General features: G+C 42.8%; 18 non-coding genes and 25 pseudogenes across 18 annotated transcripts; 1 reads left to right on the top strand and 42 right to left on the bottom strand.

Annotated features, from left to right (window-relative positions):
* The first annotated feature begins 12,694 nt into the window (after positions 1-12,694).
* On the top strand, positions 12,695-12,809 carry LOC136723183 (U5 spliceosomal RNA). Its single transcript, XR_010806612.1, has one exon. It is a non-coding gene; the product is annotated as a U5 spliceosomal RNA (small nuclear RNA).
* Positions 12,810-32,684: 19,875 nt separating this feature from the next.
* Positions 32,685-32,803, bottom strand: LOC136723227 (uncharacterized; annotated as a pseudogene).
* A 221-nt stretch (positions 32,804-33,024) lies between these two features.
* LOC136723159 (uncharacterized) lies at positions 33,025-33,143 on the bottom strand (annotated as a pseudogene).
* Positions 33,144-33,352: 209 nt separating this feature from the next.
* LOC136723194 (5S ribosomal RNA) lies at positions 33,353-33,471 on the bottom strand. Its single transcript, XR_010806622.1, has one exon. It is a non-coding gene; the product is annotated as a 5S ribosomal RNA (ribosomal RNA).
* Positions 33,472-33,687: 216 nt separating this feature from the next.
* Positions 33,688-33,806, bottom strand: LOC136723181 (uncharacterized; annotated as a pseudogene).
* Positions 33,807-34,021: 215 nt separating this feature from the next.
* On the bottom strand, positions 34,022-34,140 carry LOC136723168 (uncharacterized; annotated as a pseudogene).
* Positions 34,141-34,352: 212 nt separating this feature from the next.
* LOC136723160 (uncharacterized) lies at positions 34,353-34,471 on the bottom strand (annotated as a pseudogene).
* Positions 34,472-34,685: 214 nt separating this feature from the next.
* On the bottom strand, positions 34,686-34,804 carry LOC136723171 (uncharacterized; annotated as a pseudogene).
* A 216-nt stretch (positions 34,805-35,020) lies between these two features.
* LOC136723149 (uncharacterized) lies at positions 35,021-35,139 on the bottom strand (annotated as a pseudogene).
* Positions 35,140-35,690: 551 nt separating this feature from the next.
* Positions 35,691-35,809, bottom strand: LOC136723147 (uncharacterized; annotated as a pseudogene).
* Positions 35,810-36,029: 220 nt separating this feature from the next.
* On the bottom strand, positions 36,030-36,148 carry LOC136723157 (uncharacterized; annotated as a pseudogene).
* A 210-nt stretch (positions 36,149-36,358) lies between these two features.
* LOC136723138 (uncharacterized) lies at positions 36,359-36,477 on the bottom strand (annotated as a pseudogene).
* A 210-nt stretch (positions 36,478-36,687) lies between these two features.
* Positions 36,688-36,806, bottom strand: LOC136723195 (5S ribosomal RNA). Its single transcript, XR_010806623.1, has one exon. It is a non-coding gene; the product is annotated as a 5S ribosomal RNA (ribosomal RNA).
* A 224-nt stretch (positions 36,807-37,030) lies between these two features.
* On the bottom strand, positions 37,031-37,149 carry LOC136723161 (uncharacterized; annotated as a pseudogene).
* Positions 37,150-37,693: 544 nt separating this feature from the next.
* On the bottom strand, positions 37,694-37,812 carry LOC136723124 (5S ribosomal RNA). Its single transcript, XR_010806606.1, has one exon. It is a non-coding gene; the product is annotated as a 5S ribosomal RNA (ribosomal RNA).
* A 221-nt stretch (positions 37,813-38,033) lies between these two features.
* On the bottom strand, positions 38,034-38,152 carry LOC136723206 (5S ribosomal RNA). Its single transcript, XR_010806633.1, has one exon. It is a non-coding gene; the product is annotated as a 5S ribosomal RNA (ribosomal RNA).
* Positions 38,153-38,361: 209 nt separating this feature from the next.
* LOC136723234 (uncharacterized) lies at positions 38,362-38,480 on the bottom strand (annotated as a pseudogene).
* Positions 38,481-38,688: 208 nt separating this feature from the next.
* LOC136723209 (5S ribosomal RNA) lies at positions 38,689-38,807 on the bottom strand. The gene has a single exon (XR_010806635.1). It is a non-coding gene; the product is annotated as a 5S ribosomal RNA (ribosomal RNA).
* Positions 38,808-39,024: 217 nt separating this feature from the next.
* LOC136723215 (uncharacterized) lies at positions 39,025-39,143 on the bottom strand (annotated as a pseudogene).
* A 208-nt stretch (positions 39,144-39,351) lies between these two features.
* Positions 39,352-39,470, bottom strand: LOC136723167 (5S ribosomal RNA). The gene has a single exon (XR_010806610.1). It is a non-coding gene; the product is annotated as a 5S ribosomal RNA (ribosomal RNA).
* A 224-nt stretch (positions 39,471-39,694) lies between these two features.
* On the bottom strand, positions 39,695-39,813 carry LOC136723158 (uncharacterized; annotated as a pseudogene).
* A 209-nt stretch (positions 39,814-40,022) lies between these two features.
* LOC136723203 (5S ribosomal RNA) lies at positions 40,023-40,141 on the bottom strand. Its single transcript, XR_010806630.1, has one exon. It is a non-coding gene; the product is annotated as a 5S ribosomal RNA (ribosomal RNA).
* A 224-nt stretch (positions 40,142-40,365) lies between these two features.
* LOC136723165 (uncharacterized) lies at positions 40,366-40,484 on the bottom strand (annotated as a pseudogene).
* Positions 40,485-40,691: 207 nt separating this feature from the next.
* Positions 40,692-40,810, bottom strand: LOC136723190 (5S ribosomal RNA). Its single transcript, XR_010806618.1, has one exon. It is a non-coding gene; the product is annotated as a 5S ribosomal RNA (ribosomal RNA).
* Positions 40,811-41,036: 226 nt separating this feature from the next.
* LOC136723199 (5S ribosomal RNA) lies at positions 41,037-41,155 on the bottom strand. The gene has a single exon (XR_010806626.1). It is a non-coding gene; the product is annotated as a 5S ribosomal RNA (ribosomal RNA).
* A 208-nt stretch (positions 41,156-41,363) lies between these two features.
* On the bottom strand, positions 41,364-41,482 carry LOC136723155 (5S ribosomal RNA). The gene has a single exon (XR_010806609.1). It is a non-coding gene; the product is annotated as a 5S ribosomal RNA (ribosomal RNA).
* A 218-nt stretch (positions 41,483-41,700) lies between these two features.
* LOC136723223 (uncharacterized) lies at positions 41,701-41,819 on the bottom strand (annotated as a pseudogene).
* A 215-nt stretch (positions 41,820-42,034) lies between these two features.
* On the bottom strand, positions 42,035-42,153 carry LOC136723125 (uncharacterized; annotated as a pseudogene).
* A 209-nt stretch (positions 42,154-42,362) lies between these two features.
* Positions 42,363-42,481, bottom strand: LOC136723189 (5S ribosomal RNA). The gene has a single exon (XR_010806617.1). It is a non-coding gene; the product is annotated as a 5S ribosomal RNA (ribosomal RNA).
* A 224-nt stretch (positions 42,482-42,705) lies between these two features.
* Positions 42,706-42,824, bottom strand: LOC136723163 (uncharacterized; annotated as a pseudogene).
* A 208-nt stretch (positions 42,825-43,032) lies between these two features.
* LOC136723204 (5S ribosomal RNA) lies at positions 43,033-43,151 on the bottom strand. Its single transcript, XR_010806631.1, has one exon. It is a non-coding gene; the product is annotated as a 5S ribosomal RNA (ribosomal RNA).
* A 226-nt stretch (positions 43,152-43,377) lies between these two features.
* On the bottom strand, positions 43,378-43,496 carry LOC136723192 (5S ribosomal RNA). Its single transcript, XR_010806620.1, has one exon. It is a non-coding gene; the product is annotated as a 5S ribosomal RNA (ribosomal RNA).
* Positions 43,497-43,721: 225 nt separating this feature from the next.
* On the bottom strand, positions 43,722-43,840 carry LOC136723170 (uncharacterized; annotated as a pseudogene).
* A 550-nt stretch (positions 43,841-44,390) lies between these two features.
* On the bottom strand, positions 44,391-44,508 carry LOC136723202 (5S ribosomal RNA). Its single transcript, XR_010806629.1, has one exon. It is a non-coding gene; the product is annotated as a 5S ribosomal RNA (ribosomal RNA).
* A 221-nt stretch (positions 44,509-44,729) lies between these two features.
* LOC136723140 (uncharacterized) lies at positions 44,730-44,848 on the bottom strand (annotated as a pseudogene).
* Positions 44,849-45,069: 221 nt separating this feature from the next.
* LOC136723143 (5S ribosomal RNA) lies at positions 45,070-45,188 on the bottom strand. The gene has a single exon (XR_010806608.1). It is a non-coding gene; the product is annotated as a 5S ribosomal RNA (ribosomal RNA).
* Positions 45,189-45,412: 224 nt separating this feature from the next.
* On the bottom strand, positions 45,413-45,531 carry LOC136723169 (uncharacterized; annotated as a pseudogene).
* Positions 45,532-46,081: 550 nt separating this feature from the next.
* On the bottom strand, positions 46,082-46,199 carry LOC136723201 (5S ribosomal RNA). The gene has a single exon (XR_010806628.1). It is a non-coding gene; the product is annotated as a 5S ribosomal RNA (ribosomal RNA).
* A 221-nt stretch (positions 46,200-46,420) lies between these two features.
* On the bottom strand, positions 46,421-46,539 carry LOC136723139 (uncharacterized; annotated as a pseudogene).
* Positions 46,540-46,760: 221 nt separating this feature from the next.
* Positions 46,761-46,879, bottom strand: LOC136723130 (5S ribosomal RNA). The gene has a single exon (XR_010806607.1). It is a non-coding gene; the product is annotated as a 5S ribosomal RNA (ribosomal RNA).
* A 224-nt stretch (positions 46,880-47,103) lies between these two features.
* Positions 47,104-47,222, bottom strand: LOC136723151 (uncharacterized; annotated as a pseudogene).
* A 216-nt stretch (positions 47,223-47,438) lies between these two features.
* LOC136723235 (uncharacterized) lies at positions 47,439-47,557 on the bottom strand (annotated as a pseudogene).
* A 217-nt stretch (positions 47,558-47,774) lies between these two features.
* Positions 47,775-47,893, bottom strand: LOC136723162 (uncharacterized; annotated as a pseudogene).
* Between the last annotated feature and the right edge of the window lie 18,689 nt (positions 47,894-66,582).

Here is a 66,582-nt window from a genome sequence, read left to right as displayed (position 1 = left end):
AGATAAAAATCAAAAGTGCTGTTCGTAATTAGTTTACACTTTTACATCAGATGTCTTGTTTTTGCGTTCCAAATTGAGGAGTTGTGGCATATAATGTAAATGAAGTTACTTCACTAGTAGTGCGATTTTTACGTTGTGTATGTGTGTTTGTATATATGAACTCATACATTTTTTAAAGATTGTATTTGGAAAACAAATTCAGGTATAGCACGTGTCCCCCTTTTGAATGGGTTCTATATATAACATTTTAAAACGAATGGTTCTGTGTAGAACGCTATGTTTGGGGGTTCTTCATGTAACCCCTTTGAAGGGGTTCTACATAGAACCATAAAGGGATCCACCAGAGCGATTACTCGAGGAACCCTTTATGGTTCTGTGCAGAACAATTTCTTCTAAGAGTGTGGAGTGTCGCCACACAATTTCTCTCAGAGGGCTTTTGACCAATGGCAATCCAATCCTGAATGACGTCACCACTATCCTGTTGTACTTTATGGGAGAGATGTATTAAGTAGTTTATAATGAGAAGAATAACAATAATCACCTGTTTTTCATAGGTTTTGTATCCATGGTCTCCTTCATATTAGGAAAGGAAGTTGATCCATAGCCTACTCAGAGACAACTGAGAGTTGGTCTCTGAGCAGCAGCACAAAGGGGTCGAGTCTCTCAATGTCCGTGTGTTGGAGATATTCCACCATATTGGTCCCAGCCTTTAAAACAATGTTAAAGAAGATGTTAAAGATATTGTAGAAATATATTGCAGAAGAGCAGAACTACAATCACACTTTTTCAATGCTATTGCTGTTTTCTACCTCCCTGGTGAGGTACCAATGCGGGAAGTTTGAGAGAGTATTTCTAAAATGTGTATGATCCAATACACACAGTTATTTAAAAAGCTGACGTCTTGAACATGCTCACCAGAACCAAGCCTAATTAAATAACACATTTAATATTAAATAAGTACATGTGCAGTAGCCACTTGGACAATTACAGATCCCCAGGTCAAAACACAACAGAAAGACATGGAAGATCGTATTTTCAAATCACATCTGTGGCCCCCATAACTGTAATTTGGTATTAGTGGGTCAAAGGATTTATTTGGTTCAAGTGATAATAAGATCATATTTTGAAATGAAACACTACAGGATGTCATATTTAAAATGACTGTGAGTACCTTTCTTTAGTGACGGTTCTGAGGGGGGCAGGGATTAGTTGAGTGTGCTAATTGGAGCTGTGAAGTGTGCAGAGAAAATACAAATGTTTTCTTTTAATATGAAAACAAAGAACTTTTTTTTAACACCGACCTGGGATTGTGTTTCTTTCCAAGTTTCCTTATTGTTTCTGAGAAGAGACTGTTCACTTGCAAAGTGAATTGGACCCGTGTGACTCGCAGGTAAGGAGAGCCCGTGTTGAACTAAGATGGCTACAGTGAGTTTTCCTGGACAAAGCTCGGGCAAAGGATAGCGCAGAGTGCACCTGCACCTGAGATTGTGTTGAGAAGCTTTGTGATAAGAGCAGGTAAAGAGGGAAAAGAAACACAAGTATTTTCTTTGTTTGAAGAACACATTTTGTTTTAACTGAAACGGGACTACAACTTTTGAAAGGGAAATAGTTGCTAGTGCACTGTATTTTTATTGAGTTTATTAGAAGAAAAAAGCTTATATTTTGGACAGAACGAACTCGTTTGGCATGCAACTAGCAGCAAACGATGTGAAGCAAACAAAACAGTTAGCAAGTTAGCAAGTTACAGGCTGTCCTAGGTCCGGGGGTGCTTATGGTTGTTTATGGGTTCCCTTACCTTAGCCAGTGTCATGTACGGGTGTCCGTACCTTACTGGAGTGTTTGTTTTTATTATAATATATATACATAAAATAATATATAATAATGTAATATTTCAGATAAATCGTCACAGTGAGTGACACCAGCATTATTGGTTTTTTGAGAAATAAAAAAACAGAATGTAGAGAAGAAAATGTTGGAAGGAAGTTGGGAGAAAGACTGGTCTCCGAAGGAGCACCGGGACTGGTGGAAGCAACAACAACCAGATAAGACAGAGAAAGGAATTGTGATATTGTGTCAGGTTTAACAGAAATGGAAGATCATCATAAACAGTAATGTGAATTGAGAGAAGAAGTTGTGAAAAATACGATAGAATTAATAGAACTACAAGGCAAATTAGAAGGGCAAGAAAAGTGGTCAGAAAAGGTGAAGGTGTAGGTGCGCGATGTGCTGCCGTGTTAGGAGCGCGTCGCGACACAGATCACTCCGAGGACGACAGGCCCGATTGGGATGATTTAGATGGCAAAGCATGGGAATATGAAAAAGGAGGTTTTGCTAGCGCTCCTCCCCCATATAATCCGGAATATAAATCAATCACTGATTTTGGTTATAATAATACATTGTATCCAGATCTGACCGCTCTGAAAACGGTCCCAGCTGCACCCATGCAAGTCAAAACTAGACAGAGTAAAGAGGAAGGTCAATCAATAGTCTATACGACTAAAACCCATGTCCCCTTCTCCCCAGGAGAAAAAGAAATGATATGGGCGTCCCTCCCAAAATTAAAACCAAACCAGGGTAACACAACTTTTTGGGATATTCTAGATGAAAAGATGGTTATTCACCTCCTTCACCCGCACGATGTACACATCATCGTGAAGGCTAAATGTCCGCCCAACATTTGGATACAGTTACTACGAGAATATCAGACCGGGGAGTGGGCTAATGTAGCCTCTACAGATGAGGAGGAAATAACAGAACTTTTTCACAATGGATCAAGAAAACTGAGATCGTGAAATAATGAAATAATCGAGTGGGATTATTTGACATTTTATTCTAAATAATCATAAGCTTAAATAATAAGTTATAAGGGCTGTTTGAGACACTGCAGGGTCAATAAAACATGCCACAGATCGGATATCTGAATTATCTTTAGATATCAATGTGTATGTGCGTTGTGTGTTTATGAATATGTATAGTTTGAAGGTGATATAAGGTAAATGTCTATGTTTTGGCAATCATTTTAGAATTATATTTAAAAATGTAACAACAGATTTATCATATTCATGAGGATCTTTGGCTCTATACAGAGTGCCTCAAGCATCAGAAATCAGAAAGAAAGACTATTATAAGAAAAGTAATCCAAAATATACATTGAATAAACAGATGGATAATAATAGTAATACATAAATAGTCATGGTGTCTCCACAAGAAGAACCAGAATTTGTTTGTTAAACATCATGTTATGGACAAGCTCTGTCAAAAGTCAAATTCAAGGAAACGAAAGGCTAGAAGAGAGCCTGGTGCAGCCCTGACAGCCTGTGAAAGCAGGAGAATGTAAACAGTCTGGTGACATGTTACAGTCTTTCAGAAAATGTTTGGTTATTGGTGCCTAGCATATAATACCTGAAATGAAAGTCAAAGTAGACCATGGTTTTAAGATGAGTGATGTAGGAAAAGGGTAAGATACCGCAGAAGTATAAGATTACAACTATAGAATAAGTAAGCTCAAGTAATATAAAATGCTTTACAGGAGAAAAGTAAGAATGGAAAGGAAGAGTAAAAGAGAAGGTGTCCTAGGATTATGGGAATCATTATTGAGATCAATGGCCTATTGGCTAATATTTTGTTAGGTACATATATGACTTCAATAAACGAATAATGGAGTGACATCTGTATAAATATAAATAAAACATATTGATAAAAAAACCTGAATACATTTCTTGTAAGAAATTAAGAATAGGAGAAAGAATAGCTGTTAGAATGCAGAGCAATGTTAACCAAAGTTGAAGAGGGTTTGAGTAAGTTGACGAGGGTCTGAGTAAGTTGATAAGGCTTGGGAAGCAGGAAAAGGTGAGTTTGATGTGTGTGAGACAAATGTGCTGCCACTTTTAGCACAGAGAGCTTCTGATGGTGATTGAATGAAACGTGGGAAAATAAATAAACTTGATGTAGGATAAATGAATAAATAATTGAATGAGATATGAGCCGCAGAGACCTCCCACATTGGAAAGTGGACTACAGCAGATAATCCTCTCCTCTCCCAGGGCAGGGTGATTAAGTGGGGACGCGTGTGAAGAGTGCAGGTGGACCCAGGTGAGTTGTGAAAGAAAGAAGAAACAAAAATAATAAGGCACGCGTGCAAACAATCAAAATAATACTAAGTGAATAACAAATTAAACAATAAAGTGAAAGATAATCAACACACAAAATAATGGCAATATAGAACCAAACAAAATACACAAGCCATATTGCATAAAGTGAAGTGAAATATAAATATAATAAGTAATGGTGATTAAGGAGCTAATTAACACCGTCCGTGACATTTACATTGGTTGGGTGTGTGGATACCAGTAATAATTTTTGTTTTATTGAAATACAACATAATTCTATTTTTCCGAAGTGCTGAACTTTAATACAGTCTAGAAAGATTAATATTTTTTGTCTTGGGCTATATTATTATTACCATAGTTTTTCTATTGTATAAGTATCTTGGAGTAGAGGCATAGGTGGGCATGTGGGCAGAGGAGTAGGAAGGCCGGTCAAGCAAATAAGCTTGCTAAGGTACGCAGCAGCAGCAAGCAGCCCCCACATCCAGCCAGCCAGCCAGTCTGGCTGGCAGTGACTGAGTGGTTGACAGACGGCAAGCAACGGAATGTACGTGCTCTGTGATGTCATAGCAGTCAGCTGAGAGAGACTCGTGATGTCATCGCTGAGCTGGCTGGCTGGCTGGCTGGCTGGCGGGCTGGCTGGCTCTGTGTGTGTGTGTGTTTGTGTGTGTGTCTGTTTTTCTGTTTGTCAGTCTGTCTGTCTGTCTGTCTGTCTCTCTCTCTCTCCCTCTCAATTCATTTGTATTGTCAAAAGCAATTGGACATACATACATTCATACATATATATATATATATACATACATACATACATGCTAGAAAGTCATTACTATGTTATCTTAAAGGCTAACTAAGCAGAACATATATCATTATCGAACAGAGTTCATAGGTCTATACATGGTATTAGGGAACAGGCACGTAGGTCATTCTGTTTGACATTGTCTCCAAGGTTCTCATTGTAAATAACAAAGAGAAATCAAACTACCTTATGGCCTCCTGACCTTCTAGCTTGACCTTATCTTTCTTAAGTATACAAGAGAGAAAAACAGTTGTGAGAAAAGAATTTCTAACTTTCCTTCCACACATACATACATACATACATACATACATACATACAAACCAGAGGCATGCAAAAAAATATAAAGAGGAAGAAAATGTTGTATAGCACATACAAAAGGGATGGTGATGAAACAAAATACATAGAATATGTTGAGCTGCAAAGAGATCTTAAGAAAGGGATCAGGAAAGCAAAGAGGGAAATAGAAAGAAACATAGCTCTTGGAGCTACAACCAATGCAATGAGCTTTTTTCAAAATTACAACAGCAAGCGGTCAATTAAGGAGGAGGTGAAACAGATAAAGGGCAAAAATGGAGGTATCTTGGAAAATGAACAAGATGTGGCAAATATTCTAAATGAGTATTTCACAGAGGTTTTTACAAAAGAAAAAACAGATGACATGCCACAGGTTGACAATCAATCCAGTCAAACCCTAAGAGAGATCAGGATAAATGAGGAGGAGGTACTAAAGGGACTAGCAGAATTAAAATCAAACAAATCACCTGGGCCAGATGGGATATTTCCAACAGTACTTAAAGAAATGAGGGAAATTATGTATAGGCCGTTAACTCGATTATTTCAAATGACACTTAGAACAGGGGATGTTCCCACTGACTGGAAGACAGCAAATTTCATACCAATCCACAAGAAAGGGGACAAAACTGAGCCAGGAAATTACAGACCAATCAGTCTCACCTGCATCACCTGTAAAATGTTGGAAAAAATGATTAGACAGAAAATAGAGGAGCATCTCAATGAAAACCATATTCTTGGAGATAGTCAACATGGGTTTAGACGAGGCAGATCATGTCTTACTAACTTAATACATTTTTTTGAACATGCAACTGCAGCTGTAGATCACGTGAAAGCATATGACATGATATACTTAGATTTCCAAAAAGCTTTTGATAAGGTTCCACACCAAAGACTGATCCTCAAATTGGAAGCTGTAGGCATTCAGGGTCATGTAAGTAGATGGATTATGAACTGGTTGATGTATAGGAAACAGATTAGAGGAGTCACTTCTAACTGGAGTGAGGTTGTTAGTGGAGTTCCACAGGGATCAGTACTAGGGCCTTTGCTTTTTCTAATCTATATTAATGATCTGGACTCTGGGATACTTAGCAACCTTGTCAAATTTGCAGATGATACTAAAATAGGTGGCTTAGCAGATACAATCTTGGCAGCACATGCTATTCAGAGGAACTTAGATAAATTCAGTTGTGGGCTGACACCTGGCAAATGAAATTCAATGTGGACAAGTGCAAGGTAATACATGCAGTAAAACAAAAATGTCCACTATAATTACACTATGGGAGGTACAGATCTAGATGAAGTAATGCATGAGAAAGACCTAGGAATCTATGTGGATTCACTTTCTCCATCCAAACAATGTGGGGAAGCAATACAAAAGGCATACAGAATGCTAGGGTATATCGTCAAAAGTGTAGAATGTAAAACAAGGGAAGTAATGTTAAGACTGTACAATGCGCTAGACCTCATCTGGAATACTGTGTACAGTTCTGGGCACCACACTTCAAGAAGGATATTGCTGCTTTAGAGACAGTTCAGAGGAGAGCAACCAGACTTATTCCAGGTCTGAAGGGAAAGTCCTACTCGGAGAGACTGAGGGAACTGAACCTTTTCACCCTGGAACAGAGGAGATTACGTGGGGACTTGATCCAAGTCTTCAAAATCATGAATGGTTCCTCAAACCAGAGGAGCTTTTCCAGATCAGCAGGGACACACGCACCAGGGGACAACAAATGGAAATTGGGCTTCAAGGCATTCAAGATGGAAAGTGGTAGAAGCTGAAAGTTTGGGAACATTTAAAAATAGACTGGATAGGATCCATGGATCACTTAGATATTAATGGACACCAAACGAGCATGATGGGTCGAATGGCCTCCTCTCGTTTGTAAACTTTCTTATGTTCTTATGTTCTTATGAATGTTCCCTAAGCATGTTTCAAATGTTCCCTAATTTATGTTACAAATGTGCCTTAGCACCTCTCTCTCTCTCTCTCTCTCTCTCTCTCTCTCTCTGTCTCAATTCAGTGCATTTGTATTGTCAAAGCAATTGGACATGCATACATACATACATACATATATATGGAAAATAAACAATATGTGTACATTTCTGCATTAATGGTGCCCTAACAGATGTGCAAGTTACATGACAGACAGACAGACAGACACTCACACACACTTTCACACACACACACACACACACTTTCACAGACAGACAGACAGACAGACACACACACACACACACACACACACTTGTATACCTGACACGTATAGAAGACTGGATAGGGAGATATAAATAGCAATGTGGAGACTCTTGTACTTGGTGTGGCTCTATCCATATAGTGGGGCCAGCAGCCACTTAGCAGGTGTAGCAATAGAAGCTCAGCCTGGGGAGACTGGATTTAGCATTTCCTCTCCATTTTGATAACTATCCTTAATCATTTCTGCAAAATACTTCTATGATACCTATGTATGTTTTTTACTTGTACTATATTATACTATCAAGTATCAGTGTACACATACAATGTGACCTGTTACATTAATACAGAGGCCACGGAAGGCCAGATCAGTAATAGCCACTGTCCCCTGATATTACACTTTTTTACAATCACTTTGGCACTCATTTCAGAACCTTGATGTCATTTTTCAAAACTCTAGACACAAAACTCACACCCGATGATCAAAATGCACATTTTTCAATTGCTTGGATACAATACACATCAACCTCAGATCATTTGTTCATTGAACTAAAATGATACAACTTAACGTCAAAGTATTACCATTTCAAAATGCAATTCACACATTACATCTGAGATCACTGTCTATTCATTTCATTACAAAGATCTAACTATCAATTGATACAGCTGCTCAAAATGATAAGTGACTGTTGCATTACTCTTAATTCATAGTTTTATGGAAACTGACGAACAGTATTCCATGTTTCGATCATGAAAGTTTCAGGATAATGAGATCCATTGACACCAATAACCGAGGAGCATGAACCAGTTGGACTGCATTATCTATGGATGTAATATTTCATCATCATTCATCATCATGTAGCACTTTTCCACACCATGTTTTCAGTGTGGAAGGAAAGTTAGAAATTCTTTCTCTAATACCTGTTTTTCTCTCTTGTATACTTAAGAAAGATAAGGTCAAGCTAGAAGGTCAGGCCAGAAGGTAGTTTGATTTCTGCTTGTTATTTACGATGAGAATCTTGGAGACAATGTCAAACAGTATGATTGAAGTGCCTGCTCCCTAATCCATGTGTTGATCTATGAACTCTGTCCTATAATGATATAAATTCTGCTTAGCTAACTTTTAAGATAACATAGTAATGACTTTCTGATTATATTTTTCTGATTATTTTTGTGTATAAAAGCTCTGACTGTTAAAATGAAGGCAGAGCGACTTTGGGATCTTCTTGAGTCACTGTTCCTCTCCACGCTGCGTGTATTAAAGGCATTGCAACTAACGCTCCAACCTGGTTGAAGATGATTGTTCTTCCACATCAGATTTGACATTACTGTATGTATGCAGGCCCTTGTAATTGCTTTTCCAATACTGCCAACTGGTTATTGATGATTGATTTCACATTGTGGTACGAGTATCGAGTGAAATGAGTGCTATCCACCCGAGCAACACAGTGATAACATGGAGCCGGCAGGTCATCCAGGTCACAATAGAGGTCAAGCAGTGGGAGGAGGAAGACGTGGTGGTCAAAGGAATGGAAGGGGACATGCACCCCTTCTGAGAGGTGGTCGTGGGCCTCGTCATAGAGGAGGGCTTAGGCCTCACCAGAGAGGCAGCCATGGGCCTCATTTGAGAGGTGTTGGGGGAACGTGGTAGAGGACAAGGCCACGGACCAGACAGCGGCAGCAACAGCAAATAGTGTCCAGTGAAATCCGAGAAATAGTTGTAGAACATGTTGTAAATCATGGCATGACCATGACTGAGGCAGCTACAATGAATCAATCAAACCTCAGAATCAACTCAGGATCAACTGTGGCCTCAATCATCAGAAATGTCCGTACTGAGAAGCGGCAAGTCTTCAGCATGCACTAAACATTAGGCTACTCTCAATTGTCAAATGACTGTATACTGCATACCAATGTGTAGCACAGAGTATAGTGTGCCTTTTGAAAGAAATGCAGACAGAGTGAAGCAGCTGATGACTGAGTATGTTCAGGTATGTTCAGTTTCAAAATGCCTCTTGTGAAAAATGGTTGTGAGAACCTGAACCTGAACACAGGGCTGATGGAAATTTAGAAGTACAGTAATCAATCCTTTGTTTTGCTTTTTACACTAAGCCAGGTGAGGAACACTGCAGTTGACATTTTACTGTAGTTTTGTTCGTTTTTGTAGCTAATTATTGTTGCATGGATTCAAAGAAGCCTATGGTGTGATTTGATTGTATTGCATCAATACATTTCAGATTTTGTTCAATGATTCCACTGTGTTTGTAGTATTCTCTCTACTAGTCCTTTTACAGTGATGTATTTATGTGTAGTACCATAATGAAACATGTATCACATATTTTGTACTACAATATTTAATGATTGTACGAACAACTACACAGTGAAACTATCGGTATCTTCTGTGTTACTATGTTACTATGGTATTTCATGATAAATGAGTTATTTGAACCAACAAGTCTGCAAGTGCTAGGTTTCTTTAAAGATATGAATGCACAATGCAATGTTTTGAACATTGGACAGCCTGTGTTACAAGTGATGACCGTTTTGAGTTTTGTGTCTAGAGTTTTGAAAAATGACATCAAGGTTCTGAAATTAGTGACAAAGTGATTGTAAAAAACTGTATATTCATCCTATTTAATGTGCTCTTTTAAAATGTACTTTTCTTTTTTATGTTGCCATTTCTGTTCTACCAATGTTTCAGTTGTTAGCCAAAGATTGACAGAGTACATCTCATACACACAGGCCAGACAGCAAAGATTTCTTTTTGAAATTCAATTACAAATGCTTCATGAACTCATCAATACGATTAGAGCTCCTGAAAGCAATATAACTAACTCACTCTACAGCATCTCATTAGCAGTGAAAAGAAACCAAGAAAGTTGGGACAGTCGACTGTTTACCACTATGTAACATCACCTTTTCTTTTAATAACACTTATTAAGCACTTGGGCACTGAAGACACCACTTGGTTAAGTTTAGCAAGCGGGATTTTCCCCCATTCATCCATTATGCATTTCCTCAGCTGCGCAACTGCACAGGGCCTTCGTTGTCTTAATTTGCACTTCATAGTGCGCCACACATTCTCAATTCGGAGACAGGTCAGGACTGCAGGCAGGCCATGCTAGCACCCGCACTCTCTGCCTACGCAACCATGCGCTTGTAATCTTGGCAGAATGTGGTTTGGCGTTATCCTGCTGAAAAATGCAGGTACGTCCCTGGAAAAGACGATGTCTGGATGGCAGCATATGTTGCTCCAAAATGTGTACATCTCTTTCTGCAAAAATGGTGCCCTCACAGATGTGCGAGTTACATGACAGACACTCATACACACTGTCACACCCATACACACACAAACACACACTTTCACAGACAGACACACGCACACACACACACACTTTCACAGACAGACAGACAGACAGACACACTTTCACACACAATCACTTTCACAGACAGACACACACACACACTTTCACACAGAGACAGACACACACACACTTACATACATACATACATACATACATACAGTGAGGGAAAAAAGTATTTGATCCCCTGCTGATTTTGTACATTTGCCCACTGACAAAGAAATGATCAGTCTATAATTTTAATGGTAGGTGTATTTTAGCAGTGAGAGACAGAATAACAACAAGAAAATCCAGAAAAACGCATTTCAAAAAAGTTATAAATTGATTTGCATGTTAATGAGGGAAATAAGTATTTGATCCCCTATCAATCAGCAAGATTTCTGGCTCCCAGGTGTCTTTCATACAGGTAACGAGCTGAGATTAGGAGCACTCTCTTAAAGGGAGTGCTCCTAATCTCAGCTCGTTACCTGTATAAAAGACACCTGTCCACAGAAGCAATCAATCAATCAGATTCCAAACTCTCCACCATGGCCAAAGAGCTGTCCAAGGATGTCAGGGACAAGATTGTAGACCTACACAAGGCTGGAATGGGCTACAAGACCATCACCAAGCAGCTTGGTGAGAGGGTGACAACAGTTGGTGCGATTATTCGCAAATGGAAGAAACACAAAATAACTGTCAGTCTCCCTCAGTCTGGGGCTCCATGCAAGATCTCACCTCGTGGAGTTTCAATGATCATGAGAACGGTGAGGAATCAGCCCAGAACTACATGGGAGGATCTTGTTAATGATCTCAAGGTAGCTGGGACCATAGTCACCAAGAAAACAATTGGTAACACACTATGCCGTGAAGGACTGAAATCCTGCAGCGCCCGCAAGGTCCCCCTGCTCAAGAAAGCACATGTACAGACCCGTCTGAAGTTTGCCAATGAACATCTGAATGATTCAGAGGAGAACTGGGTGAAAGTGGTCTCAGATGAGACCAAAATCAAGCTCTTTGCCATCAACTCAACTCGCCGTGTTTGGAGGAGGAGGAATGACCCCAAGAACACCATTCCCACCATCAAACATGGAGGTGGAAACATTATGCTTTGGGGCTGTTTTTCTGCTAAGGGGACAGGACAACTGCACCGCATCAAAGGGACGATGGACGGGGCCATGTACCGTCAAATCATGGGTGAGAACCTCCTTCCCTAAGCCAGGGCATTGAAAATGGGTCAAATACTTATTTCCCTCATTAACATGCAAATCAATTTATAACTTTTTTGAAATGCATTTTTCTGGATTTTCTTGTTGTTATTCTGTCTCTCACTGCTAAAATACACCTACCATTAAAATTATAGACTAATCATTTCTTTGTCAGTGGGCAAACGTACAAAATCAGCAGGGGATCAATTACTTTTTTCCCCCACTGTACATACATATATATGGAAAAGAAACATTACAAGTATAAATCACAATAAGATGTAATAAGGTACAGATAAACAAAGTGTAATAAAATGTGATCTGTTTGAAAATGCAGGGACGTCACTGGAAAAGATGATGTCTGGATGGCAGCATATGTTGCTCCAAAATGTGTACATCTCTTCTGCAAAAATGGTGCCCTCACAGATGTGCGAGTTACATGACAGACAGACAGACAGACACTCGCACACACTGTCACACCCACACACACACTTTCACAGAGAGACATATACACACACACACACACACACACACACACACTTTCACACAGAGACAGGCACACACACGTACAGACACACACACTAACTTTCACACAGAGACAGACACACACACACACACACACACACACATACATACATACATATGGAAAAGAAACAATACTTTTATAAATCACAATAAGATGTAATAAAGTACAGAAAAACTAAATGTAAGAATGTGATCTTTAATACACACAAATATGTATGGCTGGTCGGATGCGTCTTGGACTCGGGTTCCTCTTCATTACGTATAACGCTTTTGCCTTTTGCTAAAGCTTTCCGTGGAGGGGATCGTGGGTGAGTTTGTACCATTCTTGGGGGGCTCTGCCTTGTTGGGGCGGAGCTGTGATCCAGGTGAACAGCAGATCGGGCATAGGTGGGCATGTGGGCAGAGGAGTAGGAAGGCCGGTCAAGCAAATAAGCTTGCTAAGGTACGCAGCAGCAGCAAGCAGCCCCCCCATCCAGCCAGCCAGCCAGTCTGGCTGGCAGTGACTGAGTGGTTGACAGACGGCAAGCAACGGAATGTACGTGCTCTGTGATGTCATAGCAGTCAGCTGAGAGAGGCTCGTGATGTCATCGCTGAGCTGGCTGGCTGGCTGGCTCTGTGTGTGTGTGTGTCTGTGTCTGTCTGTTTTTCTGTTTGTCAGTCTGTCTGTCTGTCTCTCTCTCTCTCTCTCTCTCTCTCTCTCTCTCTCTCTCTCCCTCTCAATTCAATTCATTTGTATTGTCAAAGCAATTGGACATACATACATACATACATACATATATGTAGCGTAAGGTACACTTATACATTTCAATTAAAGAAGTGAATTCATAGTATCACCTTATCACGAATCCTGGAGTCTTGTAGAACTCAATTTCTGTAATAATTGGACGCAGACACCAATTCCAAAGATATAAATTGTCAAATTTATTTAAAAACAAAGACTAAATGTAGCACTACACTAATTATACAAAAGGGAAAAACTAATTAAAATTCAACTCTAGATCAACAAATCAAAGACAAATCACTTCCGTGACCAAATCAAAGACCATGGGATCCCATAGGATAACACACAAATCGTTAAACAAAAAAGGTTATAAACACATTGACTACAATACCGGTTAGTAATTCTAGGAATCACTAAGAAACAGTTGAAAGTGCTAAATTGCAGTTTCAGAAGATGAAAAAAAACTGTAACTGATGGGATATGTAGTACTTTATACTCGAGTGGTCTATGCGATTACACCCTATTGGTGTTATTAAGAACGCCAAGTACCAGAATGCAGAGCGGGACTGTTTTTTGTGCCGTGACTTGTCGGGGGAAAAAGGCGCAGAAAAAACGGACGAGAAGGTGAAGGTAGTATGGCGGTGATGCACGCGTTGGTGAAGTGGGAAAGCGGGGTCGACAAAGACTCTTACAGCGTGATTCCCACTGCTTGCTTTCGCAATTTTGATTTATTCAGCATTGCTGATGATGACGAAGAGACGACTCGAAACTTCAGAGCAGAGTGGAGAGACACGAACAAACCTCCAAAAGGTGGATGGCCTGTCCATGAAGCGCAGATCATTATGACTGGTAACAATGTTTATTTAAAAAAAAAACATTAAAGTCTTTACATGCTATTTGATATATACAATCACAGTATATTTGAAATGAATGTTTAAGTTATTAATGTGTTGTACTTCTAACATACTCTTATAACATGGTAGGTGGTGGTGAGGGTGCTAAAACTCGTCATACTTGACTGGCATTTGTAAGAACGATTTATTGTGTGTTGTGCTTTACAATAAAATCCCCCAAATCACAAAATAAATTAAACCAGATATAATTTAACTTCAGTTTTGATTCAGTGTTGGCTGTTCATCTTAATTTGTATGGTCAAAGCACAGTATTTTTATGACAAATAAATATAATCCCCAAATATCTGTGGACATAATGCAGGGTTTTATTTATTTTATTTTTATTTTAGGAAAAGAAGGCGAACTAAGAAGAAAACTTAATGACCTAACAAAAATGCCCTGTCCTAAAATGAAGAGAGTACCTAAACCAAACAAAAAACTTCAAATTTCAGATGATAGTGACCTTGATGAACCACAGTTACCGGTGAGATAATTACTGCAAATATTAAATAAATGTATTGCAGGATTGTTTTTTTTTAATCATTTTCATATATATATATATATATATATATATATATATATATATATATATATATATATTCATTTTAAACTCTTTTCCTCTCTGAATACAGCACAAAATAAGAAAGAAAACCGATGGAGCTTCAAGAATTAGATCCCGTCATATTCTACAGACATTTAAAGAGTCCAGTGAAGTTGAGCTACAGCAAAAAGTTAAGCAGCTCGAAAAGGAAAACACAAGACTTAAAAATGAAAACCAATGTCTTCGAAACCGTATGGTTGATGGTAAGTTTTTTTATTTATAGCAAATAATTCCTTACCTTGATAAATGTTATTCTTCAGTAATTTAGATTCCAGAGTAATGTATTATAGTTGATCATACTGAAGTAATCTAGAACCACAATACACTGTGCACTGTCTAATAGTTTAATAATACTGATTATTAAATAAAGTTTTTCAACATAACTTCATAATCCTACATTAATGACTATATGCATTACATTAGACCTGGTAATTCTTGTATTTTATCTTTTTTATTTTTTTCGTAGCTAATGTTAATGACCCACAAAAAGGTCAGTTTCCCAATAACATAGAGCAAGTCTCTCAAGTATAATTGCAGGCATTGATGGTTTTGTTTTCACTTTGTATTAAATATATTACTAGAAATGATTATCATTTAATACTAAGGTTTTTTTCTCCAGAGATTCCAGACCTTTTGGACAATCTGAAAAAAATTGTAACAAAAGCCACATTTATCAGCAATGAAGACAAAAGTGTGTCACCATCAAGTGGTTCTGACAGCCCCACAGCAAATTGTTCTGAATCTGACAAAGAATCACCAAAACAGGTATAACACTCTTGGTCTACAATATTACAAAGACAAGGTAAAAATATATATATTGAAAACAAATATTGGTTGTAAACAATCTAATGATGCTACAGTATCAGTTATATTCATAGTTAAAGTTGATAATAAGAATGTAATTGAATTATGGGTGTCACAGATTCACTGACTTTATTATGTCTGTAAATTAATAAACTTAGAATTGAGACATACTGTGGTCTTTAATAACACATTTCTGTAACAAAATCACAGCCTTACTGATAATGTATTCCACTTAACATAATATAAGAATAGTTTGGGGATAAACTTGTTTTTTATTTACCATTGTCTTTTAGGTGGAAATATTCCCAGGCACTGGAGTTTACATTGACAAACTGTCCTGGATCCTTGCAGAGAGGTGCAGCACGAATACGTCATATGCAAGAACCCTGACGGTTGCTGTCTTTGACTTTCCAACATTACTAAAGAGCAATCTTCGTGGTGGTGGCAGCAAGAGAGATCCAACTTCGGAGACATTAAGATCCTCATTGATGTTATTGAGGATCATATACAGCTGCCTTCGGAAGGACACGACGTGTTTCAGTTGCGGGGCTTTGCAGCCCAGCGGGACCCTCTTAATGCCGGACATCAGCTGCCCGAGCCGGTGCGGATGAACGGAGGGACGTTAGACAGCGTTACCTTCCGGGCAGGAGCAGCGAGCGGCAACACCGGGGTGAAAGTGTCGTCTAACACTGTGCCATTAGCCACTAGCTGATTGAGCAGATCAGTGGTTTTTAAGAAGATAACAATGGCAGCAGACTTGATATTTTCACACCCTGCTACCTCCCCAACCGCTAACACACACTGCTCTAGGGGGCAGAACTGCACCGGAGCGATCTTGACTCCATGGCGTCGGGTCAGTTTTTCAAAAGACGCATTCAGGGGGTCCGACCCCCCGACCCGGGAAGAACTACCGGTACTCCCCCCTCCCCTCCCCTGTTCCCCCACAATAAGAAAAGCACTGAAAACAGAAGACAAAATAAACAAACTGAAAAAAGTAAAGCAACAAAAAAACGCAGCCAAAGGACAGAGCTCTCAGCAGCACTCCCGCTCACTGCAGACCCCTCCCACACACTCCCAGCTGAGAGAGAGAGAGAGAGAGAGAGAGAGAGTTAGTGTCTGTCTCTCTCTCTCTCTCTGTAGATGCATCATAGGGAACATATGTAACAATCTCTCTTTTTGTTTACCAAAAATGAGAATGAACGTATTTCAAGTGGGTGTTGCCTTGGTTGGAAACGTTTTAAGATTATTTATGAAGTGTAAAGTGGATTTGTCTCAGTTCTCCGTAGTTTTCAATGTATGTGCCATTCAGTAGCGTTCATGTTACAGATGTGCCCTATGCAGTGGTAGGGTCAATAAAATGTCAGTAAAACTTTATTTTAGCAATTATGGAGGGGAAGAACTGCAAATAGCGGGTCCCCACTAATTATCTAACTTACCAACAACGTTTCAAATTAGGTCTTGCGAAGCTGCCAAATAATGCTGTATAATCGTATGTGTCTTCATACACCGGCTGCTATAGTCTGATAGCTTTGATTATATATATATATATTTTCTCGTGAACCACAAATGCTATTTGCTTGATTTTTACAGAGTATGTTATAAATACCATTCTTATGAAGCCTGACAAATTGTATGCTGTAATTATGAATATTTTCAAATCATTTGTTTGTTTTTCCTAACATGTTACAAATGTTCCCTATGTGAAAGATGCATTATATCTTAATAACGTCTAAACAATTACAGATATACAGATTATTATTTTCGGTAAAGTTATAACACATTGCTATTAACTATGTGTGTCAGTAAAAGTTTAAATTTCTTAAAGGATTTTTATTGATCTTGCAAAATAAGTGTTTAGGGAACATTTGTAACATAGAGGTGGGTTAGCCACCGGCTACGGGCAGCGGCTCCGGCTCCAGCACCGTCACCATGTCGCTGGAAAAGCGCTAAGTGAGCTCACAGTGAGCTCAGTGTAATGTCTGCTCTGGTGAGCTCACAGTGTGACCTAGTCGTGAGTTCACGTCTTCACTGGGTAGTCCTTGACAACTTAATTGACTCAAATCTTGGGCTTAATTGGTCAAAATGACCATTGGTTGAAGGTACTCAGGGACTGATGTGTAGAGAGACTTATTAAACCTGCAGGATTGTGGTTTTCCCAGATCAGAATTAACCAGATCACCACAAAGGAACATGGTAGGTGCTATTGCAACACAGATTACACAAATACATTGAAATCCAAGTTTGCAGTGGTCCTTGGGCCATTGGGTGGTGATCCAGATCACTTCAGCAGGAATTTTGCAGTGGTCTGGACTACAACTCTCTCTCTCTCTCTCTCTCTCTCAATTCAGTGCATTTGAATTGTCAAAGCAATTGGACATGCATACATACATACATACATATACACTCACCTAAAGGATTATTAGGAACACCTGTTCAATTTCTCATTAATGCAATTATCTAACCAACCAATCACATGGCAGTTGCTTCAATGCATTTAGGGGTGTGGTCCTGGTCAAGACAATCTCCTGAACTCCAAACTGAATGTCTGAATGGGAATGAAAGGTGATTTAAGCAATTTTGAGCGTGGCATGGTTGTTGGTGCCAGACGGGCCGGTCTGAGTATTTCACAATCTGCACAGTTACTGGGATTTTCACGCACAACCATTTCTAGGGTTTACAAAGAATGGTGTGAAAAGGGAAAAACATCCAGTATGCGGCAGTCCTGTGGGCGAAAATGCCTTGTTGATGCTAGAGCTCAGAGGAGAATGGGCCGACTCGATTCAAGCTGATAGAAGAGCAACTTTGACTGAAATAACCACTCGTTACAACCGAGGTATGCAGCAAAGCATTTGTGATGCCACAACACGTACAGCCTTGAGGCGGATGGGCTACAACAGCAGAAGACCCCACTGGGTACCACTCATCTCCACTACAAATAGGAAAAAGAGGCTACAATTTGCACAAGCTCACCAAAATTGGACAGTTGAAGACTGGAAAAATGTTGCCTGGTCTGATGAGTCTCGATTTCAGAGTCAGAATTTGGCGTAAACAGAATGAGAACATGGATCCATCATGCCTTGTTACCACTGTGCAGGCTGGTGGTGGTGGATGTAATGGTGTGGGGGATGTTTTCTTGACACACTTTAGGCCCCTTAGTGCCAATTGGGCATTGTTTAAATGCCACGGCCCGTTGTTTCTGACCATGTCCATCCCTTTATGACCACCATGTACCCATCCTCTGATGGCTACTTCCAGCAGGATAATGTACCATGTCACAAAGGTCGAATCATTTCAAATTGGTTTCTTGAACATGACAATGAGTTCACTGTACTAAACTGGCCCCCACAGTCACCAGATCTCAACCCAATAGAGCATCTTTGGGATGTGGTGTGTAGCGTTATGTTGGGTGTATTTGGATAAGAGTATTTGGGCTCTGAGCTGAAGCACGGATCTAAAGAAGACCTCTCCCCCCCAAAGTTATCAGATTTCCTTAGCTCATCAGCTTGGAACTGGTTTGCATCAAAGTGACAGTTTTGGGGAGGATGGCACCGAGAATAGGCCAAATAGTTTGTTATTCTGCTATGAGATGTCTGGAGAAAGGGGCCTGTGGGTGATAAAAACTCTTTGAAGTGGATGAGAGCCGAAATCCCGACATAGAGCTACGAACCCAGGCCAACCGGCATTTCCAAAAGATGGCATGGATTGACATCAGTCATAAATCCAAAGTCACAAAAGATTAAGTCTGTTTTAGTTACTTGTGATAAATTGTTGATATCCTAAGCGTTGGCATTAGAGTCATTAGGTGATTAATCGAGTACTGTTCTGTTGGGTTGTTACTGAATAGCCAAAACAATGATTACCCAAATGTCCCCATGTGAAGCATTGATTGTTAAGGTACCAGGAACAGAGATTCCTGAATTCCTTGGACGCCTAGGCAGTTTGGACTTTGAAGTAGAGTCGCGTCGAACTCAGTTGGTAAACGACACTACGACGCAACTCGAAAAAGAGTCGATAGAGGTGATGAAAGTTATGGCTAGCTTAGCACTTGCGAGCTCAAGGGTAGTGAACTGGATCATAAGCAAGTTTGAAAAACTGAAAAAGCTAGGAGAAAAGTATGCTAAAGCGAAAGAAGAAAGAGCCAAACGGCATGGAATGGTTTTAGAATTTGAAGGAAAGCTAGATACTTGTGGAAAACAAGTCATTGTGTTGAATGCTGAAAAAGAGGACTTAATTGAACAGAGAGAGCAATTAGGAAATGATTTAAGACAATGTCAAGTTGAATTGGAAACAACTCTGATCCAAGTAAAAGGTCTGCAAAATGACAGATGTAAAGCGGTTGAAAATGAAAGGATAGTTTTGAAGGACCGGGATGTTTTGGAAATGCGTCTTTGCAAAACAGTCAGGAAGAAAGATTTGGGCACTGTAAAAATGGAGATACTCGAAGGCGAGGTCATACATTTAAAAAGGGACAGTGAAGAAATGAGGAGAGTAAATCAGGTGCTTAGGGGAGAACTCAAATCAACTGAAGTTGAAAATGAGCGTCTCAAGCAACAAATAGGGGCCCTGAAAGCTGCCTCTTGGTGGGCTGCAAAGCTGACACCTGACAGCATAAAGGAACAGCCGGAACCGGCCAATGCACGGAGTCGCACACCGTCTCCACATTTAGGCCCCGGGTTGCCTCGTCCTGATCGTACCCCTCCCTGTAGTCTTTCTCCACCCAGGGTAAGAAGCTCGTCGCACAGACGAACTTCCTCTCCCGAGAGTCCAGACCGAAAGGTTAACATGCGCCAGTTGAGAGAACTGGCTAAAGATTGTGAAACCTTTAACCCAGCAGACAAGGAAGGAAATGTGGAAGCGTATATTAAGGACATTAAGTATGCTTTGAGTTTCTATCCTGAGGCTACGGAGAAGGAAAAGGTTCTCCTAATCCGCAAAACTACCTCTCGCCAAGTCCATTCTTGGATGGAGAGGCAAGGGTCCATGGTCTGCGATAGGTTTCAACGCTTGTGCAGAGCATTAGTTAGGGACTATTCCAGGTTCATTGATCCAGTGGCAGCAGTGACTGCCGCACACCAGATCAAACAGGGTAAGCATGAGTCCCCCCGTGATTACTATGAAAAGCTTAGGAAAACCTATTTTGCGGGTCAAGATCGACCCGGGGCCGAGGAAGAGGTGAGCTTTAAAGGGTTGTTTGTTGCTAATTTGTTCCCAACGATTAAGGAAATGATCATATTACATGCAGACGCAACGTATATGAACATAGCTGAAATTCAAAAAAATGGCACAGAAAGCTTGGGAAAGCAAGTACAATAGCACTTCTGATCGTAAAGATTCAAGCACCCAAGTACTGGCAAGGCGCTCTGAGAGCCCTATTTCTCCACTGGAGTTAGAGGGGACAGAGATTCAAAGAAGGAAAGAACCTCCCAAGGATGGAATCCAAGACACCCAGGCTTACAATAAAAAAAAGAAATCTGCTCCTAGCCTAGGTGGGTTAACTCAGTCTCTGAGCAATGTTGCAGTTTCTGAGCTACTGCTACGCTTAGCTCTGCTCCCTTTGCCCCCTCTTCCCAAACTGGAAGTTAGTAGCCAGGGTAAAGGGCCGGACTCGCCACCTAAGGAATGACTAGCTCTGGAACCACCCCCTGTCCCCGCCTCTGTGTTTTTGATTGGATGTGAGGAACAGCAGGGGGGTTTCTCTGACACATCAGCCCACTGGGACCTCCCAGTGGGGGAAGTTGCCTGCAGGCAAGCTGAACCTTTGGTGATGTTACTGGGTGATCTGACACAGAGAGGCAGAGCCAAGCAAGTTTACATAGAAGTGACCATTGAGAATGTGTGGGAGTGAGGAGCCTTGTTGGACACTGGGGCTGAAATTTGTTTAATGTCTGCCACCACAATGGGCAACCTGAAACAAATTATGGAAACCTCAGACCAACGACTGAAAGTGGAAGCTTGTAGTGTGAACATTACAAGTTACACAGAGACTAAGGCACAGCTCACTCAAAAGGCATTGTTAGAGTTCACCTTTGGGAAGATTAAGTTGGTTCATCCAGTTTATATTTCCAAATTTGAAACAGAGAAGTTGATCATTGGTCAGGACCTATTGAACAGGTTGTGGGCTCAAGTTGAATCACCAAAGCCTGTGGAATTGAATGACAGATATGATACAGCCACCAAGGTACAACTTCCCAATGAGACCATTTTTTGTGCATGTCCCTAAAGGGGGCACCGGCTTACCATGTAAGCCAACCATTCGAACCCAGGTCCCTACCAACTATTATAGACATAGTGAAGGTCAGGTGCCTGAATAACACCTGAATTCCCAGTCACCTCCCTCTGTTAATCAACTTCCACCTATTGGTTACCGTCAGTAACCATACTCAATACTGAGTAATACCAATTGTTTTTTTGTTTTAATGTACTTGTGTTATAATATGTAACCTGTATATGTGCTAGTATAGGATTGTCAATTTGATTGGAATACATTCTGCTTAAATAATGAACTATTAGTTTGTTTTCTTTGATTTCTCGGGGTCATGAATGGTGAAGTCCACTGTTGAATTCTGTTACATAACTTTGAGATAAATGCTTAACGTCTTATTTTGTCTTGAAGGGGATAACGCCCTAGTCGACCTCAGTCCCATTCAAGAAAGGGGGTATGTAGCGTTATGTTGGGTGTATTTGGATAAGAGTATTTGGGCTCTGAGCTGAAGCACGGATCTAAAGAAGACCTCTCCCCCCCAAAGTTATCAGATTTCCTTAGCTCATCAGCTTGGAACTGGTTTGCATCAAAGTGACAGTTTTGGGGAGGATGGCACCGAGAAGAGTCCAAATAGTTTGTTATTCTGCTATGAGATGTCTGGAGAAAGGGGCCTGTAGGTGATAAAAACTCTTTGAAGTGGATGAGAGCCGAAATCCCGACATAGAGCTACGAACCCAGGCCAACCGGCATTTCCAAAAGATGGCATGGATTGACATCAGTCATAAATCAAGCCCCCCTCCAATAGGACACTGGGGGCTGAAACCGAAATCCAATCTCAAGAACTCAGGAACCAATCACCTATTGATCTGATAGACTATAAAGGACAAACACGGCCTTTCTTTCTCTCTCTCTCTCACCTGAACCAGTAACTCGCTGCCACAGCTCAACCTGTAGCTCTGTTGACCGAACCGGAACCAGAAACCAACCAAGTCTTTGCCGGCAACAGAAGAGTTAAACTGGGAGAAGGAGATTGAGCCGTACAAAGAATTCTTTTAAAGGACTTTATTAAATAAAGAACTTTACAGACTGCGCTGCCCGCCTGTGCCCACCTGATCAGTGGAGTTTTACAGCTGGACAAATGACTAAGTCGACTGAATACGAAAGTGTCAGTCATTTAAATAGCTATTTGAGTTTTAAGAAACTTGACCCTTGGAACAAACAGGGCCCTGCTTTCCTCAAAGACTTTGTCTTCAAGTAACTACGGGGGAAACCTGCTTACAAAGAAGATTTTGTGCACAACCTTGGAGCCTTCAAACCAGTGGAAAATCTGTTTGGAAACGACTCTACTTTCGCGAAACCCCAACTTCCAGGTGCATCGACTGAGTGGAAGTTCTTGGACAAAGCCGAACCGGACTGCCTTTGTTCCAAACCACACGGACCTTGTGCCGTGTGCTGTTATCTGAGCCCGAAGCCAGAGAGGCCTCTCTGCGACGAAGTTCAGATAAGTTTAACAGTTTGGAGTTCATGATTCATGACATTTGAGAAATCAATTAGAAATGTTAATCTGTGATTCATAACTCTAGAATGTGTAATATCATTTAGTTTTCTTAAATATAAATGTGTGTTGCATTAAACTGTTTTGTTGATAATTTTAGAAATAAAATCTGTCAACGCCGAGAAATATCTTCTCATTCCTGTTTAACTGTTTAGTCTGAAATTGACACAAGTTAATAGACACCAGATTATAGGTGGCCCTGCCTATCCTTAATCATTGAATAATAATCAGTTAAGGGAAATTGTGGTAACAAGTAATGATAGGGTCTTTCTCTCCACCTAAACGTTAATGAGACTGATATATATATAACGAGAAGTTACCTGACATAAATACTAACCTGCGTAGTTATTTAATGTCTGACTAATAATACTAACAAGAGACTCACCTTCATCTTACTAACTGGTATTGTAGTCAATGTGTTTATAACCTCTTTTGTTTAACGATTTGTGTTATCATATGCGATCCCATGGTCTTTGATTTGGTCACGGAAGTGATTTGTCTTTGATTTGTTGATATAGAGTTGAATTTTAATTAGTTTTTCCCTTTTGTATAATTAGTGTAGTGCTACATTTAGTCTTTGTTTTGAATAAATTTGACAATTTATATCTTTGGAATTGGTGTCTGTGTCCAATTATTACAGAAATTGAGTTCTACAAGATTCCAGGATTCGTGATAAGGTGATACTATAAATTCACTTCTTTAATTGAAATTTATAAGTGTACCTTACGCTACAGGTGGAACGGGAGCTTCGTGCCCTGGATGTGCATCCCACAAATCTCCATCAACTGCAAGATGCTATCCTATCAATATGGGCCAACATTTCTAAAGAATGCTTTCAGCACCTTGTTGAATCAATGCCACGTAGAATTAAGGCAGTTCTGAAGGCGAAAGGGGGTCAAACACAGTATTAGTATGGTGTTCCTAATAATCCTTTAGGTGAGTGTATATGGAAAAGGAACAATATGTGTACATCTCTGCATATGGTGCCCTAACAGATGTGCAAGTTACATGACAGACAGACACTCACACACACTTTCAAAGACAGACAGACAGACAGACACTCACACACACTTTCACACACTCACTTTCACAGACAGACAGACACAGACACAGACACACTCACTTTCACACAGAGACAGGCACATTTTCACACAGAGACAGACACACAAACACACACAAACAGACACAGACACATACTTTGACAGACAGACAGACAGACAGACACATGCATATTATGGGTCTTTGTTGGGTAGTGAAATGGGTAGCATCAGTCGCAGTGTGGGTAATGTCAGGGAGCCAATCATAGTTATTTGCATATCGTGGCGCAAAGCATTCTGGGAAAAGCAACTAAACACGTTTAGTCATGTATTTGTCCATAGTTTACACATGAGATGAACGAGACAGTATGACGTATTGAGCACCTAGGATTCCTCATGTGTATGTGAGGGGCAGAGGAACCGGATCCCAAGTGTGCGTCCCAGGTGCTATAGGTTTCAAAGCATGCAGGGGAATAGGCACCCCACCCTGACACGTATATAAGATTGGATAGGGAGATATAAATAGCAATGGGGAGACTCTTGTACTAGGTGTGGCTCTATCCATATAGTGGGGCCAGCAGCCACTTAGCAGGTGCAGCAATAGAAGCTCAGCCTGGGGAGACTGGATTTAGCATTTCCTCTCCATTTTGATAACTATCCAAAATCATTTCTGCAAAATACTTCTATGATACCTATGTATGTTTTTTACTTGTACTATATTATACTATCAAGTATCAGTGTATACATACAATGTGACCTGTTACATTAATACAGAGGCCACGGAAGGCCAGATCAGTAATAGCCACTGTCCCCTGATATTACACTTTTTTACAATCACTTTGGCACTCATTTCAGAACCTTGATGTCATTTTTCAAAACTCTAGACACTAAACTCACACCCGATGATCAAAATGCACATTTTTCAAAACTCTAACACTTTTTTACAATTGCTTGGATACAATACACATCAACCTCAGATCATTTGTTCATTGAACTAAAATGACACAACTTAACATCAAAGTATTACCATTTCAAAATGCAATTCACACATTACATCTGAGATCACTGTCTATTCATTTCATTACAAAGATCTAACTATCAATTGATACAGCTGCTCAAAATGATAAGTGACTGTTGCATTACTCTTAATGCATAGTTTTATGGAAACTGACAAACAGTATTCCATGTTTCGATCATGAAAGTTTCAGGATAATGAGATCCATTGACACCAATAACCGAGGAGCATGGTTTCTTAGGGTTACCATAGACTTGACTGTGTCTTCTTGTTTGTGAAGGAACAGGACTGTGTTTTCCTGTCTGGGTTCCCGCAGGCTTAAGTGGGTTTGACCTACTATTAGAAAAAAAAAAAAAAAGGAGCGCTAATTAATTGTTCAATATCTGATACGCCGGTGATAATATAAAATAACGTGTTTATAGTTTATAGAAGTTTATAGTGTTTATGGTAAATGAAGAAAAGTCATTAAGTTATATACAAGTTCTATAAATGCAAACATTGAAAAGCATGTTTGTTGTTATTCCTATATAGGATTTAGTATTATTTGTGTTTTCTTGTTTTTTGCTATGTTTTCTCCCCTGTCGTTTATTGTTATTTTGCGGGCTTGCACGCCTTGGTTGTTGTGTACAAAACGATACATAGAAAATGGGAAAACGTGTTACTGTGTGGGAACAGCTCTAGTAAGACGGGCGACCCGCCACTTAAAGGTACACATGTAAGGTACATGTATGATAACTATGGAGTGAAGCGGTGCGTTTGACTGGACAATAGGTGACAGAAAATTAAGGTTTCCAGAAGATGGGACTTTTGATTCAGATAGACTTGAGCACCTAAAAACGGTTTTGCAAAATAGGAATACAAAGCATTAAGAAATGAGAAACCAAAGCTAGCTATCTTAAAACATTTGTTAGAGAAAAGAAAGAAAAGACAACAGGCATAATTCAATCTGAATGCCCCGAAGACAAATTAAAAATATATATATATGTTTTTCAGTATAAATGACAGTCCTCAAGATACTGAAGGAAAATTACTAGATAAGTAATAAATAAGGGTAGTTTGAGACACTGCAGGTCAATATAACATGCCAACCAAAACCATGGTATCTGAATTTACTATGGATATAAATTAATATGTGTCTCTTTGTATGTTTGTACGTTTTCAGTTTGCGCAAGGTAAATGTCCATATTTTGACTTTTTCATGTACTGTATAGTCCAGAATATGACTAAGAGAGTCATAAGTCACAAATAGTTACAGAATGATAGCTAAAAAACGCCAGTTAAATATGTTGTAATAACAGACCTACAAGAAAGTCAGCATTTAACTGTACACAGAATGCTATTGCAAACAGAAATAATAATACAAAATTAAGTTATTTAAATAGGTCTTACGAATACAGAAGTTAAAAGTAACATGTTAGAAATGGAATTAGAGCCAAATTTAGAAATAGGAATCCGAGGCAACCACAAACATTCGGTGAAGGTTTCTTACATATTGATAAATAGATAACCAGATACTCCAGGAAATTAACGATGTGCTCATTTGGAAGCTATGAGTTCCACAATGAAGAGTTTTTAAATCCCTAGTAATAGATCCCTAAATACAATGTGTAGGTAAGAAATTAACTATTGATCAGTTCAATCTGGATTCGGGAACAGTTCTTCTGAACCTGTACTGGTGTAGATTGGACTTCAATAGGAGGAAGTGACACAATAAAGACATGAGCCACGCAGGAGGACAGTCTTAGTGCCCACGCAGGTTCTTAGTTGGGGAAATCATTGACTGGACACATTTTTTGAAAATGTGCTTTCCTGAAGTACCTGGACATCATTATTCAGAATAATGAAAAGGCTTATTTTCCAAAGATTAAATACATTCATTAACTACAATAATGTAGTGAAATGTATATAAATAGTAATAATACAAATCGATCAAATATAACTTGCATTTTCTTGTAAGAAATTACGAATAGGAGAAAGAACAGCTGTTGGGATGCAGTGCGATGTTATCCAAAATTGAAAGCGGTTGAGAAAGGAGAGTTTGTTCTGTGTGAGACAAATGTACTGCCACGAGAGACTCTGATGGTGATTGACTGGAATATGAGGGAAAATAATGAAGTTACTACAGGTATAACTAAAGGTGTAACATAACTAATTTAATGAAACATAGTCATGGCAAGTTATAAAACTGTTTGGAAATAGTCCTTTCACAAACAGAAATACCCTATCAATTAGGAAGAGGGGGGCAGGGGGCAAGGGCCGTATGTGCTCCTCTGCTCCCCCTGTTCGCCTGAGCAGACAAGCAGCCTGAGATGAGAGAGAGAGAGAGAGAGAGAGAGAGAGAGAGAGAGAGAGAGAGAAGTCAGAGACAAGGCAGAGACTGTAAGTACGTGTAAGGGTTCATAACTTATTACAAACAGAGCAAGAGTGTAATGAATGGTAATTTACACTGCTTGTATTAATAATGATAATAATATTGATGTTGATACAGACGAATACGTCACATACTAGATGACAACCGCATAAAACTAATAATAATGAAAATAGGAATAATAGGAGTATGGAAATAATTTCAAATTATGGTTTATTGGTAAAAAATGAATTGAGAAACAAAGATTAATAACTGCCATCATTTACCCAACTACTATTAACTATGGTGTTGAAGGAGCTGCTGTAATAGTTATTGTAATGGTCTCAGGTATTTAAGTTAGATAAAAGGACAAAGATAAGCACATTGTTTTGAAACTTTGACAACTCCACACAAAAAGAGTATCTACACTAGGAAGTAAAGCTGATTCAATAAACACAGGAGATATGATGCTGCTGACGACAGCTGAGTGCTGTACTGAAATAATTTGATAAATGAGATAAATTGGAATCAAGATTATTATTATTTTGAATTGTCCCTTTACTAGAAACCTTATAGATTGTGCGAATGTCAACTAATGTGATAGAGATGCCTTTTATAAGGACGATCTCTGATGTTGTGTGAACCACACATTGTGTCTTCAGACTGATTTATTCCACATGGCAGATATGCATATTATGAATCGTGTCCTGAAGGAACCGATGTCTGACCCATATGGAGAAGATGCTGGTGTTCTTGTTGAGACACAGTAGGCCAAGGGCGCGGCTTTAAAGACAGCCTCACAGCAACTTGAACAGACCAATGCTGAGGTCCACTACGCTGAAGTGATGCTTGACTCAGTGGAGAAATAAGTTAAAATACTATAATTAAAGGTTTTCCAGATTATAGGAATCTACAATATATTGTGAAACTGCTCAGATGACGTCCGCAGTAGCACATATTCTTCTATTGATAGTTTAATTTATAATGTACTATTAGTGGAGATGTCACATTATTCAAATGAATAGAATGACAGCCATGAAGTCAGAATCAGTCCATTGCCCTTCACTTAAGATTTGTACAATGTATAATGTTTATAAATCAAAACGCAACAAATATATGTACAATACAGTTTACAAACTGAATTTGTAAAAAAGAATGTTTTGCTGACTTTTGTATTCTCTTTGAAGCAACAAAATGTATGTGTTATGTATGTCGTAACTAGGGTTTGACTTTTATGACCTGGGGCTGGATGAAATTTAATTTGAGATGCACTGTAAAAGCTCCAGGAAATTGCAACTGGCCACTGCACCTTCCATAAGAGAGCTCAAACATTTGCTAATGCATTGGTTGCCTCACAGGCACTCTTTCCCTGGTTTGCCCATGTGGCGCATGGTGTTGGCCACACGGGCAAAGGGGGGATGTGTGCATCAGTCTTTTAAATTGGTTTGCCCCAGGTTTTATAGTAACAGCTTAGCAATATTGTAGAACTTGCCACATTTGTCAAGCTCATAATCCTGCAATATGCAAATAGATTGTGTTCAAGAGCTTAAATGTTGTGGATATGAATATATACTTGTAATAATATATAGGTGTTCTAAATGGGTTGAAGCCTATCCCGTAGGAAGGCTGAAGTAGTAAAAGTAGCAAAAATACAGTTAAGGGATGTTATATGTAGATTTCGCATTCCAGGGAAATTTCCAGTGATAGGAACACTCACTTCACTGGGACAATAGTGCAGGAACTATGCAAAGCCCTGCGAGGTAAACAACATTTTCACTGCCCCATCAGGCTCAGTCAGCTGGAGCAGTGGAGAAACAAAATGGGATATTAAAGAATAAGCTGTCTAATATATGCAAACAAACAGGACTCAAACGTCCAGATCCCCTTCCTATAGTCCTAATGACAATGAAATCGTCAGCAAATTGAGAAAAACAGGTCTTTCTCCGTGTGAGATTATTATGGGATGACTTATGAGACTCTCCATCACTCCTCCATTGTCTGTAAGGGAAATGGACATCCACTTGATGGATGATGCTATGTTGTCTTTTTGTATGGGACTAACACGTGCTTTCGAAGCTGTCCATTCACAGATGAAAGCCGCCCAGACTGAACCATCCCAGCAGGTTTACCACCCCTTCCAGCAAGATGACTGTGTATATCAAAGCACACAAGAGAAAGTCCTCCCAACAGCCCAGGTGGACAGGGCCCTACCAGGTGCTCCTGACCACCCACACAGCTGTGAAGTGCCTAGGAACGACGACATGGATCCACTCCTCACACTGCAAACTTGCCAATCGAGGCGATCAGCACAACCCTGGTGGAGAACAGAGGGATAAAGGAATTGTTCTTCCACATCAGATTTGACATTACTGCATGTATGCAGGCCCTTGTAATTGCTTTTCCAATACTGCCAACTGGTTATTGATGATTGATTTCACATTGTGGTACGAGTATCGAGTGAAATGCGTGCTATCCACCTCAACAACACAGCGATAACATGGAGCCGGCAGGTGATCCAGGTCACAATAGAGGTCAAGCAGTGGGAGGAGGAAGACGTGGTGGTCAAAGGTGTAGCGTAAGGTACACTTATAAAATTCAATTAAAGAAGTGAATTTATAGTATCACCTTATCACGAATCCTGGAATCTTGTAGAACTCATTTTCTGTAATAATTGGATGCAGACACCAATTCCAAAGATATAAATTGTCAAATTTATTCAAAAACAAAGACTAAATGTAGCACTACACTAATTATACAAAAGGGAAAAACTAATTAAAATTCAACTCTAGATCAACAAATCAAAGACAAATCACTTCCGTGACCAAATCAAAGACCATGGGATCGCATATGATAACACACAAATCATTAAACAAAAAAGGTTATAAACACATTGACTACAATACCGGTTAGTAAGACGAAGGTGAGTCTCTCGTTAGTATTATTAGTCAGACATTAAATAACTACGCAGGTTAGTATTTATGTCAGGTAACTTCTCGTTATATATATATCAGTCTCATTTACGTTTAGGTGCCGAGAAAGATCCTATTTGTTACCACAATTTCCCTTAACTGATTATTATTCAATGATTAAGGATAGGCAGGGCCACCAATAATCTAATGTCTATTAACTTGTGTCAATTTCAGACTAAACAGTTAAACAGGAATGAGAAGATATTTCTCGGCGTTGACAGATTTTATTTCTAAAATTATCAACAAAACAGTTTAATGCAACTCACATTTATATTTAAGAAAACTAAATGATATTACACATTCTAGAGTTATGAATCACAGATTAACATTTCTAATTGATTTCTCAAATGTCATGAATCACAAACTCCAAACTGTTAAACTTATGTGAACTTCGTCGCAGAGAGGCCTCTCTGGCTTCGGGCTCAGATAACAGCACACGGCACGAGGTCCGTGTGGTTTGGAACAAAGGCAGTCCGGTTCAGCTTTGTCCAAGAACTTCCACTCAGTCGATGCACCTGGAAGTTGGGGTTTCGCGAATGTAGAGTCTTTTCCAAACAGATTTTCCATTGGTTTGAAGGCTCCAAGGTTGTGCACAAAATCTTCTTTGTAAGCATGGTTCCACCGTAGTTACTTGAAGACGAAGTCTTTGAGGAAAGCAGGGCCCTGTTTGTTCCAAGGGTCAAGTTTCTTAAGACTCAAATAGCTATTTAAGTGACTGACACTTTCGTATTCAGTCGACTTAGTCAATTGTCCAGCTGTAAAACTCCACTGATCAGGTGGGTCTGTGAAGTTATTTATTTAATAAAGTCCTTTAAAATAATTATTCGCTCAATCTCCTTCTCCCAGTTTAACTCTTCTGTTGCCGGCAAAGACTTGGTTGGTTTCTGATTCCGGTTCTGGCAACAGAGCTACAGGTTGAGCTGTGGCAGCGAGTTTCTGGTTCAGGTGAGAGAGAGAGAGAGAGAAAGACTGTCCGCTGTTCCTTATAGTCTGTCAGATCAGTAGGTGATTGGTCCCTGAGTTCTTGAGATTGGATTTCGGTTTCAGCCCCCAGTGTCCTATTGGAGGGAGGCTTTATTTATGACTGATGTCAATCCATGCCATCTTTTGGAAATGCCGGTTGGCCTGGGTTCGTAGCTCTATGTCGGGATTTCGGCTCTCATCCACTTCAAAGAGTTTTTATCACCTACAGGCCCCTTTCTCCAGACATCTCATAGCAGAATTCCAAACTATTTGGCCTCTTCTCGGTGCCATCCTCCCCAAAACTGTCACTTTGATGCAAACCAGTTCCAAGCTGATGAGCTAAGGAAATCTGATAACTTTGGGGGGGGAGAGGTCTTCTTTAGATCAGTGCTTCAGCTCAGAGCCCAAATGCTCTTATCCAAATACACCCAACATAACGCTACATATGTATGTATGTATGTATATATGTGTAGAAGGAAAATTAGAAATTATTTTCTTACACCTGTTTTTCTCTCTTGTATACTTAAGAAAGATACGGTCAAGCTAGAAGGTCAGCCCAGACGATAGTTTGATTTCTGTTTGTTATTTACGATGAGAACCTTGGAGACATTGTCAAACGGTATGACCTACGTGCCTGTTCCCTAAAACCATGTGTTGACCTATGAACTCTGTTCTATAATGATATATGTTCTGCTTAGTTAGCCTTTAAGATAACATTGTAATGACTTTCTAGCATGTATGGATGTATGTATGTATGTATATATATATATATATATATATATATATATATATGTATGTATGTATGTCCAATTGCTTTGACAATACAAAAGAATTGAATTGAGAGGAAGAGAGAGAGAGAGAGAGAGAGAAAGAGAGAGAGAGAGAGACAGACAGACAGACAGACAGACAGACAGCTCAGTGATGACATCACGAGCCTCTCTCAGCTGACTGCTATGACATCACAGAGCACGTACATTCCATTGCTTGTCGTCTGTCAACCACTCAGTCACTGCTAGCCAGACTGTCCCTAAGACAAAGTGTACAATACTTCAATTATATCTCCTCCAGACAGATAAAGAGTATTAAGAGCTACGATGAAGTTACCCAGGAGACGTAAAAAGCTTGCATCACCTGGTATTTCCTGGAGGTCACCCATCCAAGTACTAACCAGGCCCTGGCCCGTTTAGTTTCCAAGGTCTGACGAGATCGGGCACGTTCAGGACGGTGTGGCCGCAAGCCGAGATGCCTGGCTGCATGATGTCTCTTAAAGGCTGGCGGGTATTGACGGAATTTCCAGCAAAAAATAAAAAATAAAAAAATAAAAAAATGGAGGGAAAAATAACAGTGCAGGAAAGGGTGTTGAAAGTAGCCGGGAACGTGTACAATTCTTCAATTATATCTCCTCCAGACAGAAAGAGAGTATTAAGAGCTACGATGAAGTTACCCAGGAGACGTAAAAAGCTTGCAGCACCTGGTATTTCTAGGAGATCTCCCATCCAAGTACTGACCAGGCCATGCCCCGTTTAGCTTCCGAGATCTGACGAGACGGGGTGGGTCCAGGACGGTGTAGCCGCAAGCCGAGAGGCCTGGCTGCATGATGTCTCTTAAAGGCTGACGGGTGTTGACGGAACTTCCAGCAAATAAAAAAAGAAAAATGGAGGGAAAAATATCAGTTCAGCAAAGGGTGTTGAAAGTAGCCGGGTACGTGTACATTTCTTCAATTATATCTCCTCCAGACAGAAAGAGAGTATTAAGATCTACGATGATGTTACCCAGGAGACGTATAAAGCTTGCAGTACCTGGTATTTCCAGGAGGTCACCCATCCAAGTACTGACCAGGCCCTGCCCTGTTTAGCTTCCGAGATCTGATGAGATCGGTCGTGTTCAGGACGGCATGGCCGCAAGCCGAGAGGCCTGGCAGCATGATGTCTCTTAAAGGCGGGCGGGTTTTGACGGACCTTCCAGCAAAAAAAAAAAGAAAAAAGAAAAATGGAGGGAAAAATATCAGTGCAGCAAAGGGTGTTGAAAGTTGCCGGGTACGTGTACATTTCTTCAATTGTATCTTCTCCTGACAGAAAGAGAGTATTAAGAGCTACGATGAAGTTACCCAGGAGACGTAAAAAGCTTGCAGTACCTAGTTTTTCCAGGAGGTCACCAATCCAAATACAGACCAGGTCCTGCCATGTTTTGCTTCCTAGATCTGACAAGATCGGGCGCGTTCAGGACGGTGTGGCCGCAAGCCAAAAAGCCTGGCTGCATGATGTCTCTTAAAGGCTGGAGGGTATTGACGGAACTTCCGGCAAAAAAAAAAGAAAAAAGAAAAATGGAGGGAAAAATATCAGTGCAGCAAAGGGTGTTGAAAGTAGCCGGGTACGGGTACAATTCTTCAATTATATCTCCTCCAGACTGAAAGAGAGTATTACGAGCTACGATGAAGTTACCCAAGAGACGTATAAAGCTTGCAGCACCTGGTATTTCCAGGAGGTCACCCATCCAAGTACTGACCAGGACCTGCCCCGTTCAGCTTACGCGATCTGACGAGATCAAGCGCGTTCAGGACGGTGTGGACACAAGCCGAGAGGCCTGGCTGCATGATGTCTCTTAATGGTTGGCGGGTATTGACGGAACTTCCAGCAAAAAAAAAAAAAAAGAAAAACGGAGGGAAAAATATCAGTGCAGCAAAGGATGTTGAAAGTAGCCAGGTACGTGTACAATACTTCAATTATATCTCCTCCAGACAGAAAGAGAGTATAAAGAGCTACGATGAAGTTACCCAGGAGACGTAAAAGCTTGCAGCACCAGGTATTTCCAGGAGGTCCCACATTCAAGTAATGACCAGGCCCTGGCCCGTTTAGTTTCCAAGGTCTGACGAGATCGGGCGCGTTCAGGACGGTGTGGCCGCAAGCCAAGAGGCCTGGCTGCATGATGTCTCTAAATGGCTGGAGGGTATTGACAGAACTTCCAGCAAAAAAAAATGAAAAAAGAAAAATGGAGGGAAAAATATCAGTGCAGCAAAGGGTGTTAAAAGTAGCCGGGTACGTGTACAATACTTCAATTATATCTCCTCCAGACAGAAAGAGAGTATAAAGAGCTACGATGAAGTTACCCAGGAGACGTAAAAGCTTGCAGCACCAGGTTTTTCTAGGAGGTCTCACATTCAAGTACTGACCAGGTCCTGCCCCGTTTAGCTTCCGAGATCTGATGAGTTCGGGCGCGTTCAGGACAATGTGTCCGCATGCCAAGAGGCCTGGCTGCATGATGTCTCTTAAAGGCTGGAGGGTATTGACGGAACTTCCAGCAAAATAAAAAAGAAAAAAGAAAAATGGAGGGAAAAATACCACTGCAGCAAAGGGTGTTGAAAGTAGTCGGGTACGTGTACAATTCTTCAATTATATCTCCTCCAGACAGAAAAAGAGAATGAAGAGCTATGATAAAGTTACCCAGGAGACGTAAAAAGCTTGCAGCACCAGGTATTTCCACGAGTTCTCACATTCAAGTACTGACCAGGCCCTGCCCCGTTTAGCTTCCGAGATCTGATGAGATCGGGCACATTCAGGACAATGTGTCCGCATGCCAAGAGGCCTGGCTGCATGATGTCTCTTAAAGGCTGGAGGATATTGACGGAACTTCCAGCTAAATAATGAAGAAAAAAGAAAAATGGAGGGAAAAATATCAGTGCAGCAAAGGGTGTTGAAAGTAACCGGGTACGTGTACAATACTTCAATTATATCTCCTCCAGACTGAAAGAGAGTATCAAGAGCTACGATAAAGTTACCCAGCAGACGTAAAAAGCTGGCAGCACCTGGTATTTCCAGGAGTTCTCCCATCCAAGTACTGACCAGGTCCTGCCCCGTTTCGTTTCCGAGATCTGACGAGATCAAGCGCGTTCAGGTCTGTGTGTCCGCAAGCCGAGATGCCTGGTTGCATGATGTCTCTTAAAGGCTGGCGGATATTGATGGAACTTCCAGAAAAAATAAAAAATAAAAATAAAAATGGAGGGAGAAATATCAGTGCAGCAAAGGCTGTTGAAAGTAGCCGGGTACGTGTACAATTCTTCAATAATATCTCCTCCAGACTGAAAGAGAGTATTAAGAGCTACGATGAAGTTACCCAGGAGACGTAAAAAGCTTGCAGCACCAGGTATTTCCAGGAGGTCACCCAACCAAGTACTGGCCAGACCCTGCCCCGTTTAGTTTCCGAGATATGATGAGATCAGGCGCGTTCAGGACGGTGTGGCCGCAAGCCAAGAGACCTGGCTGCATGATGTCTCTTAAAGGCTGGCAAGTATTGACGGAACTTCCAGCAAAAAAAAAAAAAAAAAAAAATAGAAAAAGGGAGGGAAAAATATCAGTGCAGCAAAGGGTGTTGAAAGTAGCCGGGTACATGTACAATTCTTCAATTATATCTCCTCCAGACAGATAGAGAGTATTAAGAGCTACGATAAAGTTACCCAGGAGACGTAAAAGCTTGCAGCACGAGGTATTTCAAGGAGGTCTCACATTCATGTACTGACCAGGTCCTGCCCCGTTTAGCTTCCGAGATCTGACGAGATCGGGCGCGTTCAGGATGGTGTGGCCGCAAGCCGAGATGCCTGGCTGCATGATGTCTCTTAAAGGCTGGCGGGTATTGACGGAACTGCCAGCAAAAAAAAAAAAGAAAAATAGAGGGAAATATACCAGTGCAGCAAAGGGTGTTGAAAGTAGCCGGGTACGTGTACAATTCTTCAATTATATCTCCTGGAGACAGAAAGAGAGTTTTAAGAGCTACGATGAAGTTCCCCAGGAGACGTAAAAAGCTTGCAGCAGCTGGTATTTCTAGGAGGTCTCCCATCCAAGTACTGACCAGGCCCTGCCCGGTTTAGCTTCCGAGATCTGACGAGATCGGGCGCATTCAGGACGGTGTGGCCACAAGTCCAAAGGCCTGGCTGCATGATGTCTCTTAAAGGCTGGCGGGTATTGACGGAACTGCCAGCAAAAAAAAAAAAGAAAAATAGAGGGAAATATACCAGTGCAGCAACGGGGGTTGAAAGTAGCCGGGTACGTGTACAATTCTTCAATTATATCTCCTGGAGACAGAAAGAGAGTATTAAGAGCTACGATGAAGTTACCCAGGAGACGTAAAAAGCTTGCAGCACCTGGTATTTCTAGGAGGTCTCCCATCCAAGTACTGACCAGGCCCTGCCCCGTTTAGCTTCCGAGATCTAACGAGATCGGGCGCATTCAGGACGGTGTGGCCACAAGCCGAAAGGCCTGGCTGCATGATGTCTCTTAAAGGTTGGCGGGTATTGACGGAATTTCCAGCAAAAAAAAAAAAGAAAAAAAGAAAAAAGAAAAATGGATGGAAAAATATCAGTGCAGCAAAGGGTGTTGACAGTAGCTGGATACGTGTACAATACTTCAATTATATCTCCTCCAGACAGAGAGAGAGTATTAAGAGCTACGATAAAGTTACCCAGGAGACGTAAAAGCTTGTAGCACTAGGTATTTCCAGGAGGTTTCACATTCATGTACTGACCAGGTCCTGCCCCGTTTAGCTTCCGAGATCTGACGAGATCGGGCGTGTTCAGGATGGTGTGGCCGCAAGCCGAGATGCCTGGCTGCATGATGTCTCTTAAAGGCTGGCGGGTATTGACGGAACTGCCAGCAAAAAAAAAAAAGAAAAATAGAGGGAAATATACCAGTGCAGCAAAGGGTGTTGAAAGTAGCCGGGTACGTGTACAATTCTTCAATTATATCTCCTGCAGACTGAAAGAGAGTATTAAGAGCTACGATAAAGTTACCCAGGAGACGTAAAAGCTTGCAGCACCTGGTATTTCCAGGAGGTCTCACATTCAAGTACTGACAAGGTCCTGCCCCGTTTAGCTTCCGAGATCTGACGATATCATGCGCATTCAGGACGGTGTGGCCGAAAGCCGAGAGGCCCGGCTGCATGATGTCTCTTTAAGGCTGGCGGGTATTGACGGAACTTCCAGCAAAAAAAAAAAGAAAAAAGAAAAATGGAGGGAAAAATATCAGTGCAGCAAAGGGTTTTGAAAGTAGCCGGGTACGTGTACAATTCTTCAATAATATCTCCTACAGACTGAAAGAGAGTATTAAGAGCTATGATGAAGTTACCCAGGAGACGTAAAAAGCTTGCAGCACCTGGTATTTCCAGGAGGTCACCCATCCAAGTACTGACCAGGCCCTGCCCCGCTTAGCTTCCGAGATCTGATGAGATCGGGCGTGTTCAGGACGGTGTGGCCGCAAGCCAAGAGGCCTGGCTGCATGATGTCTCTTAAAGGCTGGCGGGTATTGACGGAACTTCCAGCAAAAAATAAAAAATAAATAAATAGAAAAATGGAGGGAAAAATATCAGTGCAGGACAGGGTGTTGAAAGTAGCCGGGTACATGTACAATTCTTCAATTATATCTCCTGGAGACAGAAAGAGAGTATTAAGAGCTACGATGAAGTTACCCAGGAGACGTAAAAAGCTTGCAGCACCTGGTTTTTCTAGGAGGTCTCCCATCCAAGTACTGACCAGGCCCTGCCCCGTTTAGCTTCCGAGATCTGACGAGATCGAGCGCATTCAGGACGGTGTGGCCACAAGCCGAAAGGCCTGGCTGGATGATGTCTCTTAAAGGTTGGCGGGTATTGACGGAACTTCCAGCAAAAAAAAAAAAAAAAAATGGATGGAAAAATATCAGTGCAGCAAAGGGTGTTGACAGTAGCTGGGTACGTGTACAATACTTCAATTAAATCTCCTCCAGACAGATAGAGAGTATTAAGAGCTACGATAAAGTTACCCAGGAGACGTAAAAGCTTGCAGCACCAGGTATTTCCAGGAGGTCTCACATTCATGTACTGACCAGGTCCTGCCCCGTTTAGCTTCCGAGATCTGACGAGATCGGGCGCGTTCAGGATGGTGTGGCCGCAAGCCGAGATGCCTGGCTGCATGATGTCTCTTAAAGGCTGGCGGGTATTGACGGAACTGCCAGCAGAAAAAAAAGAAAAATAAAGGGAAATATACCAGTGCAGCAAAGGGTGTTGAAAGTAGCCGGGTACGTGTACAATTCTTCAATTATATCTCCTGGAGACAGAAAGAGAGTATTAAGAGCTACGATGAAGTTACCCAGGAGACGTAAAAAGCTTGCACCACCTGGTATTTCTAGGAGGTCTCCCATCCAAGTACTGACCAGGCCCTGCCCCGTTTAGCTTCCGAGATCTGACGAGATCGGGCGCATTCAGGATGGTGTGGCCGCAAGCCGAGATGTCTGGCTGCATGATGTCTCTTAAAGGCTAGCGGGTATTGACGGAATTTCCAGCAAAAAAAAAAAAAAAAAAAGAAAAATGGAGGGAAAAATATCAGTGCAGGAAAAGGTGTTGAAAGTAGCCGGGTACGTGTACAATTCTTCAATTATATCTCCTGGAGACAGATAGAGAGTATTAAGAGCTACGATGAAGTTACCCAGGAGACGTAAAAAGCTTACAGCACCTGGTATTTCTAGGAGGTCTCCCATCCAAGTACTGACCAGGCCCTGCCCCGTTTAGCTTCCGAGATCTGACGAGATCGGGCGCATTCAGGACGGTGTGGCCACAAGTCAAAAGGCCTGGCTGCATGATGTCTCTTAAAGGTTGGCGGGTATTGACGGAACTGCCAGCAGAAAAAAAAGAAAAATAAAGGGAAATATACCAGTGCAGCAAAGGGTGTTGAAAGTAGCCGGGTACGTGTACAATTCTTCAATTATATCTCCTGGAGACAGAAAGAGAGTATTAAGAGCTACGATGAAGTTACCCAGGAGACGTAAAAAGCTTGCAGCACCTGGTATTTCTAGGAGGTCTCCCATCCAAGTACTGACCAGGCCCTGCCCCGTTTAGCTTCCGAGATCTAACGAGATCGGGCGCGTTCAGGATGGTGTGGCCGCAAGCCGAAAGGCCTGGCTGCATGATGTCTCTTAAAGGTTGGCGGGTATTGACGGAACTTCCAGCAAAAAAAAAAAAGAAAAAAACAAAAAAGAAAAATGGATGGAAAAATATCAGTGCAGCAAAGGGTGTTGACAGTAGCTGGATACGTGTACAATACTTCAATTATATCTCCTCCAGACAGAGAGAGAGTATTAAGAGCTACGATAAAGTTACCCAGGAGACGAAAAAGCTTGCAGCACTAGGTATTTCCAGGAGGTCTCACTTTCATGTACTGACCAGGTCCAACCCCGTTTAGCTTCCAAGATCTGACGAGATCGGGCGCGTTCAGGATGGTGTGGCCGCAAGCCGAGATGCCTGGCTGCATGATGTCTCTTAAAGGCTGGCGGGTATTGACGGAACTGCCAGCAAAAAAAAAAAGAAAAATAGAGGGAAATATACCAGTGCAGCAAAGGGTGTTGAAAGTAGCCGGGTACGTGTACAATTCTTCAATTATATCTCCTGGAGACAGAAAGAGAGTATTAAGAGCTACGATGAAGTTACCCAGGAGACGTAAAAAGCTTGCAGCACCTGGTATTTCTAGGAGGTATCCCATCCAAGTACTGACCAGGCCCTGCCCCGTTTAGCTTCCGAGATCTGACGAGATCGGGCGCATTCAGGATGGTGTGGCCACAAGCCGAAAGGCCTGGCTGCATGATGTCTCTTAAAGGTTGGCGGGTATTGACGGAACTTCCAGCAAAAAAAAAAAAGAAAAAAAGTAAAAAGAAAAATGGATGGAAAAATATCAGTGCAGCAAAGGGTGTTGACAGTAGCTGGATACGTGTACAATACTTCAATTATATCTCCTCCAGACAGAGAGAGAGTAATAAGAGCTACGATAAAGTTACCCAGGAGACGTAAAAGCTTGCAGCACTAGGTATTTCCAGGAGGTCTCACTTTCATGTACTGACCAGGTCCTGCCGCGTTTAGCTTCCGAGATCTGACGAGATCGGGCGCGTTCAGGATGGTGTGGCCGCAAGCCGAGATGCCTGGCTGCATGATGTCTCTTAAAGGCTGGCGGGTATTGACGGAACTGCCAGCAAAAAAAAAGAAAAATAGAGGGAAATATACCAGTGCAGCAAAAGGTGTTGAAAGTAGCCGGGTACGTGTACAATTCTTCAATTATATCTCCTGGAGACAGAAAGAGAGTATTAAGAGCTACGATGAAGTTACCCAGGAGACGTAAAAAGCTTGCAGCACCTGGTATTTCTAGGAGGTCTCCCATCCAAGTACTGACCAGGCCCTGCCCCGTTTAGCTTCCGAGATCTGACGAGATCGGGCGCATTCAGGACGGTGTGGCCACAAGCTGAAAGGCTTGGCTGCATGATGTCTCTTAAAGGTTGGCGGGTATTGACGGAACTTCCAGCAAAAAAAAAAAATAAAAAAAAGAAAAAAGAAAAATGGATGGAAAAATATCAGTGCAGCAAAGGGTGTTGACAGTAGCCGGGTACGTGTACAATTCTTCAATTATATCTCCTGGAGACAGAAAGAGAGTATTAAGAGCTACGATGAAGTTACCCAGGAGTCGTAAAAAGCTTGCAGCACCTGGTATTTCTAGGAGATCTCCCATCCAAGTACTGACCAGGCCCTGCCCCGTTTAGCTTCCGAGATCTGACGAGATCGGGCGCGTTCAGGATGGTGTGGCCGCAAGCCGAGATGCCTGGCTGCATGATGTCTCTTAAAGGCTGGCGGGTATTGACGGAACTGCCAGCAGAAAAAAAAGAAAAATAAAGGGAAATATACCAGTGCAGCAAAGGGTGTTGAAAGTAGCCGGGTACGTGTACAATTCTTCAATTATATCTCCTGGAGACAGAAAGAGAGTATTAAGAGCTACGATGAAGTTACCCAGGAGACGTAAAAAGCTTGCAGCACCTGGTATTTCTAGGAGGTCTCCCATCCAAGTACTGACCAGGCCCTGCCCCGTTTAGCTTCCGAGATCTGACGAGATCGGGCGCGTTCAGGATGGTGTGGCCGCAAGCCATGATGTCTGGCTGCATGATGTCTCTTAAAGGCTAGCGGGTATTGACGGAATTTCCAGCAAAAAAAAAAAAAAAAAAAAGAAAAATGGAGGGAAAAATATCAGTGCAGGAAAAGGTGTTGAAAGTAGCCGGGTACGTGTACAATTCTTCAATTATATCTCCTGGAGACAGAAAGAGAGTATTAAGAGCTACGATGAAGTTACCCAGGAGACGTAAAAAGCTTACAGCACCTGGTATTTCTAGGAGGTCTCCCATCCAAGTACTGACCAGGCCCTGCCCCGTTTAGCTTCCGAGATCTGACGAGATCGGGCGCATTCAGGACGGTTTGGCCACAAGTCAAAAGGCCTGGCTGCATGATGTCTCTTAAAGGTTGGCGGGTATTGACGGAACTTCCAGCAAAAAAAAAAAAAAAAAGAAAAATGGATGGAAAAATATCAGTGCAGCAAAGGGTGTTGACAGTAGCTGGGTACGTGTACAATACTTCAATTATATCTCCTCCAGACAGAAAGAGAGTATTAAGAGCTACGATGAAGTTACCCAGGAGACATAAAAAGCTTGCAGCACCAGGTATTTCTAGGAGGTCTCCCATGCAAGTACTGACCAGGCCCTGCCCCATATAGCTTCCGAGATCTGACGAGATCGGGGGCGTTCAGGATGGTGTGGCCGCAAGCCGAGATGCCTGGCTGCATAATGTCTCTTAAAGGCTGGCGGGTATTGACGGAACTGCCAGCAAAAAAAAAAAGAAAAATAGAGGGAAATATACCAGTGCAGCAAAGGGTGTTGAAAGTAGCCGGGTACGTGTACAATTCTTCAATTATATCTCCTGGAGACAGAAAGAGAGTATTAAGAGCTACGATGAAGTTACCCAGGAGACGTAAAAAGCTTGCAGCACCTGGTATTTCTAGGAGGTCTCCCATCCAAGTACTGACCAGGCCCTGCCCCGTTTAGCTTCCGAGATCTGACGAGATCGGGCGCATTCAGGATGGTGTGGCCACAAGCCGAAAGGCCTGGCTGCATGATGTCTCTTAAAGGTTGGCGGGTATTGACGGAACTTCCAGGGAAAAAAAAAAAGAAAAAAAGAAAAAAGAAAAATGGATGGAAAAACATCAGTGCAGCAAAGGGTGTTGACAGTAGCTGGATACGTGTACAATACTTCAATTATATCTCCTCCAGACAGAGAGAGAGTAATAAGAGCTACGATAAAGTTACCCAGGAGACGTAAAAGCTTGCAGCACTAGGTATTTCCAGGAGGTCTCACTTTCATGTACTGACCAGGTCCTGCCGCGTTTAGCTTCCGAGATCTGACGAGATCGGGCGCGTTCAGGATGGTGTGGCCGCAAGCCGAGATGCCTGGCTGCATGATGTCTCTTAAAGGCTGGCGGGTATTGACGGAACTGCCAGCAAAAAAAAAAGAAAAATAGAGGGAAATATACCAGTGCAGCAAAGGGTGTTGAAAGTAGCCGGGTACGTGTACAATTCTTCAATTATATCTCCTGGAGACAGAAAGAGAGTATTAAGAGCTACGATGAAGTTACCCAGGAGACGTAAAAAGCTTGCAGCACCTGGTATTTCTAGGAGGTCTCCCATCCAAGTACTGACCAGGCCCTGCCCCGTTTAGCTTCCGAGATCTGACGAGATCGGGCGCATTCTGGACGGTGTGGCCACAAGCCAAAAGGCCTGGCTGCATGATGTCTCTTAAAGGTTGGCGGGTATTGACGGAACTTCCAGCAAAAAATAAAAATAAAAAAAAGAAAAAAGAAAAATGGATGGAAAAATATCAGTGCAGCAAAGGGTGTTGACAGTAGCCGGGTACGTGTACAATTCTTCAATTATATCTCCTGGAGACAGAAAGAGAGTATTAAGAGCTACGATGAAGTTACCCAGGAGTCATAAAAAGCTTGCAGCACCTGGTATTTCTAGGAGGTCTCCCATCCAAGTACTGACCAGGCCCTGCCCCGTTTAGCTTCCGAGATCTGACGAGATCGGGCGCGTTCAGGATGGTGTGGCCACAAGCCGAAAGGCCTGGCTGCATGATGTCTCTTAAAGGTTGGCGGGTATTGACGGAACTTCCAGCAAAAAAAAAAAAAGAAAAAAAGAAAAAAGAAAAATGGATGGAAAAATATCAGTGCAGCAAAGGGTGTTGACAATAGCTGGATACGTGTACAATACTTCAATTATATCTCCTCCAGACAGAGAGAGAGTATTAAGAGCTACGATAAAGTTACCCAGGAGACGTAAAAGCTTGCAGCACTAGGTATTTCCAGGAGGTCTCACTTTCATGTACAGACCAGGTCCTGCCCCGTTTAGCTTCCGAGATCTGACGAGATCGGGCGCGTTTAGGATGGTGTGGCCGCAAGCCGAGAGGCCTGGCTGCATGATGTCTCTTAAAGGTTGGCGGGTATTGACGGAACTTCCAGCAAAAAAAAAAAAAAAAAAGAAAAATGGATGGAAAAATATCAGTGCAGCAAATGGTGTTGACAGTAGCTGGGTACGTGTACAATACTTCAATTATATCTCCTCCAGACAGATAGAGAGTATTAAGAGCTACGATAAAGTTACCCAGGAGACGTAAAAGCTTGCAGCACCAGGTATTTCCAGGAGGTATCACATTCATGTACTGACCAGGTCCTGCCCCGTTTAGCTTCCGAGATCTGACGATATCATGCGCGTTTAGGACGGTGTGGCCGAAAGCCGAGAGGCCCGGCTGCATGATGTCTCTTTAAGGCTGGCGGGTATTGACGGAACTTCCAGCAAAAAAAAAAAGAAAAAAGAAAAATGGAGGGAAAAATATCAGTGCAGCAAAGGGTTTTGAAAGTAGCCGGGTACGTGTACAATTCTTCAATAATATCTCCTACAGACTGAAAGAGAGTATTAAGAGCTATGATGAAGTTACCCAGGAGACGTAAAAAGCTTGCAGCACCTGGTATTTCCAGGAGGTCACCCATCCAAGTACTGACCAGGCCCTGCCCCGTTAGCTTCCGAGATCTGACGAGATCGGGCGCGTTCAGGACGGTGTGGCCGCAAGCCAAGAGGCCTGGCTGCATGATGTCTCTTAAAGGCTGGCGGGTATTGACGGAACTTCCAGCAAAAAAAAAAAAAAAAAAAAAAAGGAAAATGGAGGGAAAAATATCAGTGCAGCAAAGGCTGTTGAAAGTAGCCGGGTACGTGTACAATACTTCAATTATATCTCCTCCAGACAGATAGAGAGTATTAAGAGCTACGATGAAGTTTCCCAGGAGACGTAAAAAGCTTGTAGCACCTGGTATTTCCAGGAGGTCTCCCATCCAAGTACTGACCAGGCCCTGCCCCGTTTAGCTTCCGTGATCTGACGAGATCGGGCGTGTTCAGGACGGTACGGCCGGAAGCCAAGAGGCCTGGCTGCATGATGTCTCTTAAAGGCTGGCGGGTATTGACGGAACTTCCAGCAAAAAATAAAAAATAAATAAATAGAAAAATGGAGGGAAAAATATCAGTGCAGGACAGGGTGTTGAAAGTAGCCGGGTACGTGTACAATTCTTCAATTATATCTCCTGGAGACAGAAAGAGAGTATTAAGAGCTACGATGAAGTTACCCAGGAGACGTAAAAAGCTTGCAGCACCTGGTATTTCTAGGAGGTCTCCCATCCAAGTACTGACCAGGCCCTGCCCCGTTTAGCTTCCGAGATCTGACGAGATCGGGCGCGTTCAGGATGGTGTGGCCGCAAGCCGAAAGGCCTGGCTGCATGATGTCTCTTAAAGGTTGGCGGGTATTGACGGAACTTCCAGCAAAAAAAAAAAAGAAAAAAAGAAAAAAGAAAAATGGATGGAAAAATATCAGTGCAGCAAAGGGTGTTGACAATAGCTGGATACGTGTACAATACTTCAATTATATCTCCTCCAGACAGAGAGAGAGTATTTAGAGCTACGATAAAGTTACCCAGGAGACGTAAAAGCTTGCAGCACTAGGTATTTCCAGGAGGTCTCACTTTCATGTACAGACCAGGTCCTGCCCCGTTTAGCTTCCGAGATCTGACGAGATCGGGCGCGTTTAGGATGGTGTGGCCGCAAGCCGAGAGGCCTGGCTGCATGATGTCTCTTAAAGGTTGGCGGGTATTGACGGAACTTCCAGCAAAAAAAAAAAAAAAAAAGAAAAATGGATGGAAAAATATCAGTGCAGCAAATGGTGTTGACAGTAGCTGGGTACGTGTACAATACTTCAATTATATCTCCTCCAGACAGATAGAGAGTATTAAGAGCTACGATAAAGTTACCCAGGAGACGTAAAAGCTTGCAGCACCAGGTATTTCCAGGAGGTGTCACATTCATGTACTGACCAGGTCCTGCCCCGTTTAGCTTCCGAGATCTGACGATATCATGCGCGTTTAGGACGGTGTGGCCGAAAGCCGAGAGGCCCGGCTGCATGATGTCTCTTTAAGGCTGGCGGGTATTGACGGAACTTCCAGCAAAAAAAAAAAGAAAAAAGAAAAATGGAGGGAAAAATATCAGTGCAGCAAAGGGTTTTGAAAGTAGCCGGGTACGTGTACAATTCTTCAATAATATCTCCTACAGACTGAAAGAGAGTATTAAGAGCTATGATGAAGTTACCCAGGAGACGTAAAAAGCTTGCAGCACCTGGTATTTCCAGGAGGTCACCCATCCAAGTACTGACCAGGCCCTGCCCCGTTAGCTTCCGAGATCTGACGAGATCGGGCGCGTTCAGGACGGTGTGGCCGCAAGCCAAGAGGCCTGGCTGCATGATGTCTCTTAAAGGCTGGCGGGTATTGACGGAACTTCCAGCAAAAAAAAAAAAAAAAAAAAAAAGGAAAATGGAGGGAAAAATATCAGTGCAGCAAAGGCTGTTGAAAGTAGCCGGGTACGTGTACAATACTTCAATTATATCTCCTCCAGACAGATAGAGAGTATTAAGAGCTACGATGAAGTTTCCCAGGAGACGTAAAAAGCTTGTAGCACCTGGTATTTCCAGGAGGTCTCCCATCCAAGTACTGACCAGGCCCTGCCCCGTTTAGCTTCCGTGATCTGACGAGATCGGGCGTGTTCAGGACGGTACGGCCGGAAGCCAAGAGGCCTGGCTGCATGATGTCTCTTAAAGGCTGGCGGGTATTGACGGAACTTCCAGCAAAAAATAAAAAATAAATAAATAGAAAAATGGAGGGAAAAATATCAGTGCAGGACAGGGTGTTGAAAGTAGCCGGGTACGTGTACAATTCTTCAATTATATCTCCTGGAGACAGAAAGAGAGTATTAAGAGCTACGATGAAGTTACCCAGGAGACGTAAAAAGCTTGCAGCACCTGGTATTTCTAGGAGGTCTCCCATCCAAGTACTGACCAGGCCCTGCCCCGTTTAGCTTCCGAGATCTGACGAGATCGGGCGCGTTCAGGATGGTGTGGCCGCAAGCCGAAAGGCCTGGCTGCATGATGTCTCTTAAAGGTTGGCGGGTATTGACGGAACTTCCAGCAAAAAAAAAAAAGAAAAAAACAAAAAAGAAAAATGGATGGAAAAATATCAGTGCAGCAAAGGGTGTTGACAGTAGCTGGATACGTGTACAATACTTCAATTATATCTCCTCCAGACAGAGAGAGAGTATTAAAAGCTACGATAAAGTTACCCAGGAGACGAAAAAGCTTGCAGCACTAGGTATTTCCAGGAGGTCTCACTTTCATGTACTGACCAGGTCCTACCCCGTTTAGCTTCCGAGATCTGACGAGATCGGGCGCGTTCAGGATGGTGTGGCCGCAAGCCGAGATGCCTGGCTGCATGATGTCTCTTAAAGGCTGGCGGGTATTGACGGAACTGCCAGCAAAAAAAAAAAGAAAAAAGAAAAATGGAGGGAAAAATATCAGTGCAGCAAAGGGTGTTGAAAGTAGCCGGGTACGTGTACAATTCTTCAATTATATCTCCTGGAGACAGAAAGAGAGTATTAAGAGCTACGATGAAGTTACCCAGGAGTCGTAAAAAGCTTGCAGCACCTGGTATTTCTAGGAGGTCTCCCATGCAAGTACTGACCAGGCCCTGCCCCATATAGCTTCCGAGATCTGACGAGATCGGGGGCGTTCAGGATGGTGTGGCCGCAAGCCGAGATGCCTGGCTGCATAATGTCTCTTAAAGGCTGGCGGGTATTGACGGAACTGCCAGCAAAAAAAAAAAAAAAAAAATGGAAAATGGAGGGAAAAATATCAGTGCAGCAAAGGGTGTTGAAAGTAGCCGGGTACGTGTAGAATTCTTCAATAATATCTCCTCCAGACTGAAAGAGAGTATTTAGAGCTACGATAAAGTTACCCAGGAGACGAAATAACTTGCAGCACCTGATATCTCCAGGAGGTCACCCATCCAAGTACTGACGAGCCCTTGCCCCGTTTAGCTTCCGAGATCTGATGAGATTGGGCGCGTTCAGGACGGTGTGGCCGCAAGCCAAGAGGCCTGGCTGCATGATGTCTCTTAAAGGCTGACGGCTATTGACGGAACTTCCAGCAAAAAAAAAATGGATAAAGAAAAATGGAGGGAAAAATATCAGTGCAGCAATGGGTGTTGAAAGTAGCCGGGTACGTGTACAATACTTCAATTATATCTCCTCCAGACAGAAAGAGAGTATTAAGAGCTACGATGAACTCACCTAAAGGATTATTAGGAACACCATACTAATACTGTGTTTGACCCCCTTTCGCCTTCAGAACTGCTTTAATTCTACGTGGCATTGCTTCAACAAGGTGCTGAAAGCATTCTTTAGAAATGTTGGCCCATATTGATAGGATAGCATCTTGCAGTTGATGGAGATTTGTGGGATGCACATCCAGGGCACGAAGCTCCCGTTCCACCACATCCCAAAGATGCTCTATTGGGTTGAGATCTGGTGACTGTGGGGGCCAGTTTAGTACAGTGAACTCATTGTCATGTTCATGAAACCAATTTGAAATGATTCGACCTTTGTGACATGGTGCATTATCCTGCTGGAAGTAGCCATCAGAGGATGGGTACATGGTGGTCAAAAAGGGATGGACATGGTCAGAAACAATGCTCAGGTAGGCCGTAGCATTTAAACGATGCCCAATTGGCACTAAGGGGCCTAAAGTGTGCCAAGAAGACATCCCCCACACCATTACACCACCACCACCAGCCTGCACAGTGGTAACAAGACATGATGGATCCATGTTCTCATTCTGTTTACGCCAAATTCTGACTCTACCATCTGAATGTCTCACCTCTTTTTCCTATTTGTAGTGGAGATGAGTGGTACCCGGTGGGGTCTTCTGCTGTTGTAGCCCATCCGCCTCAAGGTTGTACGTGTTGTGGCTTCACAAATGCTTTGCTGCATACCTCGTTTGTAACGAGTGGTTATTTCAGTCAAAGTTGCTCTTCTATCAGCTTGAATCAGTCGGCCCATTCTCCTCTGACCTCTAGCATCAACAAGGCATTTTCGCCCACAGGACTGCCGCATACTGGATGTTTTTCCCTTTTCACACCATTCTTTGTAAACCCTAGAAATGGTTGTGCGTGAAAATCCCAGTAACTGAGCAGATTGTGAAATACTCAGACCGGCCCGTCTGGCACCAACAACCATGCCACGCTCAAAATTGCTTAAATCACCTTTCATTCCCATTCAGACATTCAGTTTGGAGTTCAGGAGATTGTCTTGACCAGGACCACACCCCTAAATGCATTGAAGCAACTGCCATGTGATTGGTTGATTAGATAATTGCATTAATGAGAAATTGAACAGGTGTTCCTAATAATCCTTTAGGTGAGTGTATATGTATGTATGTGTATGTATGTCCAATTGCTTTGACAATACAAATGAAATGAATTGAGAGAGAGAGAGAGAGAGAGAGAGAGAGAGAGAGAGAGAGAGAGGAATATGAGCTCCTAAAAAACATTTGTTTTTATACATAAGCGGATTTAATTTGTGATTTACAAATGAATATATAGCACTATAAACATACACAGAAGACATGGAATAGAAATTCAGAAGAAAAAGTATTCAAAAAATAATAATTTTAAGAGAAACACAAAAAGAAGAAAGCAGAGAGACAGTTCAGGAAGAAAAGTCAGAAAAGAAAAGCTGAAGACAAGAATTGGAGGTAAGAGACAAATAATTAAACAAAAAAATATGTATTAATAAAATAAATAAGCATTCTCAGTAGTTGACTCAGCCAATGAAAATGCAGAGCTCCGATTTGAATAGAGTGACAGTAGGAGAGAGCCCAACTGCCACTGAGACTGATAGAAATCTATCGAACAGCAGTCTGACTGCAGAGCTGCCTTTTGAAATCCGATACCCTGAAGACATTCGCTCTGCACAGGCTAAGAAGGACTACAAACAAGCTGTGATGAGAGCATCTCCTGAGACCCTCATCCTAGACTACACCGGTAAAGGAGAAAACAGGGTCAAGAACAATCTACTGTTCTACACCGCCTTTCACAAAACCCTGTGCCAGACATACCCCAATAACAACAAGAGGGGCATTAGCAGAGGCAGGCAGATCTCAGTGCTGGTAGAGAAAGACACAGACAGTGTGATGCTCACTTTTAATGTATACCACAACGGGACCATCATGGTGCAGGGCAGCGAGAGCAGCCTGGACCAATTAGCTCTCGGCTTCCACACCTCAAAGCAGCAGACTGAGGTAGAGAAACAAGAGCCAGAGCCGGCCACCCTGCAGTCTGCCCCCAGCCACACGGAGCCAGACAGTGCCCCATCTCCCACAGACTGCCCCCCTGTCTCCCCAAAACTCTCCAGCAACATTAAAACACTAAAGGAATGCCTATCAGTGCTGGAGCTGGAGTTTGCGGAGTTCAGGGAGCAGACCTTGAGCACCCTGGCCCAGACCTCCTTGTGTGATCAGCTCCGGGATGAGATGCACAGACTAAAGATGCAGCACAAGGCTGAGATCCATGAGCTGAGAGCAGCAGTGAGAGACCTGGAGGAGCAGAGCCAAACCCTGAGGACGGAGCTGCGCAGAGCAAGGGAGGAGCTGACCTGGACACCCCAGCACAGCTAGCTGAGGAGCCTGCAGAGCCAGCTGGAGGAGCTAAGAGAGGAGCTACACATCACTGGAGCACAGAGACTGCACTGCACTGACCCCACAACACCTCCAACCCCTGACACACCCACTGATCCACCCACACTCCCCACCACTCCTGACACACCCACTATCACCAGACCTGCCACTAATACACAACCCCCTGAAACGCCACTCCCCCAAAACACACCCGCTGCCCCCACCACTCCCGACGCAAACCCGGAGTGGCAGGTCAACGCAGAGGTGGTCATTCTGAGCGAATCCAATGGGAAGTTCCTGGTTGAGAGGCGCCTCTTCCCTAGGCGAAAAGTAAAAAAGCTTTGGTGCTCCACAGCACAGAGAGCCCTGGAGCTGCTCTCCAAGAGGAGGCTTTGCCAAGTCAAACACATCCTCATCCACACCGGCACTAACGACCTGAGTGCCCGCAGGGGCGATGTGGCCTCAGCCCTGAGACAGGTAGCAACGAAAGCCACAGAGGAATTCCCAACTGCCAAAATTTCCATCTCCACACTGCTGCCCCGCACAGACGTGCCCCTGCACATCATCCAGCAATTTATGGAATTTATATGCCACCCGCAGACTCCCCCTACTATAATGAGGAAGGCTTTCATGAGCTTCAAAACGAAATCTGCCACTTCCAGACCCTGGGCTCTGTACTGCTGTGTGGCGATCTCAATGCCAGGACTGGCAGAGAGATGGACTACATCAATACAGAGGGGAACACACACCTGTTCGGAGACTCCCCGCTGTGCCACACACACACCTCCACACTGACACAGCCACGACAGCGTGGTAAACAAGAGCAGGAAGCAGGTAGTGCGCCTATGTAAAAGCCTGGGTCTATATATCATCAATGGCAGGACCAGGGGGTACTCTCTGGGGAGATTCACATACTGCTCGGCTCTGGGCAGCAGTGTGGTGGACTACGCCATAACTGACCTGGACCCACAAGCCAACAATGCGTTTATAGTCAGACAACAATCTCCACTATCAGACCACAGCCAAATAACACTTTACCTAAAAAGATCAGCGCAGCCACAAGTCAGAGCCAAACTTCCCACAAAACTGGTCTCCCTGCCACCCAGTTAGAGATGGTCCGAGCCCAGCACAGAGAACTACACAAGAGCCCTGAATAGTGATGAGATTGAAAACATGTTAGACAGATATCAATCCTCACACTATCAAATAAACCAAAACGGAATAAACTCAGCCACCAAAACACTGAATGAAATATTTGAGAGACTGGCTTTAAAATCAAACATTAAAACAATTAAAAACCAAAATATGAAATCGTCTAAAAGAAAAAAAGAACAGTGGTGTGACCAGGAGTGTGAAACTTCTAGGAAACACCTGAGACATCTCTCCAACACTAAACACAGAGAGCCCGACAACCAGGAGGCTCGCCTCAGCTACTGCCAGGCCCTGCGGCACTACAAGCAACTCCTCAGTAAGAAAAAAGACCACTATATGGGCAGAATAAATACCCCAAAATCAAAAAATGAAATACCAATTCAAAATGGAGAAATCTGGAAAACACACTTTGAAAAACTTTACCAAAATGTTGAAAACAATCCAAAGCCAGAACAGGTTAAAATATTAAAAAACCTAAATAAATTGGAAGAAATCATTAAGAATAACCAAAATCCCTTAGATAACCCATTTACAATACAGGAACTAAAACATCAACTCAAAATCCTCAAACCCAGGAAAGCCAGCGGCCCCGACAGCATCAGCCCTGAGATGCTGAAGCACAGCAGCCCGCAGCTGCAGGAGGCTCTGCTCAAACTCTTTAACCTGGTGCTGAGAGCCGGGTGTTTCCCTGAGGTCGGGAATCAAGGATTGATCACCCCGATTTTTAAAAGTGGAGACAAATTAGACCCCAATAACTACTGGGGCAGCTGTGTGAGCAGTAACCTGGGGAAGGTGTTCTGCAGTATCATCAACGCCCAGATACTGGCCATCCTTACCAAGCACAGTGTCCTGAATAAGAGTCAGATTGGCTTCCTACCAAAACACAGCACAACCGATCATATTTACACTCTACACACCCTCATAAATAAATATACCCAAAACAATAAAGGAAAAATATTTGCCTGTTTTGTAGACTTTAGAAAGGCATTTGACTCAATCTGGCACAAGGGATTATTTTATAAACTTCTACAGAGTGGTGTAGGGGGTAAAGTTTATGACATCATTAAATCAATGTATTCTGAAAACAAATGCGGAGTTCAAATTGGCAACTCAAGAACAGAGTTCTTCACTCAGGGGCGGGGAGTGAGACAGGGCTGCAGTCTGAGTCCAACACTGTTCAACATCTACATCATCGAGTTGGCCACAGTGTTGGAGCAGTCTGACGCCCGCAGCCTAACTCTCCATGACACAGAGATCAAGTTCCTGCTCTATGCAGACGACCTGGTGCTGCTGTCGCCCACAGAGCAGGGGCTTCAGCAGAACCTGGCACTGCTAGAGCAGTACTGTCAGAAATGGGCCCTGGCAGTCAATCTGGACAAGACCAGAGTTATGGTTTTCCAGAAAAAAGCCCCATCTCAGGGAAACAGGTACCGCTTCACTCTGGGCAGCACTGGATTAGAGCACTGCACCAGATACAACTACCTTGGCCTGACCATCAGTGCGTCAGGGAGCTTCAGCCTGGCTATAAACGCATTAAAAGACAAGGCACGCCGGGCATTTTATGCCATAAAGACACAATTTGGGAAAACAACAATACCAATAACTATTTGGATTAAAATATTAAACTCCATCATCCAACCAATCCTGCTATATGGGAGCGAAGTGTGGGGTCCCCTCATGAACCTCAATAACAACAATTGGGACAAAAGCCCCATGGAAATATTCCACCTAGAATTTAATAAAAACATCTTACACGTACACAGAAACGCCCCCACGGCTCTGAGGCTCACAGAGCCCGAACACACAATGACCAAAACAACAACAATTGGGAAAATTGACATGTACCTGAAAAGCAAATACACAAAAGATTAGAGACACGAATTAGAATTACAAAACAAATTGGAATGCTACCGGGCCCTGAATAGAAACATTACATTGGCTGAATACTTAAAAATCCAAAATATAAAAGAGAGACAAAATCTAACTAAATACAGGCTCAGTGACCACAGCCTCGCCATTGAAAAAGGCCGCTACAGAAAATTCTGGGTTGCCAGAGAAGAGCGGCTGTGCAGCCAGTGTGACCTAGGGGAGGTCGAAACACAGGCGCATTTCCTGCTGTCCTGCCCTAAATACACAAAAATCAGGGAGACATACTTTAAAATATTAAAAATGCATATCCCTGAGTTCAGCATGATCCCCGATTGCTGCAAACTCCCCGTCCTGCTGGGAGAGGAGGAGCGCACTGCCTTCTTAGCAGCGCAATATGTATCCACCTGCCACAGCCTGCGAGACAGTGTGTAGACACCAGCCTGTGGCACTCCATTTGCAAAACAAAATAAAAACAGTGATTTTTCTGATGTCATGACACAAATTTTGATACAAACAACAAATATGGTTTATATCCTACTTAATTTTATTTCAATGTGTACTATATTTGTTCCACTGAATCTTGTATTGCAATGTTTTGTCTTGATTGATAGAACATTTGTATCTGCTTTGGCAATATTGTGATAGATCATGCCAATAAAGCACCTTTGAATTGAATTGAAATGAATTGACAGACAGACAGAAACACGCACACACACACACACACACACACACACACAGAGCCAGCCAGCCAGACAGCCAGCCAGCTCAGCCATGACATCACGAGCCTCTCTCAGCTGACTGCTATGACATCACAGAGCACGTACATTCCGTTGCTTGCCGTCTGTCAACCACTCAGTCACTGCCAGCCAGACTGGCTGGCTGGCTGGATGGGGGGGCTGCTTGCTGCTGCTGCGTATCTTAGCAAGCTAATTTGCCTGACCGGCCTTCCTACTCCTATGCCCAAATGCCCACCTAAGCCCGATCTGCTGTTCACCTGGATCACAGCTCCGCCCCAACAAGGCAGATCCTCCCAAAAATGGTACAAACTGATCCACGTTCCCCTCCACGGAAAGCTTTAGCCCAAAATAAGGGACACATTCTGTAACAACATAACGAATGCCCACCCAACCTGTGACAAAACTGAGAAAAAAGAAAAACGCTCAGTCCTCCTGGTGGAGGGACACACAGCCACCCTGGCTGCCCAATATGTCAGCGCCTACAACAGCCTGAGGGACACAGTGACACACGAGCACCGGCTGTAAATATAATGTAAATACTTGTTTGTAATGCATGTCATTGTATTTCAAAAAGGAATCTGGAAATAGTAAACCTATTTTCTTTATTTGAATGTATTAAAGATCACATTTTATTACATTTTCTTTTTCTGTACTTCATTACATTATATTGAGATTCATAATTCTATTATTTATTTTCCGTATGTATGTATGTATGTATTATTGTATGGAAGGAAAGTTAGAATTGATTTTCTTAAACCTGTTTTTCTCTCTTGTATACTTAAGAAAGATAAGGTCAAGCTAGAAGGTCAGGAGGCCATAAGGTAGTTTGATTTCTGTTTGTTATTTACGATGAGAACCTTGGAGACAATGTCAAACGGTATGACCTACGTGCCTGTTCCTTAAAACCATGTGTAGATCTATGAACTCTGTTCTATAATGAAATATGTTCTGCTTAGTTAGCCTTTAAGATAACATAGTAATGATTTTCTAGCATGTATGTATGTATGTATGTATGTCCAATTGCTTTGACAATACAAATGAATTGAATTGAGAGGGAGAGAGAGAGAGAGAGAGAGAGAGAGAGAGAGAGAGAGAGAGACAGACAGACAGACAGACAGACAGACTGACAAACACAAACAGACACACACACACACACACACACACACACACACACACAGCCAGCCAGCCAGCCAGCCAGCCAGCTCAGCGATGACATCACAAGCCTCTCTCAGCTGACTGCTATGACATCACAGAGCATGAACATTCCGTTGCTTGCCGTCTGTCAACCACTCAGTCACTGCCAGCCAGACTGGCTGGCTGGCTGGATGGGGGGGCTGCTTGCTGCTGCTGTGTACCTTAGCAAGCTTATTTGCTTGACCGGCCTTCCTACTCCTCTGCCCACATGCCCACCTATGCCCGATCTGCTGTTCACCTGGATCACAGCTCCGCCCCAACAAGGCAGATCCTCCCAAAAATGGTACAAACTGATCCACGTTCCCCTCCACAGAAAGCTTTAGCCCAAAATAAGGGACACATTCTGCCCAATATGTCAGCGCCAACCACAGCCTGAGGGACACAGTGACACACGAGCACCGGCTGTAAATATAATGTAAATACTCGTTTGTAATGCATGTCATTGTATTTCAAAAAAGGAATCTGGAAATGGTATACCTATTTTCTTTATTTGTATGTATTAAAGATCACATTTTATTACATTTTCTTTTTCTGTACTTCATTACATCTTATTGTGATTCATAATTCTATTATTTATTTTCCGTGTATATGTATGTATGTATGTAATGTGACAAACCAAGGGGCAGGGTCATACATGGCAGATATGTCAGGCCAGGTCTGCTGCAAGGTGTGTACTCTAGGGTAGAATACCGACCCTAGGCAACTACACTCCCCAGAAACCCTCAGGCAGCCATTCTAGCACCTAATGTGGTCACTTGGTGTTACTTCCTCAATTATTCACCAGGTATATAAGGCGGGCCTGAGAGAGAGAGAAGTGAGAGACAATAGGGTGAGTTATCTGGAAAACAGAGGTAGCTCATAAGGAGAAAGCCAAGACTTATTTATTCCAGACTTTGTTTAAAATAGAATGATTATGTAAGATTAGTTACAACTCCAGTGTGAGTTAGGTTTTGTTTTCAGATTTGTTTTGTTTGAAGTAAACATACAGGCACAGCCCTGTATTTGCAACCTCCTCCCTGGGTCATGACTGGTTTTTACTCCTAAGAAGATCACAGAGAAGGCCCACACATGTGTACAGCCAAGGCGTTTTGTCACATTTGGTGTAGAATGCGGGCAGCACCTCATGAAACCCAGACTGGCTGAGTGAATTTTTTTATCCAAAAAAAAAAAAACTACAGGCTGTAATAGCCCAACAGGAAGCGACCAGGGTGCAGCAGGTGGCTCACCAGGATGCTATGCGGATGCATCAGGAAGCACTGCAGGTCCAGCATGATACAAATAAAATGTTTAGAGAAGAGCAGGAAAAGGTGACTAAAGAGCTGAAAGAGAGTGTTGAAGCACTTGCAACCAGGATTGGGCCACAGGGGGCTGCAACCCATTCCACTCCCCGCACCAATCACTTTCTGCAGAAAATGACAAAACAGGACGATGTTGAGGCCTTCCTTATGACCTTTGAGAGGACAGCGGAGAGAGGGATGGCCAAAAGATTCCTGGGCAGGGCTTGTGGCACCTTATCTGGCAGGGGATGCACAGAAAGCGTACTTTGATCTGGAGCTGAAGGACGCCCAGGACTATGATAAATTGAAAGCGGAGATAATGACCCGATTGGGCGTGACCACCGCAGTGAGGGCACATCGGTTTCAGCAGTGGGCCTACCAACCAGGACAACCAATCCGAACGCAGATGTTTGATCTGATCCATCTGGCCAGGAAATGGCTACAGCCAGAGGTCCATTCATCAGCCGAGGTGGTGGAGGCCATAGTCCTTGACAACTACCAACGCTGTTTGCCCAAGGATGTTCGACGCTGGGTTGGCCAGAATGAGGTGCTGTCCGCTGACACCTTGGTGGCCATTGTAGAGCGGTTCTATACAGCCGGAGCAGCAGAGCATGTACCGGAGGTTAAAAACTCGTTCCCCAGGCCATGACGAACCAGCGGACCGGGTAAGATGGTTCCAAAGTACTCTGGGAAACATGACGCGCTGGGTTGGAAGAAAAGAGCAAGACTGGGGGGGGCAAAGGTGGGGCCTAAAGCCGAGACTAAGGGTTATAGGGGGTCACCATCACAACCAATTGTCTGCTACAATTGTGACAAAGTAGGACATATTGCGGCCCACTGCCCAGGTAGAGAGGAACCAATGCAATGTAATGTGTGTGATATGGGGAAAGAGAAACCGGTATTTTATGCCTGCCCTGTTGGGACGGATGTTTTCATAGGCGGAGTACCTAATCCAAAACACATGTGTACAGTGATAGTCGATGAGAAAGAAGTGGCTGCTCTACTCGACTCTGGCAGTATGGTTACACTGGTCACAGAAAAACTAGTAGCGACCAACAAGCTGGATAGACATCAGGAGCTCAGTATCACATGCACACATGGTGACACACGCCCCTATCCCACAGCCCTTGTAAACATACAGACAGAGGCCGGGAAACTAGATTACGAAGTCGGTGTGGTACCCAACATGCCATATGATGTGATACTGGGACGATATTTTCCTAATTTTGGAAAACTAGATAGAAAACATAGTAAATTGGAAATGCACACTGAAAACTGTAAGCCAGAAGTTGCCTCGATCCCACAACTAGAGCTAAAAGTAGACCTGGTTCCAGTTGAGTCGACAGTGAAGGTTTTGGTTGGGGAAAATTAAACTGAAAACATAGGGGTGGAATGTAGTGACGTAGATGACCCTATGGAGGGTGAGGAACCCAGCACTAGCAGGGTGGGTGAGAATCCATTCATAGAGACCCCTGAAGCTGACAATGTAGAAGTGTCAGTGTTAGAGGGACTCCCCACTGATTTTGGCAGCGCACAGGTGCGAGATCTCACTCTACACTATGCTAAAGAAAATGTGAAGGTAGTAAATGGGACCCCTATGACTACTGCAGACCCGCCAACAGCTTATCCTTATTTTATGGTAAAAAATGACCTATTGTACCGTGTAAATAAGATAGGGGTGGACATTGTGGAGCAATTGCTAGTTCCCACCCCATTCAGACGAACAGTTCTCAATCTGGCACATGGGCATATCCTGGGGGGACATCTGGGGATGGACAAAACCAAGGATAGACTCCTGAGGAGGTTTTACTGGCCAGGCGTACATGCAGACGTGACAGAACATTGTAGCTCATGTCCTGAATGTCAACTACATGCTCCTAAACCAGCCTTCAGAAGCCCACTGGTCCCTTTGCCCATCATAGAGACCCCCTTTGCTAGGATAGCTATGGATGTGGTGGGACCTCTCCCGAAATCAGCCAGAGGGCATCAGTATATACTGGTTATTTTGGATTATGCCACCAGGTACCCAGAAGCCATTCCACTGCGGACCATGGCTTCAAAAGGTATTGCAAAAGAGCTAATGTTGATGTGTAGTAGGGTGGGGATACCGAGGGAGATATTAACAGATCAGGGCACACCCTTTATGTCTAAGGTTATGACCGATCTGTGTAAATTGTTGCAGGTTAAGCAGTTGAGAACATCAGTCTACCACCCACAAACAGATGGGTTGGTTGAGAGATTTAATAGGACCCTGAAGTCCATGCTAAGAAAGGTAATCGATAAGGATGGGAAAAATTGGGAATTCATGCTGCCCTACTTGATGTCTGCCATTAGGGAAGTCCCACAGGCTTCCCTGGGCTTTTCGCCTTTTGAACTGTTATATGGGAGGCACCCCAGGGGGATATTAGACATAGCCCGTGAAACGTGGGAACACGAGTCCACTCCTTTCCGGAGTGTAGTCGAGCACATCAATGCTATGCAAGAGAGAATAGCCACAGTCACTCCCATTGTGAGAGAGCACCTAAGGCAGGCACAGGAACACCAACAATTCGCCTATAATCGTCAGGCTACACTGAGGGTGTTCCAGCCTGGTGATAGGGTGTTGGTGTTGGTTCCCACTGTAGAATGTAAATTTCTGGCTACGTGGATGGGACCTTATGAGATTATAGAGCGAATACGGGAAGTGAACTATAAGGTTCAGCAACCCGGCCGCCGACCCCCAGAACAAATATATCATGTCAACTTAATAAAAGCCTGGAAGGACAGGGAAGTGTTGATGTTGACTTACCCCCCTCAGCCACTAGGGACACCGAAGGTGAATATTGCAGCTGCCTTGTCACCTGACCAGTTGAAGGAGGTGAACGACTTGATAATACGTAATAGGGAAGTTTTCTCAGGCATACCGGGGCGTACCCATTTAGTCTCTCACAACATTGTGTCTCTCCCAGGAAAGAAGGTAAATATGAGGCCTTACAGGGTACCAGAAGCTCGCAGGAACACTATTAGAAATGAGGTTAAGGAAATGCTGGAGGCAGGGGTTATTGAAGAATCCCACAGTGAGTGGTCCAGCCCTATAGTCATGGTTTCCAAACCTGATGGCTCCTGGAGATTCTGTAATGATTTTAGAAAGGTTAATGAAATTTCAAAGTTTGATGCATACCCAATGCCCCGAGTAGATGAATTGTTAGAGAATATTGGGAATGCTCACTATATTTCAACTATTGACTTAGCCAAAGGCTACTGGCAGATTCCCTTGACCCCGGGTGCCAAAGAAAAAACAGCCTTTGCAACCCCAGATGGTCTGTTTCACTACACAGTGATGCCCTTTGGCCTGCATGGTGCTCCTGCCACCTTTCAAAGGTTGATGGACCACATACTTAGACCACACAGGACGTATGCGGCAGCATATTTAGATGATGTGGTCATTCACAGTCCAGATTGGGAATCACATTTGTCTCAGCTCCAAGCGGTATTGGATTCAATACATGCAGCAGGCCTGATGACTAATCCAACCAAATACAATTTGGGGTTGGAAGAGGCCAAATACTTGGGCTATAAAGTAGGGAGGGGTATGGTGAAACCCCAAATATCCAAGGTTGAAGCCATAAACTCTTGGCCTAGGCCTGTCAATAAAAAGCAGGTTAGGGCATTTTTAGGGTTAACTGGGTATTACCCGAGGTTTATTCCCAACTATGCTACCTTAGCGGCACCTCTGACTGATATGACTAAGGCTACAGAACCCAATATGGTTAGATGGGGTGATACAGCAAACCGGCTTTCCGGAGCCTACAGGAGGCGCTCTGCCGCAACCCCGTTTTAATGGTTCCAGACTTTCAGAAAGAATTTATAGTCCAGACAGACGCCTCTGAGGTGGGGATCGGAGTGGTTTTGTCCCAAAGAATGGGTGATCACGAACACCCGGTGTTGTTCCTTAGCAGAAAGTTGGAATCCAATGAAATAAATTATTTGGTAGTTGAAGAAGAATGTTTGGCAGTGAAGTGGGCTTTGGACAGTCTTCGATACTATTTGTTGGGCAGGCACTTCACCCTGATCACTGACCATGCCCCCCTCACTTGGATGCATCGTTCGAAAGACAGGAATGCCCGTGTGATGAGGTGGTTTTTGAGTCTCCAACATTTTCATTTCACCCTGCAGCACAGGCCAGGGAAGGCCATGGGGAATGTTGATGGGCTGTCCCGGGTGCATGCTTTTTTGCGGCTGTCGCTCGACCTATGGGGTCGCAGCTGGGGGGGAGGATGTGGGACAAACCAAGGGGCAGGGTCATACATGGCAGACATGTCAGGCCAGGTCTGCTGCAAGGTCTGCACTCTAGGGAAGAAAACCGACCCTAGACAACTACACTCCCCAGAAACCCTCAGGCAGCCTAATGTGGTCACTTGGTGCTACTTCCTCAATTATTCACCAAGTATATAAGGCGGAAAGATAGAGTCAAGCTAGAAGGTCAGGCCAGAAGCTAGTTTGATTTCTGTTTGTTATTTACGATGAGAACCTTGGAAACAATGTCAAACGGTATGACCTACGTGCCTGTTCCCTAAAACCATGTGTAGACCTATGGACTCTGTTCTATAATGATATATGTTCTGCTTAGTTAGCCTTTAAGATAACATAGTAATGACTTTCTAGCATGTATGCATGTATGTATGTCCAATTGCTTTGACAATACAAATGAATTGAATTGAGAGGGAGAGAGAGAGAGAGAGAGAGAGAGAGAGAGAGAGAGACAGACAGACTGAAAAACAGACAAACAGACACACACACACACACACAGACATACACACACACACACAGAGCCAGCCAGCCAGCCAGCTCAGCGATGACATCACGAGCCTCTCTCAGCTGACTGCTATGACATCACAGAGCACGTACATTCCGTTGCTTGCCGTCTGACAACCACTCAGTCACTGCCAGCCAGACTGGCTGGCTGGCTGGATGTGGGGGATGCTTGCTGCTGCTGCGTACCTTAGCAAGCTTATTTGCTTGACCGGCCTTCCAACTCCTCTGCCCACATGCCCACCTATGCCCGATCTACTGTTCACCTGGTCACAGCTCCGCCCCAACAAGGCAGATTCTCCCAAAAATGGTACAAACTGATCCACGTTCCCCTCCACGGAAAGCTTTAGCCCAAAATAAGGGACAAATTCTGTAACAACATAATGGATGCCCACCCAACCTGTGACAAAACTGAGAAAAAAGAAAAACGCCAGTCCTCCTGGGGGAGGGACACACAGCCACCCTGGCTGCCCAATATGTCAGCGCCTACCACAGCCTGAGGGACACAGTGACACACGAGCACCGGCTGTAAATATAATGTAAATACTTGTTTGTTATGCATGTCATTGTATTTCAAAAAAGGAATCTGGAAATAGTAAACCTATTTTCTTTATTTGTATGTATTAAAGATCACATTTTTTTACATTTTCATTTTCTGTACTTCATTACATCTTATTGTGATTCATAATTCTATTATTTATTTTCCGTGTAGATGTATGTATGTATGTATGTATGTATGTATGTATGTATATGTATGTATGTCCAATTGCTTTGACAATACAAATGAATTGAATTGAGAGGGAGAGAGAGAGAGAGAGAGAGAGAGAGAGAGAGAGAGAGAGAGGAATATGAGCTCCTAAAAAACATTTGTTTTTATACATAAGCGGATTTAATTTGTCATTTACAAATGAATATATAGCACTATAAACATACACAGAAGACATGGAATAGAAATTCAGAAGAAAAAGTATTCAAAAAATAATAATTTTAAGAGAAACACAAAAAGAAGAAAGCAGAGAGACAGTTCAGGAAGAAAAGTCAGAAAAGAAAAGCTGAAGACAAGAATTGGAGGTAAGACCTTTCACCTATAGAGACAAATAATTAAACAAAAAAATATGTATTAATAAAATAAATAAGCATTCTCAGTAGTTGACTCAGCCAATGAAAATGCAGAGCTCCAATTTGAATAGAGTGACAGTAGGAGAGAGCCCAACTGCCACTGAGACTGATACAAATCTATCGAACAGCAGTCTGACTGCAGAGCTGCCTTTTGAAATCCGATACCCTGAAGACATTCGCTCTGCACAGGCTAAGAAGGACTACAAACAAGCTGTGATGAGAGCATCTCCTGAGACCCTCATCCTAGACTACACCGGTAAAGGAGAAAACAGGGTCAAGAACAATCTACTGTTCTACACTCAGTACCCCACCGCCTTTCACAAAACCCTGTGCCAGACATACCCCAATAACAACAAGAGGGGCATTAGCAGAGGCAGGCAGATCTCAGTGCTGGTAGAGAAAGACACAGACAGTGTGATGCTCACTTTTAATGTATACCACAACGGGACCATCATGGTGCAGGACAGCGAGAGCAGCCTGGACCAATTATCTCTCGGCTTCCACACCTCAAAGCAGCAGACTGAGGTAGAGAAACACGAGCCAGAGCCGGCCACCCTGCAGTCTGCCCCCAGCCACACGGAGCCAGACAGTGCCCCATCTCCCACAGACTGCCCCCCTGTCTCCCCAAAACTCTCCAGCAACATTAAAACACTAAAGGAATGCCTATCAGTGCTGGAGCTGAAGTTTGCGGAGTTCAGGGACTAAAGATGCACCACAAGGCTGAGATCCATAAGCTGAGAGCAGCAGTGAGAGACCAGGAGGAGCAGAGCCAAACCCTGAGGACGGAGCTGCACAGAGCGAGGGAGGAGCTGACCAGGACACCCCAGCACAGCCAGCTGAGGAGCCTGCAGAGCCAGCTGGAGAAGCTAAGAGAGGAGCACAGAGACTGCACTGCACTGACCCCACAACACCTACAACCCCTGATGCACCCACTGACGCACCCACTGATCCACCCACACTCCCCACCACTCCTGACACCCCCACTATCACCAGACCTGCCACTAATACACAAACCCCTGAAACGCCACTCCCCTAAAACACACCCGCTGCCCCCACCACTCCCGACGCAAAACCCGGAGTGGCAGGTCAACACAGAGGTGGTCATTCTGAGCGACTCCAATGGGAAGTTCCTGGATGAGAGGCGCCTCTTCCCTGGGCGAAAAGTGAAAAAGCTTTGGTGCCCGACAGCACAGAGAGCCCTGGAGCTGCTCTCCAAGAGGAGGCTGTGCCAGGTCAAACACATCCTCATCCACACCGGCACTAACGACCTGAGTGCCCGCAGGGGCGATGTGGCCTCAGCCCTGAGACAGGTGGCAAAGAAAGCCACAGAGGAATTCCAAACTGCCAAAATCACCATCTCCACACTGCTGCCCCGCACAGACGTGCCCCTGCACATCATCCAGGCCATCAACGCAGAAGTATCCCGAAGATGTGCCCTCCTCCCCAACGTCCACCTGGCACACACTGAGACATCCAGCCACATCACCTGTATGACCACGTCCACCTCAACAAGACGGGTGTGAGGAAGGTCCGTTTTTAGTGTTTCTCTGAACACATCCAAGCTTACCTAGGCGCTACATATTATTTTCAATTACCCGTAATTCTGATCTGTATTTTGGCTTGTTAATAGAAGTTATTGAAGTTGGACTCCTAATTCAAAATAACCAATATGTATCTCAACGTAATTTACTGACAGACATCACTCTTTATCACTTTCACTTTTGAAGGAACTGCTTTGTATTCTGTGTATTGTTTTATTGTAGTGCTGCTTCCTTTCTTGGCCAGGTTTTACTTGCAAAAGTGATTTTATTCTCAATGTAAGCTCAAAGTCAAATAGTTTAAATAAGAAAACAATGTATTGAAATGAGAACATCATGAACCTGTGTAATTGTGCTGAAGGACAAGCACTGAAAGCAGAGAGAATTTTGTGTTTGGCATTGAATAGCCTTAAAGAAAACTATGCCGTTTTTGGAAACTTTCATATTTAAGTTGAATGTAGGCAAAAACATTCCAGTCACTCTGAAGAGAGAATACAGTTTACTGTTCGAATAAGTAGCCCCTGAATTGAAGATAAAAATCAAAAGTGCTGTTCGTAATTAGTTTACACTTTTACATCAGATGTCTTGTTTTTGCGTTCCAAATTGAGGAGTTGTGGCATATAATGTAAATGAAGTTACTTCACTAGTAGTGCGATTTCTACGTTGTGTATGTGTGTTTGTATATATGAAATCATACATTTTTTAAAGATTGTATTTGGAAAACAAATTCAGGTATAGCACGTGTCCCCCTTTTGAATGGGTTCTATATATAACATTTTAAAACGAATGGTTCTGTGTAGAACGCTATGTTTGGGGGTTCTTCATGTAACCCCTTTGAAGGGGTTCTACATAGAACCATAAAGGGATCCACCAGAGCGATTACTCGAGGAACCCTTTATGGTTCTGTGCAGAACAATTTCTTCTAAGAGTGTGGAGTGTCGCCACACAATTTCTCTCAGAGGGCTTTTGACCAATGGCAATCCAATCCTGAATGACGTCACCACTATCCTGTTGTACTTTATGGGAGAGATGTATTAAGTAGTTTATAATGAGAAGAATAACAATAATCACCTGTTTTTCATAGGTTTTGTATCCATGGTCTCCTTCATATTAGGAAAGGAAGTTGATCCATAGCCTACTCAGAGACAACTGAGAGTTGGTCTCTGAGCAGCAGCACAAAGGGGTCGAGTCTCTCAATGTCCGTGTGTTGGAGATATTCCACCATATTGGTCCCAGCCTTTAAAACAATGTTAAAGAAGATGTTAAAGATATTGTAGAAATATATTGCAGAAGAGCAGAACTACAATCACACTTTTTCAATGCTATTGCTGTTTTCAACCTCCCTGGTGAGGTACCAATGCGGGAAGTTTGAGAGAGTATTTCTAAAATGTGTATGATCCAATACACACAGTTATTTAAAAAGCTGACGTCTTGTACATGCTCACCAGAACCAAGCCTAATTAAATAACACATTTAATATTAAATAAGTACATGTGCAGTAGCCACTTGGACAATTACAGATCCCCAGGTCAAAACACAACAGAAAGACATGGAAGATCGTATTTTCAAATCACATCTGTGGCCCCCATAACTGTAATTTGGTATTAGTGGGTCAAAGGATTTATTTGGTTCAAGTGATAATAAGATCATATTTTGAAAACAAACACTACAGGATGTCATATTTAAAATGACTGTGAGTACCTTTCTTTAGTGACGGTTCTGAGGGGGGCAGGGATTAGTTGTGCTAATTGGAGCTGTGAAGTGTGCAGAGAAAATACAAATGTTTTCTTTTAATATGAAAACAAAGAACTTTTTTTTAACACCGACCTGGGATTGTGTTTCTTTCCAAGTTTCCTTATTGTTTCTGAGAAGAGACTGTTCACTTGCAAAGTGAACTGGACCCGTGTGACTCGCAGGTAAGGAGAGCCCGTGTTGAACTAAGATGGCTACAGTGAGTTTTCCTGGACAAAGCTCGGGCAAAGGATAGCGCAGAGTGCACCTGCACCTGAGATTGTGTTGAGAAGCTTTGTGATAAGAGCAGGTAAAGAGGGAAAAGAAACACAAGTATTTTCTTTGTTTGAAGAACACATTTTGTTTTAACTGAAACGGGACTACAACTTTTGAAAGGGAAATAGTTGCTAGTGCACTGTATTTTTATTGAGTTTATTAGAAGAAAAAAGCTTATATTTTGGACAGAACGAACTCGTTTGGCATGCAACTAGCAGCAAACGATGTGAAGCAAACAAAACAGTTAGCAAGTTAGCAAGTTAGCAAGTTACAGTCTGTCCTAGGTCCGGGGGTGCTTATGGTTGTTTATGGGTTCCCTTACCTTAGCCAGTGTCATGTACGGGTGTCCGTACCTTACTAGAGTGTTTGTTTTTATTATAATATATATATATATATATATATATATATATATATATATATA

The sequence above is a fragment of the Amia ocellicauda genome, unplaced genomic scaffold (assembly GCF_036373705.1).
Source record: "Amia ocellicauda isolate fAmiCal2 unplaced genomic scaffold, fAmiCal2.hap1 HAP1_SCAFFOLD_153, whole genome shotgun sequence".
NCBI classification, from domain to species: Eukaryota; Metazoa; Chordata; class Actinopteri; order Amiiformes; family Amiidae; genus Amia; species Amia ocellicauda.
This window is presented reverse-complemented; position numbering and strand designations above follow the sequence as displayed.